The following is a 71698-nucleotide window of genomic DNA, read 5'->3' on the forward strand; positions in this document are numbered from 1 at the left end:
GCTCTGGGGACACTTCCAGGTGCTCCAGGTTCCTGCTCCCTCCCAGCAGATGTGCTCAGAGCGTGCCTCACTTGGGTTTGGCACAGTGCAGAAAAGGGCCCGGGTTGAAATGAAGGCACTAGGAAGAATCCCAGCAACGCAACACTGCAAAGCATCTGAGTACTCTGCCTGAGTAAGACCAAAGACAAGCTGTGTTCAACCACACCAGGTCTTTCTTATCTGCGGAGATAAGGCATATCCAGGAATCCCCTCTTGCCTTCTCGGAGGCCCATGCACCCTGGGGCGCCTATCCCTGACATCACCCAACATGACCGAAATTCTGATTCAGAGTGCCAAATTAAGCTCAAAGACTGTCAAAAGGGGTGCAACTCAATTCGATGAGCATTGTGATAGTTAAATATATCACTGGGCCAAATCTAAGCGTGTTGCTGCGTCCATTTTTCTACCTTGCGTAGCAGCTGCGAAAGCTCTGAACTAGGAAATCTTGAATGCTGGATGACTTGCCAGGTGAACTTAACATCTAGGGCCTTAAGCGGCCTCTTAGAAGACAAGGAGATAACCAGATGGGCGACCCTGCAAAACAGGGCAGCTATTGATTTTCTGCTGCTGGCACACAGGCATGGATGCCAGTAGTTTGAGGGGCTGTGTTGTTTCAATCTGTCATCCAAGAGCCAATCAATCTGTGGGAGGAGGGGACAAGGGGGAGTTTGCAGAGGAAGTTCGAGATAAGGTTGGTGTCAAAGGGGAAAAGACCATTTTTTTGCAATGAATGTATATTTTCCACGAGAACAGAGGTTGCAAGGAAAAACAGGGTAAGCTTGAGACAGGTTGAGGTCATCTAGGCCCTTGTTTTTGAGGTCGCAGGGTAAATCAAGAAAGTCTGAGATAGGTTGAGGTTGTCTGGGCCCCTGTTCTTGAGGTTGCAAGGAGAAATCTGGGAGGTTTAAGATTGGTTGAGGTTGCACAGGTAACTTGCAAGGTCGCACACCTCTTGTTACTGTTTTTGTAGATCACGTGTTTTCTCATGTATGAAGTACATTCTAAGGTCACGTGGCTTTCATATAAAAGGTATTTTTGAGGTCGCATGTGTTTTCATGTAGTAAGTACCTTTTGCGGTCCATGCTCCTACTCGGTCCATGCTTTACACTGGTCTGGCGAACTTGAGATGCCACTGACTGGAGTTTTATATATGCCTATCAGGGCATGAAAGAGCTCCATTACGAGCTCAGCATAGTCAGGGAGAGCTGGAATTATTAGGAAGCACAGAGATGTGACGCAGTGCCTGTGTGTCTTCAAGGAGGTTGCAAGAAAAAAGGGGCATGTTCTAATGGGTCTTTGTTTCCCCAAAAAGATCAGGTACACCCGTGTGGACAAGAGAAGGTGAACATGCTTGACGTCGCAACAATCCCAGGTATCCCCAGCTATGCAGCCAGTCTGGCCACCTTCGCCTGCATCCTTGCATCTGACCAGGTGACCCCAGGCTGGCTCATCCCCCAGCCCAAACAAAATGTCTGGGTCACCTTGGCAAAGTCCCTCCAGCAGGACAACTTTTGTATGGCAATGGGAAGCGTGGACGATCCGTTATCTATGTGCCTGGTGGGGATCCTCCTGTTGGAAAATGATTATCTGTTCATAGGTAAGAAACCCAACTCTGTGGACTCCTGGGATGAATGGACAAAGATTCTTCCTCATGCCTCACATGAGCCCCAAGAGCTAGACCTGCTGGGCTCCGCTAGGTCAAAGTACTGCATATTAACTTCAAACATCAAGCGAGACCCAACTGGCACACCACAAAACCACAAAGCAAAGATGCCTCGCCAAACGATAAGCGGTACATAGCTGAGTAGTGCAACTACACCAGCACCACACCATCTGAGTCCAAGTCATACCCCAGGGAGCTCCCACAGGGAGTGCTTCTTATCTGTGGCGATAGGGTGTGGGCAGGAATCCCCTCCAACATCAGAGGGGGTCCCTGCAGCCTTGGCCTGCTGACTATCCTCACCCCAAATACCACCCTATTGCACAACTGGAAGCAGAATAACAAACTAGCCTGCCAAAAGAGATCCTTCAAAGAATTCGGTCCAGATTGTGATAGCCAAATTTACAATTGGGGAATGACAAAGAGGGTCGCGGTATCTATCTTTCTGCCTTGGGTCGCCGCTGCGAAGGCCCTCGGTGAGCTTTCTCACTTGGGGTGTTGGCTTAGTAAGCAGGCCAATGCAACGTCCGCTGCACTGTCCAATCACCTTGCGGATGAAGAGACCACCAGGCAATGCCACGTTACAGAATAGAGTGGCTATCGACTTTCTGCTGCTCTCCCATGGCCATGGATACGAGGACTTCGAAGGACTTTGCTGTTTCAATTTATCTTCACATAACAATTCCATACAGGTGAACATAAAAGGACCGTCAGACCAGGTGAAGAACATAAAGACTGAGAAAAAGGCAGCCAACTGGCTGGACAAGCTATTCCACCAATGGGAAATTCCTGAGTGGGCCTCCTCTGTTTTACGAGGCCTGCTATGGTTCTCATCATCATAGGGATTGTTGTAACTGCTGTATCGTGCCTCAAGAAAGCTGTTTTGAAGACAGACGGAGAGGCCTTTTTTAATTAACAGAAAAGGGGGAAATGTGGAAGGAGGGAACAGAGAGGATGGGGTTGGGACACCATGGGACGATTCAATCAATCATCTGTAACCCACTCTCTCTCTCTTCCAGAAAATTCCCCACTCCCCACACTTCCATTGGATCTCTCCCTAAGAACACCCTCTCCCTGTTTTCCTATTGGTGTACCCCCAATCACCACACCTTGAGCCCTCCCTCCCCTGTACCCCCCTTTCCTAATGGTTCAATCATACCCCGACCCCGCCTATCCTTTCCTCCTTAATAAACCCCGGTCCCGCCTGGGATCGGGGCTCAGGCAACTTGGCTCTGGTCCCCTTCAACCAAGGCTGTACCCCGCTTTCCTTCCCTGCCTGCGCCCTCAGACTTCCCAACATTAAAGCCTGTTGAAACAGCACCGGAGCCTCCGAGTCCTCCTCCTATTTGGCCGTGCCGTTCATTTTAGTCATCCGGGACTGTGTGTGTGTGTGTGTTAGCGGCAGAGACGCTCTGCGGCAGGACACATCAAGGAGAAGGTCTGCCCACACCCACCCAGCATCGGGGTTCCCGGGAGCTAGCCGGGTCCTGAAAACCTGCATCAATCCATGCATCCATCCAGGAAATCAAAGGCATGGTGGGCAACGTGCAACAGGAAGGCAAGGACTGGTTTAAGAGCCTGTTCAAAAACTGAGGCCTTTCCGGGTGGATGCTGTCCCTCATGAAGGACATTAGTTATTTCATGATCTTTCTTTTTCTGCAGTCCTTGTGCTTCGTGTCTCCTGAAGCGGATCATCACTGCATCACTGCAAAGCCTTCCTCAGCGTCCAAGATCATGCTTGCTGTCGCAGTCATGAGAAATGATGGATGGTGGGAAAGCCAGAAAGCAGAGAGCACCGAGGTGTAAAAAGGACCGGACTTCGTTCTTTTCCACAGCACCCTTCTCCTTCTTTTTAAACAAAGGGGGAAATGTGGCGTCGTGTGTTTTAAAATGTTTATATGAGTTCAGTTGTAAAGTTGGTTATACTTTAAAATATGGTTTGGTCCTCGGTTCCCCCCATGTACTTCCCTCATAATGGTTTCTCTCTAAGTTGTTTACCCCGTTTTCCTTCCAATGGCTTGTCCCTCAAGGTGACTGATCCCTTGATCCTTCCTTTATGCCCTTGTAGTTTATTTCTTCCCTCCTGGTGCTGCCCACTTCCCCTGTCTATCACTGTAACCACCCCCCTTTATTTCCAGAACTCTCTGTGTCAATCATCCCTTACTCAATGTATGATTTGCCTCTTCCCTCCCCTGTGTAATCCTTATTCGTCCAGCTGTGTCCCACGCTCCTCCCCTGAGCTTCGTTTATTGGTCACCTCGTGTCTCCTCCTGTCACGCATATTCCCTTTATCGTTGCCTCCCCAAGCCATCCTCCTCTGACACCCGTCACTTGGGAAATAAAGCACCTTGGTATCCACACGAGTGTCCACTCTCGCCTTCATCTCGGGACTTCGTAGCTATGCTCTCGCCTGCGCCACCCATGCCACAGACAGCACCACTACATGATGGTTTTCAAGAAGAACCTGAGAGTGGTAGATCTTGTGGCCCACTCAAGCCACACACCAGGAGCAGCTAGCCAGCATTTGTCCAGTTCCCGTGGCCGCAGAGCAGGCTACAGCAGCGTAGTGCAGAAAAAGGCTCAGGTTAAAATGAAGGGACTAGGAAGAATCCCAGCAACGCAACACTGCAAAGCATCCGAGTACTCTCTCTGAGCAGGACCCAAGGCAAGCTGTGTTCAACCACATCACAGTGTGGCTGCAACTCTGCTGCCTTGCCCTGCCCGTGTGACCTGCACAGAGCATGGTTCCCAGGGCTGGGGGAGAAAGAACAGGGGCTCAGTCCTCCCAGTGTGGACAGAAGCCCAGAGCGGCTCTGGGGACATTTCCAGGTGCTCCAGGTTCCTGCTCCCTCCCAGCCAGATGCCCTCAGAGCGTGCCTCACATGGGTTTGGCACAGCGCAGAAAAGGGCTTGGGTTGAAATGAAGGCACTAGGAAGAATCCCAGCAACGCAACACTGCAAAGCATCCGAGTACTCTCTCTGAGCAGGACCCAAGACAAGCTGTGTTCAACCACATCACAGTGTGGCTGCAACTCTGCTGGCTTGCCCTGCCCGTGTGAAATGCACAGAGCATGCTTCCCAGGGCTGGGGGAGAAAGAACAGGGGCTCGGTCCTCCCAGTGGGGCAGCAGAAGCCCAGAGCGGCTCTTTGGACACTTCCAGGTGCTCCAAGTTCCTGCTCCCTCCCAGCCAGATGTGCTCGGAGTGTGCTCACTTGGGTTTGGCACAGCGCAGAAAAGGGCTTGGGTTGAAATGAAGGCACTAGGAAGAATCCCAGCAACGCAACACTGCAAAGCGTCTGAGTACTCTGAGCAGGACCCAAGACAAGCTGTGTTCAAACCACATCACATTGTGGCTGCAACTCTGCTGCCTTGCCCTGCCTGTGTGAACTGCACAGAGCATGGTTCCCAGGGCTGGGGGAGAAAGAACAGGGGCTTGGTCCTCCCAGTGTGGCAGCAGAAGCAAAAAGTGGCTCTGGGGACATTTCCAGGTGCTCCAGGTTCCTGCTCCCTCCCAGCCAGATGTGCTCGGAGTGTGCCTCACTTGGGTTTGGCACAGTGCAGAAAAGTGCTCGGGTTGAAATCAAGGCACTAGGAAGAACCCCAGCATCGCAACACTGCAAAGCATCTGAGTACTCTGGCTGAGCAGGACCAAAGACAAGCTGTGTTCCACCACACCAGGAGCATGGCTGCAACTCTGCTGGCTTGCCCTGCCTGTGTGAAATGCACAGAGCATGGTTCCCAGGGCTGGCGGAGAAAGAACAGGGGCTGCTCGGTCCTCCCACTGTGGCAGAAGCCCAGAGCAGCTCTTGGGTCATTTCCAGGTGCCCCAGGTTCCTGCTCCCTTCCAGCCAAATGTGCTCAGCTCTCTTTCTCCCACCAGGCCATCATGTCTCCAACACTGGCCTTCATTCTGGCCCTGTTAGCCACTCACACTGGGCTGAAGGTGCATCATAGTTTAACTTCAACTTGACAAGAATGAACTTGAGCAGATGCAGGAGTGCCAGGAGTATCCCTTGTAGTAGTTTTGGTTAGAATTTCCCAGCCAATGCACCCATGGGCAGCATGGGCATCACCTGGTGTGTGAGCAGCGCAGTGTCCACTTGGTGAGAAGAGCTCAGAGCGTGCCTCACTTGGGCTGGCGCAGCGCAGAAAAGGGCAAGGGTTGAAATCAAGGCACCAGGAAGAGTCCCAGCAACACAACACTGCAAAGCATCTGAGTACTCTGGCTGAGCAAGACCAAAGGCAAGCTGTGTTCCACCACACCAGGAGCATGGATGCAACTCTGCTGGCTTGCCCTGCCCGTGTGAAATGCACAGAGCATGGTTCCCAGGGCTGGGGGAGAAAGAACAGGGGCTTGGTCCTCCCAGTGTGGCAGCAGAAGCAAAAAGTGGCTCTGGGGACATTTCCAGGTGCTCCAGGTTCCTGCTCCCTCCCAGCCAGATGCCCTCAGAGCGTGCCTCACATGGGTTTGGCACAGTGCAGAAAAGGGCAAGGGTTGAAATGAAGGCACTAGGAAGAGTCCCAGCAACGCAACACTGCAAAGCATCTGAGTACTCTGAGCAGGACCAAAGACAAGCTGTGTTCAACCACACCAGGAGCATGACTGCAACTCTGCTGGCTTGCCCTGCCTGTGTGAACTGCACAGAGCATGCTTCCCAGGGCTGGCGGAGAAAGAACAGGGGCTCAGTCCTCCCAGTGTGGCAGCAGAAGCCCAGAGCGGCTCTTTGGACACTTCAGGTGCTCCAGGTTCCTGCTCCCTCCCAGCCAGATGTGCTCGGAGTGTGCTCACTTGGGTTTGGCACAGTGCAGAAAAGCGCTCAGGTTGAAATGAAAGGACTATGAAGAGTCCCAGCAACCCAACACTGCAAAGCATCTGAGTACTCTGATCAGGACCCCAAGGCAAGCTGTGTTCAACCACATCACAGTGTGGCCGCAACTCTGCTGCCTTGCCCTGCCCGTGTGACCTGCACAAAGCACGGTTCCCAGACTGGGGGAGAAAGAACAGGGGCTCGGTCCTCCCAATGTGGCAGCAGAAGCCCAGAGCAGCTCTGGGGACATTTCCAGGTGCTCCAGGTTCCAGCTCCCTTCCAGCCAGATGTGCTCAGAGCATGCCTCACTTGGGTTTGGCACAGTGCAGAAAAGGGCAAGGGTTGAAACGAAGGCACTAGGAAGAACCCCAGCAACACAACACTGCAAAGCATCTGAGTACTCTGTCTCAGCAGGACCCAAGGCAAGCTGTGTTCAACCACACCAGGAGCATGGCTGCAACTCTGCTGGCTTGCCCTGCCCATGTGAACTGCACAGAGCATGGTTCCCAGGGCTGGCAGGAAAGAACAGGGGCTGCTCGGTCCTCCCAGCATGGCAGAAGCCCAGAGCAGCTCTTGGGTCATTTGCAGGTGCCCCAGGTTCCTGCTCCCTCCCAGCCAGATGTACTTGAGCCCCCCTTCGGTTCTCACATACTCTGCTGTTTTCTAAGCAACGCAGAAAGTGCCATCAAGGCTGCGAACGTTTTTTGTTACTGGAGTAACGTGGGGCTACTTCTGCCAGCCCTTCTACCGCTGGCACTGTGGAGGACGCTGCTTTTGAAGGACATTGCTGCATGGCAGGAAACCCTCTGGAGCTGAACTGTTCCTGTGGACATTGGCCCTTTGGATTTGGTTCTTGACAGCACCAGCGCTCTTGTGTGAGCACGCCAGCTGCTGTCCAGTGGTGCTCCCAGGGACGGAGGCGCAACCCTTTCTTGCAGCAGGAAAGGATGCCTTCAGGACCGAGGAGACCCTGACCCTCTCACTGCTGTTTTTTTTCCTGAGGTCAACGGCTGGGTGAGTTTCCCTGGTGGCGTTGGGACGGATCCAGCTAGGGGGGCTCCCTGCAGGCAACCACGCTCCCAGGGATGAGGAAATGCACCGCACGCAGTGCGAGGGGCTTGCTGCCGTCGGCTTTTGGGACACTTTTCCAGCTTTTTTTTCTTTTGCTTCCAGCAGTGAGTTGTGGAAGGGGCTAACAGCGGGCCTGTTAGCTAAAGGAGCGAGAAGAAGCTGAGAAGTAAGAAGAAACGGATAAGGAGCTCTCTTCCAAGGCTGTAACCAAGGAGACCGAGAGAAGAAAGATAGAAGAACTTTGCAGCTGGATGAAGCGTTTTTAGAAAGTTAGTTAAGTCACTATAACTTCTCACCAATAGTATTATGTTGATTTATTGTGGCCAATAGTAAAGATAGAAGAAGCATAAACAATTGGAAAGTGTATAAAAATCAGCCATGTTCAATAATAAAGTGTTGCCAACTGAGACTGCTTGTGGTCTCTGCTTTATGTCGTGACCGCCTCGACAGCGACAGTGAGTGGGTCGGAGTAAGCTAGGTCATCATCCTGGGTACACGGCTGTCCACCCAGCAGAGAGAGGTTTATCTCCAAGTTGTAGGTATCCTGAAAGAGGGAGATGAAAAGGTTTCTAGAAGTTTGGTTAAGGGGTTTTGTTCGTTGGATGTTTTTTAAGTTCCCGCAAAAAATGGCCAAAGAGGTTACAGATGAGCATTTTTGGAGGACTGTAGGGTGTCTTTGTTAACGGAAAGCACAAAAAGGAGGAACCCTAACCTAAAGATATATGAGGTTGTTTCTTTTGATTATTGAGATTGTGAAAAATAGTGGCGTGAATCATGCATGAGAGGGAAAGTGAAGAATGCCCGACACCGCAGTCCCCAGTTCTCACTCAACCCCCATCCCTGCCTTCTTTTCCTACCCCCGTTTCCCCTCCATCGAGTGGACAAAGGGGAGCAAACTGTCCACAGCAGACGCAAGGTTGCTACCATCTCCCTGGCTCCCCCGGTCCCCTTGCCCTGACAGTGTGGCCACACCGTCAGGAATCTGTCCCTAAACCTTTTCCCAATCCCTTTGTCCCTGTAGCTAATCCCAAGAATGTTCAAGGTTGCTTTGTTCCCCAAAACCCATTCCTCACACATTCCAGAGAGGTGCCCCAAAATGGCCGCCACCTCGTGGCTAAGGTTTCTGCTCTCCAGAATCCCTTCCTTCCAGCACCATCCCCTGACCCTGCCTTTCCTTCCTTCTTTTCCCCTGCAGCAAGGCTGAGGATGTTTTTTGTCACTGGACTAACAGAGTTTTGGGAAAGTCAGAGGGCACAGAAAAGCTTCAGCTTTTGTTCATCTCTTACATTTCCTCTGAATTCTCGTTTCTCTAACATTTTCTAATTATTGCTGCATGTGTTCTTTTTATGTATTCCTTAACAAAGCATGTAATTAAATCATTGGTCACAATTAAATAGGCTCATCATTCTCATTGACGCAAAGCAATGTGCATCAACATGTCTGGCAAGGATTTACAAAAAATCTGAAGGCACGTATTATCCCCTGCTTCTCTTCTCTTGGTTAACACCTTTGGTCTTGTTCGTTTCAATGGGTGCTTCCATCTAGCTTGTTTTACCACAATCTAGGAGAACAAAATAATGCTATTTGTTCCATCAGACGTTTCCAGGCACACACAGCATAAGAGTACACTGACTCTAGAGGCACTTCACTCACAGCACCTCTCCAACAAGAAATTCTAAATTAACTACATCTGGGAACATATTGAAGAGCTGCACACTTCAACTCGTAAACCAATTGGATTTGAACATAAGAATTTTGGCAGTATTTTGATGTGTGTTTCTTTCAGAGTTTAATGAGTGTAGAAATTTATTTTCCACCAGGATGCAGCTGCTAGGTGTGTTACAGGCTCTGGATTCTCACATACTCTGCTGTTTTCCAAGCAAAATGTAAAATGCCATCATGGCTGAGAACATTTTTTGTCACTGGAATTACACAGTTTTGGGAAAGTCAGAGGGCACAGAAAATCTTCAGCTTTTCCCTCACTTAGATTCCCTCTTAACTCATTTCTCTAACCTTAAATTCTACTGCGAAATGCAGATGCCACAAGGAGAGAAAACTACCTCCTGAAAAAAAGTATTGAAATCTGTCAAATTTAAAACTACTTGGCTTTGCTAAATTTTTCTTAATATCACATGCAGATTCAAAGAAGTCTACCTGTTTAGTCTTATTTTTCAGACTTTAACTGAAATACACTCCAAATTCCTGCATTAGCTGCAATGAGAGCCTAATGGAGTGTCAATCCTGCATGGCTTAATTAACCATGTAGTTTTTCCTTCTCTCGTAAGCAGGGAAGGAGTTCATGCCCACGGTGCCGCTGGTGCCCAGGGGGCCGAGAGGCCGATGGCCCCTGGGCTGTGCCGGCCCTCCGGTGGCGGCAGGAGCGGGGCAGGGCCCGTCCCTGTGCCGGCCCTGCTGAGGCCACATCTCGAGGGCTGGGTCCCCTCTGGGCCCTCACGCAGGCAATGGAGGGGCTGCAGCGTGGCCAGGAAACGGAACGGACCTGGGAAGGGAATGGAGTCCCAGGAGAGGCTGAGGGAGCTAGCTCGTCACAGTCTCGACTCCGTAACCTCAGAGGCCTTTCCCACCCTAATTCACTCTGTGAACAAATCACTTCAACCGAGACGTACTTCAAATCTCTACAATTAGAGATCTACACAGGATGCCCGATTGCGTCGTAAGGTTATCCTTTTAAGGCTGAACTCTAAAGGCACTACGTAATTCAAACCCACATTTCCCCCCCAACCTCTCTCTCACGCCGCCAACGTGGCGCTGCCGAGAGCCCGCCCGCGCCGCCGTTTTTATATGCGTGCGGAGCGAACCAAGATGAGTGGGCAAGACGGGGGTGCGACCCCCCCGCGAGGGGCCGTTGGACCCGGCCGTGAGAGACGTGGCATGGCGCGGCGGCGGCGACGCGCAGAATGCTGGGAGTTGAAGTCCGAGGCGGTGCCGGCTGCGGCCTCCTTCCGTGTATCCCTGGGACGGGAAAGGCCGGGAAGAGACGACACGGGACGGGGGGATCGATCTAGGTGAGGGCACTTTTGGCGGCGGGAGGAGGCGCCGCGTTGTTGACGCGTGGTTCCCGGCGGCGGGGAGGAGCGGCCGGAGGGCTGGGCCGGGCGGTGCCGGGGCCCGGAGCGGCTGCGGGAGGTGCGGGGTTCCCTCCTCGTGTTCTGACCCGGCGCGTCCTTGCGGGGCTGCGGCGGCTCCTGCGCTCCGAGGGCTGCCAGCGCTGAGGCTCGCTGTGAGGTGAGGATCGGGGAGCAGCACTGCGCAGAATTCCCGGTGCGATTTATGCCGGTGATTCCTTGGGTTGCTGGTGCCGTCGTGCTCCTGCTTCAGGCCGGGTTTCCTCCTGCGTGGAGAGTGTGGGTGCCGGCTTGTTCGGAGCCTCGGGGCACCGAATTCCAGCCCCGCAGCGAGGAATGGGAGTGCTGGTCCTGGTAAAATGCCTGCGGGTTCATCCTCACTTTCTGTTAGTGCCGGAGGGAAATGGTGCTTCAGGAGCCTTACTGCTTTCTTGTGGTGTCTCTGGAGGCATGATTTGCTCTTTGTATGATTTATTTGGTTTTATTATCGCATTAAAAAAAACCCGCATTATTTCTTTTGGGAGAATAGCTCTGAAAGTGCTGGAGCTGTTGCATCACGCCCTGTGATATCCATACCCTGGAAAAACGATGGGAGCGGGTTGTTGGAATGGGCTGGGTCTGGCTGTTTCTTTGGTGCTGTTGTTTCACGGTGTTACTCAGCTCAAGATGTAGTTCTCCTGCTGCAGCCATCACTGGTGTGTGAGGCTTTGAGAGGATTTTGTGATACTGAAATATTTGATAGCAAAGGGAGGCGGGGGGGGGGGGGGGGGTGGTGTAGTTTGCTGCAAATCCTGAGGGTTGGCAGTGGCGTGAAAATGTGAAATAATTGACATTCTAATGATTCTGATGAGGTCAGGCAGCCTTTGGGAAAATGGAGCTTGCTGGGTTTATGTGTCTGTGGACTCTGCCAGCACTAATGGCAAGGGAAGGCCAACAGCCCTTGCTGTCATGCCTGGTGTTTCCAGCTGTCCTGGTGTATGTTAGTTCTCTTGCACACTGGTGAAAAGGCTTCTTTGGTGTTGCTTTTTGGGGTTTCTTTTAAGGTGGAAAGGTTATGTAGGTGCTGTGGTTAACATAATTTATGTGATGAATGTGGAATCATAGAATGGTTTGAGTTGGAAGGGGCCTTAAAGATAATTTTGTTCCATCCCCTGCCATGGGCAGGGACACTTTCCACTATCCCAGAGTGCTCCAACCCCTGTCCAACCTGGCCTTGGACATTTCCAGGGATCCAGAGGCAGCCACAGCTTCTCTGGGCACCCTGTGCCAGCGCCTCACCACCCTCACAGTCAAGGATTTCTTCCTATTATCTGACCTAAACCTACTCTCTTTTAGTGTGAATATTTTTCACTATTTACTGACAGTTCAATACATCAGATTCTTCATTAAGCTATACCACGAAGCATGCAAATTAGGCCGTTGCACAGTTATTTCATTTGTGGATTTTCTAGCTTATGTCACATCTTTGAAGTGCCCATGTTAACTTGGAGGAAGCACAACTTAAACAGAGCCCCAAAATAATAAGTGCACAGTACTGTTTAGCTGGTGCAATCAGCTTCACTGTGAATTGGGAGGAAAGTTGACTTAGCTTCAGTTTCCTCCTCTAAGGCCTTCAATCATGAAAAGTTATCTGCCACCTCAGTTTCAAGTCAAGGGATCACCTCACACCCAGGTGCATTGTTCGAGGTATGACCTTAGTAAAGAGCCCAAAGCCTCAGAAATCAGGTATATAGGAGAGTTCTGGGGGTGTTGGTCTGCTGGGTGGTTTTTTTTGTGTTGTTTATCCCCTCTCCTGATTACCTCTCATTAAGACTTTGGACTTAGGAACGAGTAGTTCACACGAGGTGATTAAACTGATGGCCTCTCTGTGCGCTTTCTTTGCACGGAGAAAAGTGATTTCCTTAGTGCTCTCCCTTTCTAAAGTGAGAGGGAAAAAAAACCACGAGGAACTTTTCAGAAGAAAGTTTTAAACGTGCTCAGGGGCCAGTTCTGGTTTGGTTTCATTTTTGGAAGAGTGTTGCCATTTGCTTGGTGTTAGCTGCGCCTCATTCTGGAGGTGCAGCTTAGCCACGAGCAGTGCCTGCAGCATGTGAAAACTTGATTAAAAGTTATGCCTAGTGTGATTAAAGTCAAAACGTTTAGTGACATTTCAATTTAGTGTTCTAGCTTAGTGGTTATGTTTCATTTTAGGCTCTATTTAGAGAGCAGTTTCCTGTCTTAGTGTGCTTAAATATATTGTGGTTTCTTTTTGTGGGTTTTATGGGAGGGTTGTTTTTTGTTTTGTTTTGGCTTTTTGCTTGGGATTTTTGTGGGTTTTTTATTAGCAGGAGCACCTACTGAAACAGAAGAAGGGATCAATTAAAGATGACTGGAAATACACCTCATTTTAAACTCTGAAGTGTAGCTGATTCTAGATGATGTGTTTTTATCCACATGAAATCTGCTAATCTCCCATTTGTAGGTAATCTTACCATTAGCTGTGAATGTCTGTATTTTAGAGTAATAACCTGAAGAATGCTTTTGAAGTGTGGTTAAGTCGTTAAGATGATTGCAAAATATTAGCACAAATGTAATTACTTTCTATTAAAATAAAGTGAAAAGATTAATAACTTGCCATTCTAGTCTCTAAATCAAATTATTTACTTCCTGCTTTTAGCACAAGCCCTGTTAAAAATTTCAGTCAGAGTTTGAGTCTGGTTTTCTGTTCAGTATACATAGCCTAAATACCTGGTTTGAGATTTAGGTTAATGGCTGAGATTTTGTTTTAGACTAATGGATGAGGTTCAGCTGGTGAGAATCAGTTCTAGAGACAGACTTTGTGGGTGTACTGTATTTCCTTTGTGTAATATGAGGATTTAGCATCATCCTTACAGTGTCTTCGTTGTACTGAAAAGGGTTTTTTTAAAAGAAAATAATTGGTCAAACAAAATTCATGCTTCTACTTCCTAAAGGGTTTGTTGTAAGGATGACTGATCACTGGAAATACATTTGTTCTGTATTTCTCATCACCATATCCCTACTTTTTAATTTCCATATAAAAACAAACCAGGATTTCCTTCTAGGAAGACGTGGCATTATCTCATTTGCAGTTTCTGGTCGCGAATCACTAGATGGCAGTACTGAAATTGTTTTCACCTCAATTCCATGTGCTTCACTTTCCCCTGTCTCTGGGTTTCTCCTTTGCCCCGTCAGTTCAGTAAACCAAAATGTTCTAGTTTGCAAAAAGGCACGAAAGTCACTTCCTTCGGAAGTCAGGCTGAGTTTCCAGGTGCTCCCTGTTGCAAATAGTGTGTTTGTGGCTTGGATTGTGAAGAGTTATTATTATAGCATTTGGGTTTTTTCCCAAGTCACTGAAAAGACAGTCCTTAAGAAATTGTAGGCTCATCCTACTGGGAAACCTTTTCCCTGCATCTCCCCTGAGGGAAGTTGGGAACCCCCCTCTGGAATTTTTGTTGAGGACTGAACACTGCTGATGGATTTCTTGGGTCCTTTTTCCCATGGTTTTCTCCTTCCACCCATTCCTCTCACACTGCTGGGTTTGGGTATCCCAGATACGTTCATAAACACTCTGTAGGATCATTTTAACAATCTGTGGTGCTGGGTTATTTCAACACTGTGAGCTATTAGCTTTAAGTTACCCATTGTGCTTTCTGCTTTCCTTCCTGTGCCTGGTCTTTGCCCTTATTTTTTTCTTTAAATTATTTACTTTTTTCATAATGCAGTACCTGCAAACCGCAAGTGGATCATGTCGAAAAATCAGTGTACAGAAAGCTGTTGTTTGTGCAGTTCCATATGGGATTTTTAGCATATTTCAGCAGCTGCCATGATTCTTTTGCACATTTGGAATTATTGTTTCTGTCCTTAACCTTTCCTATTGCGAAGTTAAAAGCAAAGAACAGCTACAGAGTTATTTGTATTTCTACTAATTCCTGATTTTCCAGATGTCAGGTGGCTTTTTGGGGGGTTGCCCCTTCTCCCACCCCCCAGCACCACCACTGTAACAAGTTTCTGAAAATTTGAAAAATCCTTGCACAGAGTTTTTGGAAAGTTGCTCCGTGGAACTTTACCAGTAATTCTGCATGGCCACAGAATTTATTTTAAGTAGTAAGCACCTCTCAGCAGCTTTTAATCATGGCATTGGGTGAAATCAAGCAGCACATTGGAAGAGCCTCAAAAAAATGTTTCTAGGTTTTGGTCAGTGATTACTTTAATTGCACAGTGGAAAATTCTTTCATCCTTTGCAGTGTATAACTGGAAGAATAACTTAAGAAATACCTCTGTGCAGAGGAATGTAAACTCCTGTAGACTGATTAAAAGACAAAAATCATAAATTTCAAGTTTCTGCCCTTAGTAAAGTTTAACGGAAGAGTTCGTATTTCTTTTTTATGGGTTGATGAGATGTACTTTGTGAGGACAGTCTGTTCCCCACCGGGCAGCTACTGACCCTTTCATCCCATCTGAAGAGAAGCCTTTAAGTGAATTAGAGATGCTCAGAACCCAAAATCCATCTGTCACAAGAATTTGTTGAAGAGTGCTGCACATAAAGCCACGTTGACTTGCTCCCCGTGGCTGGGCTGAAGCATTTAATCCTGAATCACTTAATGCAGATCATACTAATTTGTCAGAGGGTCTGTGGCTTCTGCTGTGTGATTTTGATGCTCTCATTTATTTTGGAAACTCTTGAGTGCACTTGTCAAGACTGACATTGATGTCCTGCTCTCTGGATTTTTCAGTTTGGTAATAATAGTAATTTTTCCTTCACATAAAGCTGAGGGTTTTATACACCTTTGATACAACGATGAGAGAATGAGGAATTTTTACTTCTGTTTTTAAACAGAGGAAAGCCCCTGTGTTTTTATAAGTGGAGCTCCTTTATATATATATATGTGAGTATTTTTATTCAACAAATTATTTAAGCCTTTGAATTCTGAAAGGCAATAAGCTGGCAGTCTTCAGTAGCCATTGATGTAATCAATATGGCAGAAAATGTTTTAAGCCTATATATTTTTAATACATATAATTACTTTCTACAAAAGTAATTTTATGCAAGTCTTTTATACAAGACTTTCATTTCAGTATAAGTTCTTCAAGGAGACTGCTGCCTCAGGTAGTGGTACAGGTAATTTACCAGACTTGTGAAGAAGCAGGACTTCTTGTAAGCTGCTGCTGCACTAAAGCATTGAAAATCTCCTGGTGTTCATGAAAATATTTTTCTACTTTTCTGAGACCTTTTACATTAATACTGTGAATTTTTTAAAAAGTAGTACATCTTAAAGGTTTATTCAAATATATCAAAAGATTCTTCTGGCCTTCAAAATAAAAACCAAAGCCTTCAATTACTTCCACTTCTGTTAACATCACCAGAGAAGGGTGGTGTATGGATTTTCCAGGAGTTGGCTGTACTGGAAAACTTGGTGTCAGTATAATTTTTATCATGCTGGAAGCAACAGGTCGTGCATTAATGCAGCAGGATTGTACCCTGTAGTTAAGTTTTTCTTGCAACGGGGTATGGGGTTTATGATGTGTAATCACTTCTGAATTATCATTCTTCCAAGTGCCACCAGTATATTTTGGAAGCAGTAGCTGGGCAGGCACAGTAAGGCTTTTAGAAAGAGGCTGGAAGTTTGAGGTATTATCACAGTGCTAAAAATAAAGGGAAGATACAGGAGAAGGGGGGACAAACTGGATAATTTTGCACTTGAGATAAGTCAGCGGTTTTCTATTTTTTTCCCTAGGGTTGGTATTTGAATTACCTGCTCTGTTCAGGAATGTAAATAATTGTGTTGCGGCCTTTGTATTCGAATTTAAAATCTTTTCCCTTATTTCACTTTATATATATATATATATTTTTTTTTTTTTTTTTTTTTTTCCCCTCACAGCTTTTTGTAGCTGAAGGAAGATGATGGAAGAGAGTGGGATAGAGACGACTCCGCCTGGCACTCCCCCTCCGAGCACAGCAGGGGAGGCTGCTGCTGCTGCCACGCCTGTCACTTTAGGTGCAGAAACCTTCACTCAGTCTTCTGAAGCACTACAAAACCAGTTGCAATCAGCATAATTGCAGTTCTCTTCTCCAGGCTAATTGGAAGGATTTAAAATTGTTTCTTAATCATGGAAGTGGGCTCCTTATCTGTGATGCATCTGATTTCGCACAGAATATTTTTAGCAGGTTTTTTTTTTTTTAATTCTTGGAACTCTTGCAGGAAGTGATGTGGATGCACTTGTAGTTTTTAAGGATGGCAAGGCTAGGGAAATAATACTTTCTGCTATAGATCACAGTTAGATGAGTGGCATAGAAGGGAGTTAAAACAGATTTACAGGGTATAGTGGTAAACCTGAATAATGACTTGTGTTTTAATACTGATAGAATCCCAGAATCAATCCAGTTTGGGTGGAAAAGGGCTTGAAGACCATTTTGTTCCACCTGTGCCATGGCAGGACACCTTCCATTATCCCAAGCTTCTCCAAGCTCTGTCCAACCTTGGGCAGTGCCAGGGATGCAGGGGCAGCCCCAGCTGCTCTGGGCACCCTGTGCCAGGGCCTGCCCACCCTGCCAGGGAACAATTCTTCTTAATAAGTGCCCTAAATCTGCCCTCATCCAGTTTAAAGCCATTTTTTTACAAGATTCTGAACACCACATTTTTGAATTTTTTGGCAGATGTGGCATTGTTAAATCAGACTTGTGCAGTCTGTTTTGTCAGATGTTAAAGGAGCAAATACACTGACAAGATCTCAGCCCACAACATTAAATTAGTTGTATAATAAAAGCTATTTTTTTTTAAATTAAAACTGTGGAAATGTAACCTATGAGGGAGCAGTTGGTTTAGCTAGGATGAAAATGGATTCTGGAGTAGGCTGGCCAGAGATGTTAGCACGCATGAAATGTACTCACTGCCTCATTCATACACAAGCAAAGAAACCAGAGCCAGAAGTGCATGAGGTGCTACAGGATGTCATCAATAAACTTAATTGTATAAAAATGGTCTTTAAATAGTACGTTTTTGGCAGTATTTTCTACTTACATAGGTAGTAACCACAAAAGATTTAATATTTTTTTTTATGTGGCAGAGGTTTGCTTGCTACCAGTGGCAAGGTCTGTTAAAAGAGTTGTTGAAATTAATGTGGACATGAACTTTTTTTAACAAAAAGTCTCAGATTTGCTGAGACTAGTTGATATTTTCAACTGCTGCCTAGTTGATATTTTCAAAAAAATATGCACTCATAATTTGCCCCATCCAGGTAAAGGTGACATTTCAACAAGGAGTGACACAGGAAGTACTTTCATAAGAAAGTCATGTTTTTGAGAAACCATTTTCAAAACTGATATTTGGAAATCACTTCCATCATTATTCATTTCTGCAGCCAAAACCAATGCCAGTGTTGCATAAAAACTGTCAGATCTGTAGACATCAACCTGCAAAGAGAATTTCCCGACCTGTGTGAACATCTTCCAAACTGTTTTTGTGGGATTTGAACACACTCATTAAAAATAAAACTAAAATTAAAAAATGCAGCACGTTCATCTTGCAAGGGCAGTTTGTGGACATCAGGGAAGATGAAAATTTGCCAGCTAAATTCCAAGGAAATGTGTGGTTTATGGGTGGAAGTGGGAAATGAATAGCACGGTACAGCAAGCACAGCCAACAAGGCAATTCCTCCATGTGGATCTCTGTGAGGTGTATTTTTTCAGCCCAGCATCAGAATAGTCTGAATGTAGAACCAGACCTTTAAATTCCTGCACCATGAGGTGTTAAACCAAGGTGTAAAAATTGCTGAGGTTTCTTCAGTTGCACTGCTCACCCTGAAAAGTTACTATCAATGATTGTGTTATGTAGTATTGTAACCATTATTAATTAACTATATTATTATATTGATAGGATCTTATCAAAACAATTTCCAGTGTAAACAGAAAATGTTTTTTACTCTTTAAGAATTTATTTTTCATTTCTCTTTATCTCATAATTTTTAAATTTCTGTTGTGTATGTTTTGTAATACACATGACATACTGAACAGTGGTACATGTAAACAATAGATAAAGGGATTTCACATGGGGGAATGGATGATCAATTATTTTTTTACTGATGTGTGTATATGACCAAGTTTGAAGTCCATGGCATTAGTGTGATTTGCATATCATTTGACTGTGGTGTTTAGGCTGAGGCCAGTGAAATGCTGAAGCTGGTTTAGCACGTTACTGCCAGCAAAAAAGGCAATTTCTGTTTTTCTGACTTAACTTCCTGGCTTAATTTGGTTATAGACAGGAAAATTGGCTTATCCAAGGATCAGCTGAAACGGGGAAGGTAGAGGGATCAGGGAGATGAGTGCCAGAGAAGAGAGAGCTGCCTGAGGTTCAGTCCATTTTCCAGTGCCACACCTCTAAAACAGCTCCCACCCTCCCAGGTATTAGGAGTGTGTGAAGATGAGCACTTCCTGCATCCTCAGTTGATGCAGCAGTCATTCAGGAATAACAGAGCTAGCTAGAAATTTCTGAGGCAGGTTTCAGATGCTGTAAATTCAGTAGTCAAACGTTGACTTGTCTTTTTAAGCTAATGACAAGTAGGGTCACGCAGAAAGAGCCGTGTCCTACAAGACACTGTCACCAAGGATTAAGTGCCATTGGTGCTGTGTGAAAGCTCAGGCAGAAGTTTCAAATTCACTTTGAATGGAAAAAAAAAAAACCCTGACTGGTTAAAAAATTATTTGTGAAGTGTCTGAACAATACATATATAACCGAACAAAATATATAACTGAAATGTCTGAACAAAATATATAACTGAATCTCTGAGATCAAGGCTTCTAAAATTCTTTTTTCTCTTTTTTTTTTTCCCCCCCTTATTTTTGTAGCTTTTTCCAGCCCCCTTGCCACACCAAGCATGCCATCTTCTCCTGCCTACTCACCCCCCTTGCCGGCTGGAGCGTCCCCAGTTCCTCTTCCCATGATGACCTCGGCCTCTCTTCCACTTGTGCCTTCTGCCACCGCTGCTACAATTGCACCACCCCAGAGCCCCATCCCACCTCCTGCTGCCCCTGCGGCTTTCAGCACCCCCGTGTCCCAGTTCTCTGCTCCTCCTCCTCCTCTGAGCTCTGCTGCTGGCCCTGGCCTTCCTGCGCCTCCCACCAGTCCCCCCATTTCAGGGTTTTCCATGTCTTCCACCTACGATATCACCAGAGGTCACGCTGGCCGAGCACCTCAGAGCCCACTGATGCCTTCATTCTCTGCTCCTCCAGTCACAGGTAACTCTTTATTTCTTTGCTGTCCTCTTCGTGGGACAGGCCGAGGATCTCCTTGGTAGCTTATTGTTCTTTTGGGTGTACTCACCTAATTAGTTGTACTTAGAAGGGATAATACTCTTAATTAATGTAGTTCTACTCAGATCAAGGTATAATAGCCTTTAAAGTACACTCATGGTCCAGGACAGAGTCCACTGTAAGTTCTGGTGGCGTTCAGGTTCACAGGAAAATCTTTTGTTGGGGAACTTTTATTTTTGTTACCTTGCACACCAAAGGCCAGCTTTTCTTCAGCTCAGAGAGCCACCTTCAACCATTATGTTTCCCCAGAATGACAATAAACTCATAATTTTCAGGGCTTTGTTCTGAAAATCTGTCTCTTGACAAGCTGTCTGACACATGACACCAGCTTCTTTTTTTTTTTTTTCTTTTTTCTTTTTTCTTTTTTTTTTTTTTTTTTTTTTTTTTTTGTTTCCAGCCACGAAATTGCATTGGGATAGCTAAAAATACATAATAATAAATGCCTTCCATGCAGGCAGTTGCTGTGGTTGCTGAACTGATGTCATTTTCAGCTTGTGGAGTGGAAACTTCTCAGCTGCAGTTGGGCCAAGCTTTTATTATCACTGGTGATATCTCTTTTAAGTAGTCTGTATTAGGAGGATGTTTAAAAAGAGCTATCAATTGTGCAGCATAAAATAAAAATAACTCTTAGTTAAGGCTAGTGTTGGAAAATCTGTTAAAATAAGCTTGAGTAATAGGGCAGAGGGTCTGACTTTATTTTTCTACTGTTTAGTTTCTTTTGTTTTCCTTCAAAATATGTAAAGCTTCCGTCCTTTTTCTACTACTATTGATTTCCAGCACTTGGTGTTAGAAAATTTACTTTTCCTGTTGTATGAAAACATTCCTGTGCCTTTGTTCAGAAACTAACACTTGCCCCTCTCTACTGAGAGTTTATTATGAAAATTTGAATACAATAAAAAGAACAGCTTTTAAATTAGTGTCATAAGAGAAAGAATAATTGTTTAACTTTGGACATAATGTGCAAGCGGTCTCAATTTTCTTAGCAGGTATGATTGCATTCATTAGATCTGCTAGCCTTTAAAAAGCAGAACTGTTCTTGTGCCTCCAAGAATTGAGGTGAATTTGCCTGGAATTGTTTTATTCTTCCTGCTGTTTTCCTGTTAAACAATTGCATGTTGCTTCAATATAACAAATTAAACCCTTGTGTTTTGTATTTCTCTCTTACAGGTGTTTTGGCAGATCCCATTACTCAACAGGCAACTTTCTCTTCATCTTTGTCTCCTGGGGCTGGTTCTGCAATCACTTTTCCTGAGGAGCATGAAGATCCCAGAGTATCTACTGCCCAGAGTGGAACACCTGCTGGAGGAATTTGGGGATTTATAAAGGTAGGGGTTTTTTTCTGTTGCCTTCATGAGGAATTACCAGTTTGTACTGACTACAGGAAGACGTGTTGCACTCTTTAAGTGCACGTTACTATAATTTTTTTTTCCAGCCTCATGTGCAAGGTGGCTGTTTTTAATAGTGCAGTTTGCTGAAACTATGCTTTTACTTCTTCTCTGTATAGAAGAGAGGGGACTGTACAAGTGCAGGTGTTCTAGGTTAGTTTTGATTGCTGTGATATGAACTTGGGATAAAGCCTGTTCCGTATGGATATGTTCTTAAACCAGATGAAATTCTAGAGCCCTTTAAGTCCTGAAAGGTGATTTTTACTTCACAAAGACTGCATGCAGAATGTATGTAGAAAAAGATAAGTCTGTTTTACCTTACCTAAATGCTTTGCATATCCCATTTATAACTTCCTAATTAACTGAGTTTGATTCCTGTGAGATGCAAGTCATCTATAACAATCAAGTTATATTTTGTCTTTTTTCAAGGACAGACAGGCTACATATTTTTTCAATCACAAGGAAGCATCTAAGGTGTTTGTAAGGTTAGTCTGCTAGAAGGCATGGAATGCACAGTGCAGAACAGATTCTCCTTGTGATGCCATCTAATCAGACAGAGGAAATAAGCACCAACATCAGCTAGTAGAATTTCATTAGCCTGTAACCTTTCTGGAGCTGAAAGAGAGATGCTACATGTAAGTGGCATCATGAATATTGTGGCAAGAAGGTCTGAGGGCTGTACATCAACACGGAGCTGTCTTCAAGAGCAGCGCCACATTCTGTCCCATCTCACACTGAATGTGAAGGAAGAATAAAGAAGATTATTGTCCCAGTGCACTTGAAGAATTTTGCTTTTCAGTCCCTTTCAAGCACGAAAACCTGGCAGAAGTAGTTGTCTGTGACATGGCAGACTGAACCTTCTGTCTCTCCACTGATACAGTCTTAAAGAGGAACATTAATTCTCCGTCAGTACACTGAGAGCAGAGTGGTCATGCTGCCCTTTCCAGGGAGAAATGTCTTCTCATGATCATAAAAACACATTTTCCTTCTTCCTTTAAGAAACGATGTTTTCCATTCAGTCCTTATGTTCCTCCTAATATTTGCAGTAGGTGGCAGTGTTCTAGAAGAGAACATTTTACTTGTAACATGATTCTTCAGCCCTTCTTAGAGTACCAGAGCTTTGCAAATTAATTGGAAAGCCAATCTTATCCACATTTTAGTGCTGCCATCCAGAACGTGTCCTGTTTCTGTTTATGGAGCAAGTCTGTGTTACTGACTCCAGTAAAAAGATTTTGGTTGAAGTATCAAGCATTCCACGTGCTCTGTGTGTTCAGTAACCACTGCTTGAGAATTTCTTAAGTAAAAGACCGAGGAATCATTAGTTATACTGAAACCATCAAGTTCATGATGTATGTAAGCTCACATCAGAGTATGTGCTTTTTATAGGTGAGCCAGAATCTGGGACATGTTGTGGTAATTTTTACAGAAATGCATCCTGAATTTCCTGTAGAGGAGCTCATGCTGTAGTTGCCCCACTTATGTTTATTTCTGTTGTTGAAGTAATTTGATATACCCTTTTTCCTCTGGTGTTAAGAAATCATACACCTTTCTTTCAGATTTCCTTCAAGCTCAGTAACACTGAAAACTGTGACAATCTAAAATTGACAAATTAATGGTCTGGAATCAAATGGGACTGTTTCAGTTTCTTCAGAGATACCTGAGCAGTCCCATTGAAGTTCCAAGACTGATTTCCACATAATTGTTGCAATAACCTAATGTTTGGGATTGGTATAAAAATACGGATTGTTTCACCCTGTTTGTGCTAAGCAGATGAACACATAAAAGGCATCTTCCACAGGTAGAAGCAGTCTCAGTGTTCAGGAACCATCTGTATAATGCCTTCATGTTAGTTAGGCAGCCAGGATGCTACCTGGAGAAGCACTGCCTGGCTTTGCAAGGGCTGTTTCTGCATTAATGAGGAAGGTAATATTTAAACCTGAGGTAGTAACAGAAAAGCCATGCACTGATAGTCATATTCAGTGTTTTTGCTGACTAATGCACAGCAGATACTACAGAGCAGCTTAATATTTTGGTTTTTTAACTGTAACATTCTGAATTTCCTGAGGAGAAAAAAAAAAAAAACAACCCAGGAAAATAATATGGAAATGTATTTGCTTAAATTTAGGGTGTAGCTGAGAATCCCATGGTGAAATCTGTTCTTGATAAAACCAAGCATTCAGTGGAGACCATGATCACAACGCTGGATCCTGGCATGGTTCCATATATCAGTAAGTGTTTATGATAAACCATCAGGTATTGCCTGCAAATCCTGGAGAAGCTACTGCAATAGCCATTATTTGTACACTTGAAGTGTAAAAGCATTTCAGTTACAGATTGAAAATTAACAGGAAAGAAAAGCTTTGTGTTACTCACATTTTTTTGTGTTACAGGAGGACACTGCATGTCACACGTAGCTGACCTGAGAGTAAAATAAGCAAGCAAAAGGCACCAGTTGTCCAGGGTGGTGGTTTGGTTGCTTTTGTTTTTTTTGGCATGGCTTTTTTTCTCTTAGGAGCCTGATAAGCAGCTCCCCCTCCTAGGTGTGGCAGTACTGACCTTGTTCTGCCTATGAAAAAAGCTGGTCAGGAAACAGCTAAGACTGAGAAAAAACCATTAAAAATGATTTTTTTATTATTTTGTTTTCCTGAGATTTTTATTTTTTTTTCAGCTGAACCTTTTAGGTGACCCAGCAAACTACTGCTGCACTAGTGCAGAGGACAGGGGAAGATGACCTAATTATTGAATAGTAGTTAATTGTCTTACATTTAAGGGAAAATCTCCCAGCAGCTGTCCAGTGAGGAGGGAGTGGGAATAAAACCAGTGAGGCCAGCCAGCAATGCCTTCTAAAGATATTTGAGAAGAGTAGCAGGATGCAGGGCAAAGCTACAGTAAATGTTGATTTATGCACACAATTTGACAAAGTGTATTTAAGGTTTCTATTGCAGTCATCACTGTCCCTTTTTTTAGAAACAGGATCTGTTGGTATCCTGGATAGTTTGACCCAGTGTTTATTGACAGAACAACTTTATCTGGAGGAGGAAGTAATACTAATAAAACGCTTGGTTTGTAGGATTTAGGTTGAGTAAATTAAGTCAGTAGTTACCTCTAAAGTTCTGGAAGGGGGAGTGTCTGTATATATCTTGGCCACATATGTACTCCATTATTTTTGTAGTTTCAGGTTGTGAAAATGGGGCAGAGGTTTGTAAACTTAGCCTGTACTTCCTTGTAGAAATGTATTCTACAAAAACCATGTCCTTAACAACAGCCCCACTTCTCTCTGCTCTCCCTACTGCAATGCCAAAGGAATTTCGTGTTCCTCATTGCCAAAACCTGAAATTACCAAAGCTTCTGGATGAGGTGGTTGAAATCTTTTTCTTCCCCCCGTCATCTGAACAAACAGTATTTCTGTAATCTCTTTCTTGAAAAGAGCTGAACTGTTTTCATTGGCACAGGGTGAAAATGTTACCTGAGCTGCACTCCTGGAACAGACAATTTCTATCTAGACAGGAAATGGTCTCCTTATAAGCATAAACAGCAGTACATTTACAACAAAAGACAGCAGGGAATCTTAAATTAAATATGGAACTGTAATTTCACTTTATAATGCACAAGGTACAATGAAATTTCACATTCAGGGTGTCTGAGCTTAACCTGATGTAAGAGTTCTGCCCCTGAATTTACCAGGGTGCATCTAGTTCTTATATTTTAGGTTTCCATTTTACTAGATTTTGTCCAAAATGGTTTCTTTTAGCCCATGTAAATCTTTGTTTCAGTTCTGTAGTATCTCTGATGAAAAAAAAAATAGATGCTTTTGATATTTGCTGATCCATAATACAAAAGAACATATTCTGTATTCTGCAGCCAGACATGAGGCACAGTTGCCATTCTTAAAACTGTTAGGCAGTAATTTGCTAGCATGCTATGGATCAGTTTTTAACTTCATTAAAAGCTGTTGGACAGTATTTTTGTTCCTGAGCAGTCAGGCGAGGCTAACTTCAGTAAAAGCCTGCAGTCAATTTTAAGCACTTGTTTAATTACGTTAAATTGATTTATATCAAGAAGGAATCAATGAAAAAAAGATACTCTCAATTATTTTTAGTCCAATAGTTGCACAGCATTTAAAACAATTGCTCCAAGTTCAGTGATCTGTACACCTAATTCCATTCAGCAAAGCAATTGATAAATAAAATTATAAAAAAATTACCCTAAACCCCCCAAATAGTAGGTTTTACTATGAGGTTCTAGCCTATCTGGTGATTATTCATAAAAATAAGATGATTCCTGTAACTGAGGTCTGCTGAGAAATATGAGCCAAAAAGTTAATTGTTTTTTTCATTAAATTTTAAGGTTTGGGTTTACCCTTATCAGCGGAGGAACTTTTCTTGAATCAGGATAAATACTGCAAACTCTGTAAGCTTGTGTGGTTGATGCATTTTACTTAGGCACTTTGCCTGATGTCATGTTCCACTTTTGAGGAAAGAATTAGCTGTTCTTGAGAAAGCTTCTCACAGCAGGGATGAGTTTTATGATGTGTTTCTGCACAATAAAAGTGATCCAGCTGTGACAGACAGATGTGAGGTGTGCTTGAGTCTTCTGTGATGATTTTAGATTTAATTCATGAATTGTTTTGTTTCATTCTGAAAAAGTTTAGTGAGAGCTCAGGCTTCTTTATGGAGATATAACCCTACAGGAAATGTTTAGAACTCTGTACAAGCTTTTTGGTTCCACAGATATTTAAAATCTAAAAAGAGCAATAAAATGACACTGAAGTTCACATTCCAAGGACAACTAAAAAGTAATGGGAGCCTTTCTTTTAAATCTTGTGTAATTTGGCAGCTGTTCACTGGATTTTATGACCTGCATCAGTGTTCTTGAACCCATTCATAAGAGTTTGCAATATTCCTTGATGCTTCACAGGACACCAAAACATCCTTGGAAAAGGATGTCCTTGAGTTATTTTCCTAAAGCTCTGTGAATTGTCATCTTGAATGAGTGGTAGGATTTTTTTTTTTTGGGTGCTGAACCAGGTTAGTTCCTGCTGCCTGTCTTTCACCCTTGTATCCTTAATTATTATCTGAATTTCAGTTCCTAACTTAAATGGCTTTTGCTTCATGGAAGAATTATTGTCCAGTGCATGAGAAAGAGAAAAAGCAGCTGGAGAAGACGTAGAACTGTGTTTGAACTATGCTGCCGTGGGAAGGAGGAATATTCCATGCGTGGATGTATTTTTTACAGATCACTTTGCAAAATTGTTTTGCAGGAACTGGGGGAGAGCTGGACATAGTGGTCACTTCCAATAAAGAGGTGAAAGTTGCAGCAATTCGGGATGCTTTTCAAGAGGTCTTTGGGATGGCTGTTGTGACTGGAGAGGCTGCACAGTCCAACATTGCACCACAGCCTGTGGGCTATGCTGCAGGCTTAAAGGTAAGTTAGTAGTAGCAAAGAGAAATTCATGCAAAATTATCTCATTTTCTGTAAAGTAAAGTTCAGTTTCTGGGATAGGTAAACATTTTCTTTGGGGATTTTTTTGGTGTTTTGGTTTTTTGTTGTTGTTTGTTTGTTGGGGTGTTTCTGTTTGTTTGGTTTGGTTTTTTGTTTCGTTTTGTTCAGGGTAGAGGGGGTTTTTTTGTTGGTTCATTGGTTTTGTTATCTTGTGGGTTTGGTGTTTTTTTGTCTTTTTTTCCTTAATTTGGACCATTCGATCCAAAGCTCTCTCTTTGAAATATTTTCAAGATTTCTTGCAAACACATTTGCAGCAAGTGAAGGGTCCCTATGTCAGTGTATTCGTGTGTTACCAGCAGATCATGTTGGAAATGTTAGAAATGAAAAGTCTCCAAGATTGATTTTTCTCCCCGCTGATTCTGTAGATCAAAGACAATTTGGTTAACATTTGATCTTTCTGAACAGATCGGTGTTCTCTTTGAAATATAAGAATTCCCTGAGCAGCCTTGCAAACTGCTGTGCCATCCTAGAGGAGGGGTTAGCAAAGGTTGTTTCACCAGTTCTGGCCAATAAGTGAAAATCCTGAGAACAGCTGTTTTCATACTCTATTTACTAAATGTAAGCAAAAATTCATGAAAAAGGAAGCCTTTCCCCCTGCCTGTTGTGTCAGTGCTTGCAGAGTAAAGCCTGTTCTCATAGCAGTGTATTATCTGATGCAATTTTATATTGAGATAAAGCAGAATAATGTGCATGTTCCTTTATTTATCTCCTGCAGTGTCTTGTATATATTTCTGTTACAACTTCAGAGTGATAACAGTTTTCAGGGGAGTAATTCCTGTGTGTTAGTTGGATATGTAAGACAACAAATGGATTCTTTCCCTTGCTCTTACAAAGCTGGTCCAAAGCTCTTAAAGACTCTAAACCCAAAAAGTTTTTAAGTTGTAGAAATGTCAAAGTAACACAAATATACATTGATGCTTTAAGTGAGAGTTAAAACCATCACAGGTTAAGAATTCTTGTCGCAGATTAGGAATTCTTTGCATGCTACCCTGGGTATTTTTCTTGGAATGTAAAAAAAAAACTAAAAAAAAATTAATTAGCTTTATCATAGGTTTTGTTACTGTTTGGGATTCCTGGCCTTCACTAGTTGGGGTTGTTGGGTTTTTTCCCTATTGAGTCATTTTGAAAAGCGTGTTCTGGGGTTCTTTTGGGGTTGATCTGCAAGCACAGCACTAAGCTGTGGTTCAGAGTTTTGTCTAACAGCTTGTGTTGCCACTCAGGGAGCCCAGGAGAGGATAGACAGCCTGCGCCGGACAGGAGTGATCCACGAGAAGCAGCCTGCTGTGTCAGTGGAAAACTTCATCGAGGAGCTGCTTCCTGACAAGTGAGAGCCTTGCATTTACCCCAGGAGGGTGGGGACACGTTGGGAATGTTCCTTGTAAGGAGCTGGTGGCAGTTTGAGGGAGAAGGAGAAGGCGAAAGATGGAGAAGGAGAATGAGGAGAAAGAAAGAGAATGAGAAGGAGAAAGAGAAGGAGAAAGAAGGAGATTAAGAAGGAGAAAGAGGAGGAGAAAGAGAAAGAGGAGGAGAATGAGAAGGAGAAAGAAGGAGGAGAATGAGGAGAATGAGAAGGAGAAAGAAGGAGAAGGAGAAAGAAGGAGAACAAGGAGGAGAATCAGAAGGAGAACGAGGAGGAGAAGGAGAAAGGAGGAGAAGGAGAAAGGAGAAGGAGAATGAGGAGGAGAAGGAGAAGGAGAAAGAAGGAGAAGGAGGAGGAGAATGAGGAGAAAGAAGGAGAAGGAGAATGAGGAGGAGAAGGAGAAAGGAGAAGGAGAATGAGGAGGAGAAGAGAAGGAGAAAGAAGGAGAAGGAGGAGGAGAATGAGGAGAAAGAAGGAGAAGGAGAATGAGGAGGAGAATGAGAAGGAGAAAGAAGGAGAAGGAGAATGAGGAGGAGAATGAGAAGGAGAAAGAAGGAGAAGGAGAATGAGGAGGAGAATGAGAAGGAGAAAGAAGGAGAAGGAGAATGAGGAGGAGAATGAGAAGGAGAAAGAAGGAGAAGGAGAATGAGGAGGAGAATGAGAAGGAGAAAGAAGGAGAAGGAGAATGAGGAGGAGAATGAGAAGAAAGAATGAGGAGGAGAATGAGGAGGAGAATGAGAAGGAGAAAGAAGGAGAAGGAGAATGAGGAGGAGAATGAGAAGAAAGAATGAGGAGGAGAATGAGGAGGAGAATGAGAAGGAGAAAGAAGGAGAAGGAGAATGAGGAGGAGAATGAGAAGAAAGAATGAGGAGGAGAATGAGGAGGAGAATGAGAAGGAGAAAGAAGGAGAAGGAGAATGAGGAGGAGAATGAGAAGGAGAAAGAAGGAGAAGGAGAATGAGGAGGAGAATGAGAAGAAAGAAGGAGAAGGAGAATGAGGAGGAGAATGAGGAGAAAGAAGGAGAAGGAGAATGAGGAGGAGAATGAGAAGGAGAAAGAAGGAGAAGGAGAATGAGGAGGAGAATGAGGAGGAGAATGAGGAGAATGAGAAGGAGAATGAGGAGGAGAATGAGAAGGAGAAAGAAGGAGAAGGAGAATGAGGAGAATGAGAAGGAGAATGAGGAGGAGAATGAGAAGGAGAAAGAAGGAGAAGGAGAATGAGGAGGAGAAAGAAGGAGAAGGAGAAAGGAGGAGAATGAGAAGGAGAAAGGAGGAGAATGAGAAGGAGAAAGGAGGAGAATGAGAAGGAGACTGAGGAGGAGAATGAGAAGGAGAAGGAGGAGAAAGAAGGAGAAGATTTGTCTGAAGTATTTTGGCAGGCTTGGTTTTGGTGATGACGTTCAGCTTTTTGTCCAGGCTTCTTGAGACCTTAATATAAAGAAATCCTTGTCAGGCTTTGTAGATTCACAATGTAAAAACACAGTGGAGTGAGCTGAAAAAAAATTAAGGAGCTGTAAAATTTGGAATTTGGCTAACAGTTTGTGCATTGGGGTGTGCATCCCCCCTTCTCTCTCTGAAATTGTGTCAGAAGAGATGTTGGGAGATATTCCAGCATGTAGAACAATATGATTTTATCAAATAATGTATTTTATGTTTTCCTTTCACTGAGAATGTATTATTGCATCTAACTTGCACTCCACAGACACAAAAATGCTGTTTCAAAATGCATTGCAACTTGATTTTGTAACATGTTGTTTGACAGGCAATTCTTGAATCAGCTTTATAATTAAATGCCAAAACATTAGGGAAAATGCTGTTTTTCTTAATGCAAACCTAAATAGTTTTCTTCCACTGTTTACCATGCTTGTACATGCCCAAAGGAGAGGAGCTTCAAGTAATTACCCACACTACTAATAATGAGTGTCATAGTTAATCCTCTTTGAAAAGACAATAAAATGTCTAAATCAGACTAGATGGAAATAAATGCAAAACAAAAATTAAAACTTCTTCCTACTCCTATTTACTTTAGAAAATTCCTCATTTATGTTGCACTAAAAATGCTAAATGAAAAAATAGAGCAAAAGGAGAGTATCTGTCCAAAAAAAAGAAATAAAAGCCCATCCCATGGATAAAAATGCGAACATTAGAAGACAAGAAAATACCAGCAACTTCATTATTAATAGAATACCTGTGGCCAAGGGATTATGTCTGCCCACACACCCACCCTTCCAGCTCTCCTTTTATTCTTTGATTGTAAGTTTCATGTAATTTGTATTTCTGTGTATTTTATGCATTTTACATGCATATACGTGCACTATTATGAGGGATGGATGGATGGATGGATGGATGGATGGATGGATGGATGGATGGATGGATGAAAAGTGACATACACAAATTTCACTTGCAAAATACCACAACAGTTTGATGAATTTCATTATTAAATTATTACTGCAGTTGTAATAGGGCTTGTAAAATGTTCATCATTCAACTTCTAGCACGTTGGTTTTCACCAGAGTGATCCTCAGTACTCAGAAATAAAACAATTTGCACATCACTGCAGGTGGTTTGACATTGGATGTCTGATTATTGAGGATCCAATTCATGGAATTCACCTGGAAGCATTCACCCAAGCAACACCAGTGCCTTTGCAATATGTTCAGCAGGTGAGAACGTATTTTCAGTTTTTTCCTTTTTCAGTTTTCTTACCAATTAACAGCTGAGACATAAGACTGAAGTTTTCATTTTAGTTACGATGTTAGTTCTTACTGGAAGTTATTAGACTTAAATATTTTCATTTATGATAAGAGGATATTTTTGCATCATGCTTATGAATTATTTATGAATATTTTTGCAAAATATTTTTGCATCATGTTAATGAATTAATCTTTAGACATTTATAGTAAAGCTTTTCTTAGTCAAGAGTCTCATTCTGCAATATCTGTCACTTTGGATATTTGCAATATCTATCACAAGTTTTACTCTCCTATTTAAGCAGAAATACTAACCAAGCAGGCAGCATGCTGTACTCTCTGATAACTCATTCCTAAAAACAAGATTCCCATTTTCCAGATCAATACTTGGACTTAAGTCCCCTGTGAACACACAGAGTTTCCAGCTGAAAGACAAGGCTGATTTCAAATGTGCTATTTTGGCAAAGATGTACAAATCTGAAATCAGAATATTTAAATATTGGAAATACCATGGTTCATTTGAGTGAAAATAACGGAATGAGCTGCAGTAGTGTGCGGTTCTCAAATACCACCAAAAGAAGTTTTTCTGGAGGTGGTTTATTTTTCTTTGGACACAGACTGGTAATTACTCCAGTCATTGCATGTTGCCTGACAGCAGATATGAGTCATTCTTCAGTAAACTCTGGCCTGAAAATTCTTTTGAAATAAATGTTTCCATGAAGAATTTATAACCAGAAAACTGTTCGGGGTTGAATCCTCAGATGTGGTTTTGGGATAGCAAATAGTAACTTTGGGGCTTTTTTCAGCAGCACCAGTTTCTGAATACCTGAAATTTGTGTCGTGGCGTTGCCAGGGGTCCCAGGACGAGGGAAGAGATGAGAATCTTGTCTCCATGTTTCAGAATGCTGATTTATTATTTTATAATATATACTGTACTAAAAGAAAATGATATATTTATACTAAAAGAATAGAAGAAGAGACGAGAATCTTGTCTCCATGTTTCAGAATGCTGATTTATTATTTTATAATATATACTGTACTAAAAGAAAATGGTATTAAAACTATACTAAAAGAATAGAAGAAGAGACGAGAATCTTGACTCCATGTTTCAAAATGCTGATTTATTATTTTATAATATATATTGTATTAAAAGAAAATGCTATATTAAAGCTGTACTAAAATAATAGAAGAAAGGATTTCATCAGAAGGCTAGCAAGGAGTAGAAAGGAATGGAATGATAATAAAATCTTGTGACTGAACAGAGACAGCTGGACTGTGATTGGCCATTAATTAAAAACAACCACATGAGACCAATCACAGATGCACCTGTTGCATTCCACAGCAGCAGATAATTATTGTTTACATATCGTTTCTGAGGCCTCTCAGCTTCTCAGGAGAAAAATCCTAGCAGAAGTATTTTTCATAAAATATGTCCGTGACAAATTTGCTTCTCACTCCCTTTAATTTTCCACATAGGTCTGTTGACACAAGAACGATTCTTGCGGAATTCGCTTGAATCTGACCACAGACGCAAATCTACCAATCCCAGGCTGTTTCAGTAACCGCCTCTCCAACTTTTTTACACGCAGGCCAAGAGCCTGACCCCTCAGGACTACAGCCTGCGGTGGTCGGGGCTGCTGGTGACGGTGGGCGAGGTGCTGGAGAAGAGCGTGCTGAACGCGAGCAGGACGGACTGGCACGCCGTGTTCACGGGCATGTCCCGCCGGCAGATGATCTACAGCGCGGCCAAGGCCCTGGCAGGGATGTACAAACAGCAGCTGCCACCCAGGACCGTGTGACAGCAGGGACGCCCTCACGCCAGGAACGCTGGGTTTGGTTCTAGGGCCAGCGGGAGGAAGGCCCTGTGTTCCCCGTGCTCAGCAACGCGAGATTTGTGATTTTAACTCTCAAACCGTCCTCTGCTTCTTCAGAAGTGGAGGCGATGATTTCCAGGAGTGGAAGTGAGCAAGTGCAGTTTTTAGCTAATGTGTGATTTCCAGTATGATTCATCAAACAAACATGTATTTATGACTGCTACGGGCAGCATTGCAGTTTTTTAACTGGAATGTGCTGTGGTGTGACACCTTAACCAGCCATTTGCTGAGACAGTTAGTTAGTATTCTTTCTAAAGGGGATATTTGTTTAGCTATTTCTATTATATTAGTAATATAAACATGTTGACAGCATAACATGTACGTTATATATGGATTTCAATCCAGAGAGACTACCTTCTGTATTACATGTGGTTTTCGGGGCATGTGTTTAGGGGATACTTACCACCTCCTTGGGTTGGTGTCTGTATGTAGTTCTCAGGAGTGATGCCAAGTAGTCTCTACAGCACCTAAGAGTGAGCTGCTGAAGAAGAGCACAAATCCATGCCCTTGTTAGTTGAAGTCGTTGCTAAATAATTCTGAATTTTCATTTTCTATGCTGCATCTTTCTGCTTTTTATGTAACAGTAATCGAATTCGTGGCCAGCTGAAGAACCACAGACAAAATTTCAAGTTGCTTCAGTGGGTTTTAGATCAGGTCCTGCACTCCCCACATGAAATCATCTCAGCAGTTTCAGTTACACGATTTACTCCAGTGCTTCCAGACATCATCTGTTATATGTAATTATGTAATCTTTTCTATGTATTTACAGTTGTCAGTAATTTGATTATGGAAAATGGTCATGTGTGTATCACTTGTTTTGCTCTTCTGGGTTTTCTAAACACTTTTAAGTCTAAAAGCTTTCATGATGTCATGAGTTCACTGTTTCTCATATAAGTTTTGAGTGGTGTCTGATTTTTTTTTTTGTGGCTATAAATATCTTCCATCCATGCTCACACAATATTAAATCTTTACTTAGAAATATGGAAGTAATTGTGAAGAAATATTTTGGTACTACTTTTTTAAGAAACAAAGAATAAACAAATACTTTTTGTTTGCCTTAAGCAGTTTTTCAGCTTGTATTGCTCAGCCTTTACCTTTCTTAGATGCTTTCAAAGAACATTTTGTATACAGTATACTGTTAAGCCAGCTCATATTTGTACCCAGTGAAAGCCTGTCTATTTCCAAGTAATATATTTGGCCTTAATTGGCTTACTCTGTAAAGCAGTTGAATAAATGTTTTCCCTAGAGAACTGCATCTATTCTAAAGGCTTGGTTTTTATTCCAGATGATGAAACATCATTATTGAAGTTGTATTTGCATGGTCAGTTTGCAGATTTGTCACATGCTAAACAAGCAAACAAGATCCAGCTCTCAATCTTTAGGTCCTCATTGAGACTTCTTCTTTCCCTGTTAAACCAAAGAGGTGATACAAAGAGTTTTCTTTGTCGTTATGCAGCAAAGGCATCTTTGCACTTACTGTAATTTCAGCTTGCAGTATATAATAAATGGAATGCTGCTGTTTTCCCCCCTGCTTGCAGCATCCATGATGCAAAGGAGGAGGACATAAAGTCATCAGTAGATTTAGGTGCCCTGGCATGGCTTAAAATTAAAACTGAAGAGGAACAGCCCTTTTCTTTCTCCCTTTCCTGTCCCTTGCCTTCACTTTTTAAGAGGTGAGAGGAGTAGGGGAAGACAGTGTGGTCAAGTAAAATGTTCTTTTCTCTGGCTCATGAAAGTCTCGTGATTTATTTTTGACAGCTCCCAGGAGCAGTAAAATGGTGTAGCTTCGTAACTACCTAGTAGTTTGTTCTCTTTGGGGAGCATGATTTACTTGTTTATTGAAAAGTCAACATCCTCACAAGAACACCACAAGCTCAGCTTCTTCCCTGAGAGGCCAAGGGAAGGAAAAATGTCTGGACTGTGATCTGGGAGGCTAAAAAGTTGGAAATTGCTTCCTGCATTTTTCTGGAGGCCTTGCTCTGAGTTACATGGATAAATTCTGAACCATGCCATGGAGACAGTTCAGCTTTCTACCACCCCCGGGGTTGTGTTGTGGCCAATAATAAGAGAGAAAGCTCAAAAGGGGCGTTAAATTTATACACAGATCAACTTGGAAGAGCAGAGACACTTCAGACATGTAACTTTTGTTACAACTCTCAACTGCCACATCATGGCAGGGGGTAACTTGTAGGTGCAGCTGCAGAAGCCATTTCTGCTGAGTTTTCTCCAATGTGAGCGTCAGAAGAAATCATATAAACTACTAAATGTATTACTATTATACTACCATTTTTACACTGTGTTTCACATAAAAAAAAAAAAAAAACAGCCAAGCTCTTTGGGTTTGCATTACATTAAGGTCTATGAGGCCCTTAAACTGAGATTCTTTAAAATGCTGGAAAAAGCTCTGCACTTGTTGCTGCTTTTGTGGAGAAGTCACTGCTCTGTTCCTGGCCTCAGTTTTTCATCACAGCATTCCTCAGATCAGCATGGGTCTGAGATGAGAAAAATGATGGGGAAATGATGAGAAAAACCATGGATATAAAATTCCACACCCATTTCTGTTGAAATTAGTCTGACAGCTTTCACCCAGCTGCCTCTCTCAAGATTGGCCCTAAATTCTGTGAAGGGATGGGGGCGTGTGGGGTCTGATGGAGCAGCAATTACAGCTTGGTGGAGCATCTTGATCCAAAATCAGGAACAAAACAGCCTTAACAACTGCTCATACACTTTCCAGAGTGTTCTCCTTTAACAAAAGGCTTTTGGAAATAATAGTACCAGTCATCTTTTTTAGACCCCCCGCTCAATTTTGGCAAGATACTGAGGAGTGGCAGAAGAGGGCAAAGGAAAGAACAGAGTGTGGAAGGATGTGAAAGCAATCAGGAGAGTGACAGAGAAATAGGAGTATCTGGTGAGTCCTGAGAGGATTGTAGAGGGTAGCTGAGAAATCAGGAATATGGAATAACTTGTGTCTGAGTGTCAGTTTTGGCCAGCTTTAGGACAGCACAAACATGCACATCTTGCAGCAGAGACACTTAGCACAGATGTGATTCTGTATCTCTGTCGAATGAAGTTTACACGTTGCTTTTGATGTTTACCCCTCCATGCAGCGCTGGGGAGGTTTTTCAGGGGGTGTCTTTCAAGTGGGAGATTTCTGAAGGATTTAAGTATAAACCCATGAAAATGAGAATTTTTGTAACATTTCTTAAGGATATTTGTAAAAGTATCCTCTTTTTTTTCATAATAGTAAACTTTGCAGATTAAGGAATTTCATGGAATAGTGTTCACTCTGCAGCATAGAACTCGGTGTGTTTAGTTTGCAATTACATTTAATAATTTTGAGCAGATTTTTAAAAAGAAAAAAATGCTTTTGTTTATTTCCTACTGTTAGCAGACACAGGAACAAGTAGTAAATTAGAACATTCTATATCCCATGAAAAGTTGTTAGCAGACTTAAAAGCAAGAGTAAAATAGCTTCAAACTTGATTAATTTTCTGATGCAGACTTTAACTTCAACACTTCTGTTTGTAACCTTAAAAAATCATATTTTGAAATCCTGAATCTTGGAGTCATTTCTCTTTGACTTTGTTCCATCCATGGTTACATAATTCAGGAAAAAAAAGTTATAAAACTAATGGTGAATGAATTTCAAGTTCCTAAAGGAAAAAGGGGCCAATTGGTTTGATTTATCATCTCATTGTGCAGAATTCTGTCAAAGCTTTGGACACTCCAGCCAGCTGATTCTGCTGGCCAGACTATGGCCTGTCAGCTAAATTCGGAATACACAGAGGAGTAACAGGTCCAAAAACACTCAACAGCTGCTTCTGAGCTAACACAGGGGGTTTTCATGTACTGGATTAAAAGGAGATGGAGCTTTAAGGTTACAGGAAAAAATAAAACATTTTGTGTTGAGAAAGTGATTTCCAGCTGTCTTGGTATTTTATACATGTGTGAGCAAATGTAGCTGTGTAAAAACAGGGAAGTACCTCACAGAAGTAAAGGAGAAAGCAGGTTTTTCCAAGATTATGTTTTAATACAAAGTCACATGGAATTCTGTCTTATGCCTGGGTTTTTTTGGTGTTGACCACAAAAACATGCTTCCTGTGAAAGGATGCTCCATGACACGAGTGAATGTGATTTTTTTTTTTTAATAAAAAATCTGGTATTGGGAATCACACACCAAAACTTTCAAACTTGTTTTAATCTTTGTTGTCAGGTCAGTGCAACCAGCCTGTGTTTGATAAAGATCAAACTAAAAATTATCTACTGCTATAGTTTTGTTGTGAATAATGCATTGAATCACTCAGTCGAGTGCCTTTCTCAGCTTGGTTTTGCATTCCATCAAGAGTTCTCTGAGTTTTGAAAGTTTTCACTTGCCTTAGCTTGAATATTTGCATATTCATGCCTTGCAGTTCAGTTCACCGCTGAGAGAAGGGCCCTAGTTTATTTTTTCCTCAAGTATCACCTGCTTTCCCTGCTTTTACAATAACACATTGAATGCACAGCACCCAGGGGTCATTTTCATTATGTAATCCTTGCATTTGCAGGAGCAGCCATTGCAAAGTAAGTGTTGAATGTTCTGCAGCTTCTTGGAAAAGTGCAGTTTTGTGTGACTGTTTTGACCAGCAGTCGGATTCTGAATAGTTGTGTGTATATATATATATATACACAATAATATACTATATATATATATATATATATATATATATATATATATAAAATATACATATATATATTTTATATCTATATAAAATATATATAATATGTAGTAATATACTTGGTATATATTATATATATTATATATATAATATTACTACATATATATACGTATAATATTATATATATACATATATATATGTATAATATTACTACATATTATATATATGTATATAATATAATATATAATATGTAGTAATATAGTTGGTACTAACATCATTACTATTATTAATTATACTATTAATAGTGGTGGACCTGAGATGCTGCTCCTGGATAATAATGCTTTTTTAATAATCTGGTGTTGTATAGTAGGAGGGAAATGTGTCTTGGTAAACAGAATTACACGTGCAAGCCAGATACTGAAATTAGTTATTTTGATAAAATGCATTAGAACTAAAAATCAACAAACCTATGTCTGAAAAGGAAAGGGCAGGAGAATATTTTGAATGTTATAGGAGTTGCTGTAATAAGTAATTGCACTGTTACCTGCTTCTTTCTTTCCGTGGGTCTCAGGGGATTTATATCAGACTATATATCAGTATACATATCAGAAGTGAACATCCTAATATGTAGAAAGTTGTAATTGTGATAAAATAAGCATTCTAAGATTTGTCCCATTATCTGATGCACATGAAGCAGTATTGGCAAAGTCCACACATTAATTGCACAAAGATATGGGTTTGAATGAACACTTTTAGAAAAAGGAAGCAGAAGGAGTGCTGCCTCTTCTTAGACTGGTTTCTAGTAGTGAAGTTTCTCCTGCTACCAAAGAGAAAGTTTTATCATTTTGCCAACAGAAGACCTCTGTTGCATTGTTTAATTACCTGTTTAATTTACTCTGCTAATCTTAGTTTCCTCTCACTGCAGGCTGTTTAGATTCCCTATACACAATTTTCTGTTTTCTTCATAAGGAAGCCCACATCTCGCTTTTTTGTTGAATGAAACATGACTGGTTTCAGTCAAAGTCCCAGTCCTAGTTTAAATCAGTGTTTAAACAGCAATTCATGTGGGGTGAGATAAGGTAGCTCCAAATTTTCATTATTTTGTTTCATTTAAAGACAGCAGAGGTCATGAGAGAATTTTTTCCAAGATCTGCAGAACTGTCTAACATCAAATCATTGGTCCCATACACTTAATTGAATAAGGAAGAAAGATTGTTTTCTTCACAGTTTATTTTGACTTCTGAGTCATGGCAAAACAAACAAATTGGTTTTGAATCCACATCTTAAAAAACAAGTTTAATAAAGCCCACAGAATCCTAAGATTGCAGATTTCTCTTAGTTTTGAGAACTGAGAGTTCAGATTTCCCCAGAAATTAATCTGTCTGCTCATTGGCTGTGACCAAACCCACCCTGCTTCTTGGTGGTGGATGAACTCATCTGGAAGTGAAAGAATAGTGAATAAACACTCTTCTGTGAGAGCAGATCCTTCCAGTCAGTGTTGACACACGTTTTCAGGATGAACTTTCAGGATGAACAGAGCAGAATGTCCTGCCTCTGCTGCATCCTTCCAACTGTGGAGTTGCCTAATAACCTTTAAATTTAATTTTTTAATGAAAGGCGTATTGTTGCTGAGAGTTTTTTGAAACCATTCAAAGTACCTACTCAGAGAATTCTAGCAAATTTTAATAATCTGGTGTGAATAAAACAGATAAAATAATGACATTTCAGAGCATATCTTTTTCTGAAGTTTGTACAGTAGGAGGGAAATGTTTCTTGGCAAAGGATGGAACTGTGTCTTCTACACATCTTCCTTCTGTGCTTGCAGTTAGCACTATTCATAATCAGCTTCAGTGCTGTAATTCTGTATTAATTTTATGGGTTGCATATGCCGGGTACTGGGCCAAAAACATTTTGGCATTTTACATTCGGGATGTGTAATCCTTGAGTGTGTGTTTTCTTCTGTGTGCTTCTGTGAAAGGGAGATGAGCTACCCTGAAAACCATCCTGTAATTACCCACTTGAGGGATACCAGGGCCAAAAAACAAGAAAGGGAAATCACAAGAAGTGCCAGACTCCGGTGTGAGGGGTTGCAGATAGAACAGCTGCCTGTGTCTGGTGTCTCTCTCTCTCTGCTGAGCACAAACACCTGCATAAATCTGCTGTGTCCTCCTTCAGCCGAAGCCAAGGGCATTTATTTCACCATTGCACAAGCAGAACTGTGGAAAATTTAAAAATAAAAAACAAACCCACAAGGCATGTGATATGTATAGATAATAGTTGAACATGGTCACTTAAAACTTCCTTGCACTGGGGGTGATGGATCCAAGACTTCCTCAGGAAGCCTGTTCCAAGGCCTGACAACCCTTTGGGCAAAGAAATTTCCCCTAAATTCCAGTCTAAACCTCTCCTGCCACAGCCTGAGGCCGTTCCCTCTGCTCCTGTCCCTGTTCCCTGGGGCACAGCCCGACCCCCCCCTCATTGTGGTGTTGTGAGGGTCCCCAGGACAAGGTGAGAGATGAGAATTGACTCCAAGTTCTCAGAAGGCTGATTTATTATATAATGATATTATATTATGTTAAAAGAAAATTGTATACTAAAACTACACTAAAGAAAGAGAGACATCAGAAAGCTAGAAAAGAATGAATAATAAAAACCTGTGACAGAGTCTGACACAGTTGGCTGTGATTCGCCATGAATTAAAAACAATTCACATGCTGGGTAAACAATTCTTCAAATCACATTCCAGAGAAGCAAAACATGGAGAAGCTGAAGCTTCCCAGCTTCTCAGGAGAAAAAACCCTGGTGAGGGGATTTTTCAGAAAATGTCACGGTGGCACCCCCCGGCTGTGCCCTCCTGGCAGGAGCCGTGCAGAGCCACAAGGGCCCCCTGAGCCTCCTTTGCTCCAGGCTGAGCCCCTGCCCAGCTCCCTCAGCCTCTCCTGGGGCTCCATTCCCTTCCCAGCTCCGTTCCCTTCCCTGGCCACGCTGCAGCCCCTCCATTGCCTGCGTGAGGGCCCAGAGGTGCCCCAGCCCTCGAGGTGTGGCCTCAGCAGGGCCGGCACAGGGACGGGCCCTGCCCCGCTCCTGCTGCCACCCCAGGGCTGGCACAGCCCAGGGGCCATCGGCCTCTCGGCCCCCTGGGCACCCCTGGGCTGTGTCCGGCTGCTGGCACAGCACCCCCAGGGCCTTTTCCTGTGGGAATCCATAAAATCAGAGGGGTTTGGGAAAGCTGCAAAAGGCAGGCCCCAGAGGCAGCGGAACTGTGATCAGAGCTAAGCAGTAGCCATGAGATAGGTTAGCAAAAAAATTATGTAAGAAGAAAAATAAGACAAAGGAATGAAAGGACAAATAGAACAATGGTGTGTGTATTAACACTTGTCTAGAATAAATCCCTAAGCTGCAGAAAAGTCTATCTAGCATGATATTAGGAAGTTTTAAGCTTAATAATGGAGCTCTGTGCATTGTATCTTAAGGCTTACAGGCAGCTATTTTATTTGAAATAAGCAAGCATTGTTTAACCAAAGGTACCTGTGCTTATAGTGGTTGGATAGAACTACTGTCAATGTGCTTTTGCTTTGTAGGATTGGTCAAAAAACTTCTAAAGTGAGTTGTAACATTAAGTTCTGTGTCTGCTGCCTGGGATGTGAGCTGGTGGCATCTTCCCATTGTCATAACCATGTAATGAGACTGATGCTGGAAAATCAAACAGCTCAAGGCACGTTCCACAGCAGCCCTGTCCCGTTTGTGATTTGTGCACAGACCCTGGTTGGTGATATTTTCCAGCCCCTCTCCCCATCCTGGAGCTGCAGGGGGCTGTTGTGATCCAAGGGCAGGATCCAACACCTCACGCTGTTGTCCCTCACCCCACTGGTGTGTATGTGATTCCCCAGATCCTTCTTCTGGGCCTCTTGGAGGTGGGTAACACATTTGCTGTGAAAAACACCAATCACTTTTTTAAAAAATTTTAAAAGTTTAATAGTAATAAAATGCTTATAAAAATAGTAATATAATTAGGGTAATAATGATTTGGACAATTTGAGTTAGGACAATATGAGACAATAGAAACAAAGATTTATGGATTTCTCTGGACAGCATAAGCCTGAAAAAGGAACCCCATTAACAGAAGATTAACCCTTAAAAACATATTCATACATCTCATACACGATGCATAAATTCCATTCAAACACAGGATTCTGTCTGGTCTGTGTCAACTTCTTCCTCTTAATCCTGATGGTGTCTTTATGGCTGAGCGAGGCGGGAATAAATTCATTTCTTCTGATAATGGGGCAATAAATTCCCTTTCTCTGAAAGATTTAGGTGTCCTGTGGCTGCTATCTTGGTGAGAGTCCTTTCCTTAAAAAATTATCTTACATAGCATAGTTTCTATTATAACATTTTGTTATAACCTGAAACTATATTTAACACACTACTTAAGAAAATTAATACAGCATAACTTTCTAACACAACACATATAATAGTCATTGTAATATTTGCAAAAAAGCCAGTCATAAAATACGAATTTTTCACATTTCCCAACTTCCAGTCACCTGGCACCCTCCTGGGTTGCCAGCACTGCTTGTAAAGGAATTAAAATGTCTCAGTGAGGCCTTCCTCCAGCTCCTTCAGGATCCTCGGGAGGATCCCACCCAGCCCCACAGATCTGTGGTTGTCACAAGTGAAACACAAATCACACAGCACATTACTGACCCCTTCTCCTTGGATTATTTCATCCTTTATTCTATTTCATGAAGGTGGGTACCCTACGTCAGCCTTTTCCTGCTCCTGTGTCACTGCTTTCCCCTGCATCTAATCAAGATTCTCCTTGGCTCTCCTTTGGATGCAGAGGTATTTGTAAAAATATTTTTGTTGTCTGTTACAGCAGTAGCCAGATTAATTTCTTGTTTCTACCTTGGCCCCTCTGAATCAGGAGACAGACCACAGGATGGCATAAACCAGTGACACCTGTGAATATGCTGTGTTTGAGCCTCTTCCTCAGTTCTGCTTGTTTACTGATTTGAGTGCAGCCCAGAAACCAGTTTACTGATGCTTCTTTAACAAAGAATCCTTCTGGTTTATTCACCACGGACACAATCCTGAGGACCTGGTAGTAATTACTGACCTGGTTTAAAGTGGCCCTGTTTAAACTGGCCTACCAAATGAAGAGGCTATAGTTGCCCTACCTATAAAAGCTTAGCCAAAACAGGGCAGAAATTGTACCCTCATTGAGAAGTCTGGCTGGTTTTTTACTTTGGTCATACACATATATGAACTTGTATATGCATGATTATTAAAATTTTTAATGTATTTTTTATAGTATATTAAAAAGTGTATGCATAAAGAAGGCAAATCAGCATCCTCATTTGAATGTTTTGCCTTTTTTTCCCTTCTAAAATACAAGAGCTGTGTGGAAGGGACTGTATTGCAGGAACAGTTCTAAACTGTAACACACAACCACTCATGGTGCCATGGGCTTCAAGAACAAAAGTTTCTGCAGAAGGGAAAGAAAGCTGGCTTCGTTGTGATCTTCTTTTGCTAATCCGGATTTGTAAAAGGTTTTTTTGGCACAGCAAGTCCTTAAAAGTGTCACAGTGGTTTGATCAGGACTTTGCTGTGTGGGGTGATAACCTGTTTGCTTCAGACCTGAGAGATGCTGTCAGTGCTTCCATGCCTGAGGCAGAGTAAGACAAATATAGAATTCCTGCTTCTCTGCTTGTTTCTGTGCACGACATTTTTCATCGTGGTTTGTAGGCATTTGGGGGAAAACTTCAGAATTTCATTTCAGATTTCATTTCCCCCAACATACAGACCTGATCCAAATTCATTGCCTGTTTAATTAAAAGTGCTCCTGCCAAAGTCACACAGCAAATTGTGGTTACTTCCTGGGCTCTTAAGGCTTGGTGAAACATGACCACTTGTTTCCTTTGGTTTCTACCTCCACACTGGATGTTTGGGCTGTGGCATTTTGGGACAGACCACAGGGTATCATTTTGGATAAAGTTAATGTGCTCAGTAATGGATTCTGATAAGCATCGTGGACCTGCTTTAAAGAACCAGTGATACCCTGCTTGTTTGAAGGTCATTTTGACCTCCCTGGAAAACTTGCTGTGCCAAAGCTAAATGTGTTTGTTCTGTAGCAGGAAACACATGGGGCAAAAGGAGTCAGTGCATTGCAGCACCTGACATTTGCTAATAGGACACTCACCTGTCACATGTATTTTCTGTCCAGATGTACAGCTTCTGACAGTTTGGAAGTGAGCACAAACTGTTTTATTCTTTTATTTCTGCTTCTTCAGATGGATTTGCCTTCAGGCCACCATTGAGTCTGAAACCTACCAGGATGGAGCTCCTGTCTCAGGGAGGTCAAAACATCTGGTGACCACAAGAAGACCATAATCTCCCCCATAATCTATCTCCAGGTTATATAATTTTTATGGATTTTTTTTAATGTATGTGTGCATATGAAAGTGTGTGTGGGCATATATTTGTATAAGAATGGAAGATAAAACTGATTTCTTTTTTCTTCTCAAGAAAGGAATCTGTCGCTTTTTCCTTGAGGAGAGACAGTGAAAATTTTAGTACCAAATAATAAACTCCAGTGAATGATACTTTCACACCATTTTAGAAAATTAAAGCTGTGTTTTAGAAAAGGTTTTGTTTTTTTTTTAATACGGGGAGAAGTCATGGCAGCTAGCAGTACAGATCTGAGGCATTAAGGAGGTTCTTAACAGCCCAAGGAAATTTTAACTGCCAAACACCTTATTAATGTGCATCTTTTTTCCAAAAATACCCTGTTTCATTATTGCAAATACAAGATTTTAAGTGAATGTAATTGTTTGTCCCTAGAAAAAGCTCCTCTCAGGCATCCAGAGAGCAACAGGTTGTCTCCACATGGTGGCACTGGATGTCAGGGAGAGTGGACTGGACTGGAGTCCAGCCCTGTGAGGAAAAAAAATTTTACTTTAATTATCCAGCAGCAGGGAGATGATGTGCCTGCGATGTGACACAGAAATATTAGGCATGGTTTGAAAACCTGAGCTCTCCTGGTCAGTCATGAATCTGAATGGGAGAGCTCAGCAATTGTAATTTTAAAAAAAGCACATTTAGCTGCTTTCAGCTTTTGCAGTGCAGTAACTTCTGCCTAAAAGATTTTGGTGTGTTCCAAAAATTGTTTCCCACTGGAAGTGTTGCCCTTAAGACAATACCTCAGAGGTAACTCAGGTGTCTGCTTCCTATAGCTTGGTCAACTCCTTGTAAAAAAATACTCTGGCAGTTGGATGGGATTGCTGTTAAAATCCTATTCAATGTTTTAAATTGATAGGAAATGTTCAAAAAGTAAGTTTTGGACCAAAGAGACCTAAAAATACTGAAAGTATTTGGACAGATAATTTTAATCTGACTGTGGAGGTATCATAAGTAAAATTGGTTTAGTCCATTTTGCTTTATAAATAAACAAACCAAAAAACTCTAATAAAAAAAAAAAAATAATCATTACTCTGAGATGATGCACCTTCCCATCTGCAGGAAACCTCTCAACCTCTTATCCTTCCTGTTGTTTCTGAAGATACTGCTTTAATTGAAACATTCATTTCTTGTCAAGGCCTCAGAAATATTTTCCTCTCTTTTTTTCTTCTTGGATTTTTTAGCGTGTAGTGCCAAAGAAAGGAAAACTCACTGGATCAACAGTGGTAGACAGGTGTTTTTAAACTGAAGAAATTAATTAAAATTTAAAAATTTTAAACAATTTTTAACAGTCCTCTGTGTTTCACATGTAACCCGCTCCTTGGAGATCCCTGGATAGTTTAAATGCATATGAAAACTGGGGAAGCATAATTAATTCCAGCAGTATCTAGCCAGTTTTTTTAGGCTTCTGGAGGAAATGCTGGAAACAATGCTTGCTTAGGTCTTCAGTAGATGCTGTGGCAGATAAAATTCATGACCATAACTTCCATTAGCCATATTTATAAGTATCATCCCCTCTCTGTTCCAACTGCGACTCCAAACTACATCAATGTCAGCCTTGCTGCATTGGTAGTGCTTCTTCTCCTGTAAGTTAAACAATTTGCAGAAATCTTCTTCCTCTTATACAGCAGAGACCTCCTATTCTTGGATTTTCAGCTAAATGGAAAAGAAGATACCATTTTCCAGCATTTTGAAAAAATAAATATACATGAGAAAACACAAGCCTGTTAAGTATCTCAGTGCTGTGGATCTTTGCAAAGACATTCATACAATAGTGTGCATTTGACCTGAATACTTCACTTGATTAGATGTAGGTGGTGATGTTTTTCAGAGCTCAGCCATCAGCCCTGGCTATTTCCTCTGCTAATGAAAAAGCAAATGTCAGGTTTCTTTCCATCCTTATTAACCCCATGCATATTCCTGCTCAGGAATGCAGGCCTGGATACAAAACCTCCACTTCCTCCAGAGTGGGAAGGAACTCTTGGGAAACAAGACAAAAAAAAAAAAAAAAAACAAACAAACCTCAAAAAACAGCAACAACACAAACAAACAAACAAAACCAAACAAGAAAACAAACCAAAAAAAACAAAAACAAAAAGAACAAAAAAAAAAAAACCCAAAACAAAACAAAATAAAGGAAAAAAAAAAACAAACAAAAAAACAAACAAAAAACCCCAACCCAAAAAAAAAAAAAAACAACAACAGGAAAAAAGGGAGAATTTCAGACTCTCTCTGTGCCATTTACTCCCATCCTGTTACTGCTGTGGAAATACAAGTCATGGCTCACAAACCACAGTGCAGCCACCGAAACAAGAGGAAGCACCTGGGTCCCAGCACAGCCAGCAAGGAAACGTGTGCCTCATGTCCACTCCAGTGAGTGCTGAGAGGCTACCTGACCTCAGGGTGAGGAAACCCTCTTCCTACCGCCATCCTTACAGGAAAAATGTCACTGATCACCCACCTGGGAACAAATTTCACCCGTGCCCACCAATCCAGCGCTTTCACAGTGCCAAATTTTCATCTCTCCTTCACTGGCTGCTGTAAGGAGTTATAAAGTTAGAATAACGCACTATCCTGCGCCTTAAATTTTAGGTTGTCTTACTTTTTACATATTACTATAAAACAATATGAATTTCAACGAATTTTGTAGGTAAAAGCTGGGAAAATCAGACTAAGATGTTTATTAAGCAGAGGCACATAGGATAGACAGTGGGAACCAGAGAGGATGGTTCTCTTCTAATGTTCAAGTTATGCTTGCACTTCTTTATTAAATTAAAGCCATGTAGAGCCATGTTTACACTCAGTCATCTTGTGTTTTCCCAGGGCTGCCTGGACATTCTGCCAAAGTGGCAAATAATGAAAAAATCAGTGTGGCATCTGACAAGACTTAGTAGTGCACAGCTTTTTCTGGTCACTTGTTTAAAGTCTTTTTCCCCACAGAAATTAGTAAGGATTTAATTGGTTAATGTTATTGTTCACATAAAAATGTGAACTATCTTTTGTTGCTGGGCCCACCCATGACCAACAAGGGCTTATGAACTCAGAGTTTCCTCTGTGGTCTCTAGAGATGGAGAGCCATATGAAGGCACATCAGATTAATCTAATTTAAGTGCTCCAAGTCATTATCTGGAGTACTTGTACTCATCTCATGGTCAGATGCATACTTTCAGGTCTTTCCCTTCATCTTTTAGTCAATTCCCAGCTCAAAACAGAATTTTTCCATTTGACCCTGTGTGCATAGCCGGGGTCCCTATTTTAAAATTAAATCAGGTTTCAGTTACCTGTGTCCTCAAGTTTACTCACTTCTTACTTGACAAGGTGTTATCTTTTCACAAATATCTTTGTGCTTTACCTCTCCTATTTTATTTTATAAGTGTATTCAAACTTTTGTGCCTTCACTGTTTCTCTTCTCTGTACAGACTGGAGAAAAAAAGTGTCAGCATGCTCAAGTTATTCCCAGGGCTAATGTCCAGATTTATTCTTTACCAAACACTGTGACAGCAAAAGGCCACTGTACTCGCTCTTGTCTTTACTAAGGGCATAAACTGAAAACAGAAAATCACTTTAGATTTTTTTCTGGGTTCTTCTTCCAGATCTTTCAGGTAAGTTTAAGAGTCTTAAGGAGTCACGTAGTCCACCCATTGAGAAAGTAAAACTTACCACCAGCCACATATTCTGTTGTGCTTCTTTCAGCTATTTTTCCTCCAGGGAGAAAATTCCATGCCTTAGAGATAATCTTCTTTGTCAGTCCTCCACAACACACTTAGGCTTGGCACATTCTGCTGTAGCAGTAGGGCTTTAAAGTCCTCTTTGTGAAAAGGCCATTTTGTGTTGTGCTCCCTCTTAAACCTTTTCCTGCTCAGTTCCTCTTTTCTTGAGTCCCAGTCTCCGTTTTGTCAAAATCATAGGATCATGGAATGGAAGGATCATGGAGTGGTTTGGGTTGGGAGGGACCCTAAACCCCACCAGTGCCACCCCAGCCATGGCAGGGACACCTCGCAGTGTGCCAGTGTGCAGCCTGGCCTTGGGCAGTGCCAGGGATGCAGGGGCAGCCCCAGCTGCTCTGGGCACCCTGTGCCAGGGCCTGCCCACCCTGCCAGGGAACAATTCCCAATATCCCATCCATCCCTCCGCTCTGGCAGTGGGAAACACTTCCCCCTTGTGCTGCTACTACATGTTCTCATTAAAGAGTTCCTCTCCATCTCTCCTGGAGCCCCTTTAGGCCCTGCAAGGGGCTCTGAGCTCTGCCTGGAGCCTCCTCCTCTCCAGGTGAGCACCCCCAGCTCTCCCAGCCTGGCTCCAGCCCTCAGAGCATCTTTGTGGGCTCCTCTGGACCCACTCCACACCTTTCTTGCACTTGCATCTTTCTTGCAGTTGAGTTTCACAATTTTCTCCATCACACCTTCAAGCCCATATCTTGTTTGCTGCTGACTCCAGTTATATTTGTGGTCACACTTGAGCCTCTGAAAATATTTTAGCTTATTCAATATGCTTATGTGGACCTAATAAAATCAGTTTTATCAGGTACCTCTTTGTCTTGTGCTGCCCCATCCTTTTTAGGTCTTTTTTGCCCTAATTCCCAAGAACCTGTGGCGTTTTCTTTAAGGATGATATGCTTTCAAAATCATAGTTACCTTCTTTTATAATTTTTACTTTCGTTCATAAGGACATTGGGAGAACAGAGGAACCTATCCACAAATGTCTGGCGGATATTTTAACAGGGAAAACACAGCCTCTTTCATCAGAGCATTACAACTGCACCCTAAAGTCAGTCAGCCAGTCACAGATTCAGTGATTTGTGGGCAGTTGTGCACAGTTCTTGTTTAAACATTTCTGTGAAGTTTTTATTTGTACTGTGAGGGGCATTTGATGTGGAGTTCAAAGCATTTCCAAACAAACCTGTGCCAGGAGAAGGGATGTAAGAAAGTCCCACAACATGGTGCCTGTTTTTCTTGGTAGCTAAGGACAGAAATGACAGTGATTTATGGCACTTCTGAAAACCAGTTCAGCCCCAGGACTGCCAAATTAGAATAATGTGCACAGAGAAGCTCTCAAAACAATGTCGTGTGTTTTCCCTCTGTGTGAGTCAGAGCTCCACTTGAGAGCCTTCAGCTACTCAAAAACTTGCCTGCTTTTCTCTCTCAGCAAGTTCAGGGGGTGCTGCCAGCTCCAGAAATTCAATTATGCCCATTTGATGCTTTACTTAAAACCCAGTTCCCACTGGCTTGTGACCACGTGAGAACCTCAGCTTCCATTTAGAGAAAAATGAAGATTCTGGCCATCAAAAGGCAGGATTTAAGGGTGAGTGGGACCTAAACACACACAACCATCTCACAAAATGAAGGAGGAGGAGGAGGAGAAGGAGAAACATTATTTGTTGGATGTCAGACAAACATCTACCAGAGTAATTCTGCTGTAATTGGTTTTGCCCTGGGAAAAACTGATGTTGTCTCCAAATAGTGCACTGAAAAAACATTGATTTTGAGTTTTTGTTTGTGACCAGAATAGGCTGTGAACGGGACAATGAGATTTTCATCACTATTTTTATGTTTTAAAGAGGACGTCACTTTGGTATTTTTAGTCACTTAATATGAAACATTTTGGAGAATTTTCAGAGGAATGCCTTTCATTGGAAAATGCAGTATCTGCAGGATCAAAATCCTCTGCAGGGGACCACATTTTTCTGAAACAAAAGCAAACTCAGAGAATTTTTTACACAATTAAGAGTTTATTGTAAGTATCCATCAAAAGAGAGTGTGTTTTCTTTCTCAGTGAAGAAGCCCTCTATGCTTAACGTTCTGTTAAGATGTTGTGCAGAAAAATGAAATCATTCAAGTCTACCAGCACAGCAGGTTCTTCTGAACTGGAAAAAATCAAAGAGTGTGATAGTTTGTCCCCTCAATTGTGGTGAAGAACCAGGTGGATGCTGATGACGGTAAATTTAGGCCAAAATATTCATGTGACCATTTAGAATTCTCTGAAATGGAATATACTTAGACAAGCAGCATATGAAGGGGAGAAATAGCTGATTTTGCAGCTGTTCCTAATGTTATTGCAGCAGTGACAAAGCAAGGCTGTGCCTTGTGGTGTGAGGGCACTGCCTTGCTGAAAATCCAACACTCCAGGCACCCGCAGTGCCCTGCAGGTGTGGATGCAGTGCTGGCCAGCAGGGCCTGATCAGTTGGTTAAGGATGGGTTGGCTGCTCTCTGTGAGGCCAGGGTGACTTGGAGAAGTGACTCAAGTGCAGCTCTTTGGTCCTTGGTAGATGCCCAGATGAGAGGATGCTGAGGTTTTGACGTGGGCCGGGGTCTCTGTACAAATCACAAACAGGATGGGGCTGCTGTGGAACGTGCCTTGAGCTGTTTGATTTTCCAGCACCAGTCTCATTCCATGGCTATGACAATGGGAAGATGCCACCAGCTCACATCCCAGGCAGCAGACACAGAACTCAATGTCACAACTTTCTTTATAAGTTTTTTGACCAATCACACAAAGCAAAAGCACATTGACAGTGTTTATATCTGTACAGTAAATATTCTATATTGACAGTAGTTCTGTCCAACCACTATAAGCACACGTACCTTTAGTTAAACAATGCTTGCTTATTTCAAATACAATACCTGCTGGTGAGCCTTAAAGCACAATGCACAGAGCTCCATTATTAAGATTCAAACTTCCTAATATCTTGCTAGATAGACTTTTCTGTAGCTTAAGGAGTTTTTCTAGACAAGAGTTAATACACAGACCATTGTTCTATTTGTCCTTGCTTTTCTACTTTTTAAATAATTTTTCTGCTGACCAATCTCATGGCTGCTGCTTATCTCCAATCACAGTTCTGCTGCCTCTGGGGCCTGCCTTTTGCAGCTTTCCCAAACCCCTCTGATTTTGTGGATTCCCACAAGGTGTCTCTGCTGCCTGCAGAGGGTGACAGCTCCTGATGGGACCTGAGGTGGCAGGAGAGGTGGGACAGCAGGGTGAGACAGGGAGAGCTCTGCATCCAGGTTGTCAGAATGGCTGGGCATGGAGAGAAGGTAGAGAGCAAGGTAAATATGTGTGTTGTTTTGAATGAGCAATTTCCAAATCCTTGGAGGGCTGATCACAGGGCAGGTCGACTGAGGAGGGGGAAGCTCTGGCCCACAGGAGAAGAGGCTGTGGCACTGCTGGGCTGTGAGTTTTTATTGCTCACCCCTTCAAAGGGAAGTATTTCAAATAATGTCTGTCAGAAGGTAAAAAGTAAACTGGATTTGTTAAATAAACTCTCTGTTCAGTGCTAACAGCAGTAATTGGCTTGCTGTGTATTTCTTTGCGGTATATACCCCAATTAATTTATTTTTTTTAATTAAAAAGCCTGAGGCCTCTATTTGAAGTCAAGTGAGGGTTTTCAATAATACCTCTTTTGTCTTACAGTTGACTGGCAATAAAGGAGTGAATTAATGAATCAATATTTGCTCCCACCAAACCAGAGCAAAGTTACCTAGGCAGGCAACAGGGAGAAGATCTGTCATACCACTGAAAAGCCTGAGAAACAAAAATAAGGAGTCTCCAGTTCTGATAAGCCATCTTCTCTCTTGAATTTCAAAAGTATTTCAGTATTATTTTATATCTTAGTTTTACACGCATTTCATGTGAAATGTGGTTTCATGCTTTGGAAAGCCTTAACGGCCACTAAGATGTAACACCATCAGAATGGTTTACTGATAAATAACCTTGTGCTGGCAAAAGCAATGACACCCCCATTTGGTAACATTTTCAGTGTTCATTGCTGCAGCCTTTAGTTAGAAATCACCCCAGTACCTTTCCTGAACCTGCCTTTAACAAGGCTGAATATAAACATACTGGAAGGAGGTTTGAAAACCAGTGTTTGAGATTAATCAGAACCATTTTGGAGTAATGAAAACATTTTTTTCATCTTTATGATGTTTAACAAGATCTCCCAGAGCAATGCTTATTGCTCCTCTCTTTTTAAATTTTGAAAGATCAGATATTTTAAATGAGTCACAGAATCACAGGATAGACCAGGTTGGGAGGTCCCTTTTGTGGGAAAGCAGCATCAAGGAGATTATCCAGCACTTTGTCCAATCCCACTTGAAAACCTCCAGAGATGGAGACCCCACCATGTCTGCAGGGAGCTTGTTCCAGTGTTTGATTTTTCTCTCCATGAAAAAAAAAAAAAAAGTCTTATTTCAAGATGAAACGGTTGCCATTTCTCATTAAAATAATTTAAGAAGGATAGATAACACAAGGAAGATGTTTAAATAGTCCTTTTATTTTCTTAAAGTGCTTAAACCATTAAAGTGGTTCACCATTTAAAGCTTTAGCTTTATCACATAAATTAAAAAACACTACAATTACGCTTTTCAACCTGCAAGTAAGTGATAGATAAATAACCCCCCAGAATTTGGGCCCTGGAGTTTTCCCCTTGTTTTGTCTCAGGGTCTCACAACAAGAACATGAGAAAGATGATGGTGTCACCTTTCTGGTGGTGCCAGGGGGTGTACAATGAGTGTAAAGAAACGTGGCTATGGATGGCTGAGACTCTTGCAGTTTGCCATTAATAATCTGCTCCTTCACCAGATACGCCTTTGGTTTATGGCATGATTACAACCTTAGCACCTTAATCTGTGTCTCCAAGTATGCACACCCCCTCTGAGCTGGTGTTTTCTTGCGCTTTCTCCCCAGGTGTTTTGGTGTGCAGGAAACTTCTGCCCCTTCCTTTCAGTCATTACACTTTTCTCCTCCTCTCACATGCACTTAAACGAAACCATGATTTTTGCAGTTCTCTGTCCCCCAAGTCTTCTCTGCCTTCTACAGCTTCTCCCTGTCCCCTCTCACAGCTGCTTTCCCCCTCTCTGCACACTCACAGACTGCTGAAATCAGTGTTTGTCTGCTCCCTTTTACCCTTGCTCTGCTCCTGTCCTGCTGCAGGTTCCCACAGCTCTGCCACACCCTTGGGCCCTCCCCTCTCTTCTAACCTTTTGTTTCTAAGAAGAGGTGACTGCACAGTCATTTTCTGAAGGAGCCTAAATGAGAGATGCAGGACTACATGGGGCTCTCCACAATGCAGTTTGTTCCATCCAAGAGGTTACAGCAGCCCAGGGTGGTGGGTGACAGAGCTGTGCCCACAGCTGTCAGCTCCAGCTGCAGGCAGGCCTGGACACCCTTTGGTTTTGGTTACAGTGCATTATAGACTTTTCTTTGCTGAGCATCTTAATACAGTAAAACCAATCTATACCTTAACTATTATCTATAGCCTATCATAACTACTATAATTACCATATTCATGTTACTGTTCTCCAATCACTAAAAGTTAGTATGTAACAGTTTAAGCCAGAAGTCGGTTTTCAGTTTTCTTGCAGTGGAAAATTCTGAGACCTTTTTTCTACTTGCAACATTGGCAGGCTTGTTTGCCCATGCTATCTTTCTGCTTGGTAAAAACATGTTCTTGTTTGGGGTGGGTTTGTCCTTTGCTCTAAGCCATAAAAACCCCTTCTAACTAACACACCCTTTGCCTCCTTGGTTATCCAGTAAGACTGGCTCAGCAATTCTTTTCCTCTATATCAAAACTTGCTTCCATCTCTAGTCCTTCATCAGACTCTACATTAAAAAAATCTTTCTGCTAAGCACACACCTATCTGTGAGACTTTCTTGTCAAACTTTCACCCTTCCCAACACTTTTCCTCCCCATCTCTGCACCAAGGCTTAGGATGCACTTCCAATCTGCAGCCTAAAGCCAATGTAATAATCAGCTGCTCTGCTGGAAGAGGCAGCCCTGGTGCTCTGTCTTCAGCTTCCCCTCCCTCTCTGCCCATCTCTTGAGATGCTAAGTGGTCTGATAACAATGTCTTTGTTTTTCTTCGTTTTTAATTCCTCAGGAGAATTTTCCACACCTGATTTATGCTGCAGTTGCACAACAGCTGTGTCTGATGCCGAGGGAGTGGTGGCAGCCTGTGGGGCTGGAAGGTGGGGTGGGGGTGAGTTTGCCTGTTTCTGTCACACACACAGTGACTTTGTTGGACTGTGAAAAGCCTCTCTCAAAGCGAGAAGCAGGGAGGTGGATGGCTGGCTGCAAATTTTTCCAGCAGAAAAGGTCCTCAGTTCCTTGGTGGAAGCACCAAGATATGGGCAGCCTGGAGGAGGTTGGAGGAAGGAGTAGAAATGGAGTGGAACTTCTCCACTGCTGCCTGTCCTAAAGCGTTCCACAGTAGCTTAGGTTCTCTTTGTTGGTTTGGTGGTTTTTCATTAATGCTTCAAAGCCAAGGAAAAAGGCAGAAAAAATAGTGTTATTTGAGACCATTACTGATTTTTGAAATATCAAGCTAAAGAAAGTGAGGGCTGTATTAACCAATTGCTTTTTAAAACAGGAATGCAGATGAACTTTATTGACCTATAATATGATTCAAGTTAATAGTTATACATTTTTTTGCGTATTTCTATTAGTAAATAAAAGATTTTTTGACACAGAAAAATGTAGTAATACACAGTGAAACTTTGCTGCTTTTGAAATACCTTTTTCAAAGTATGTAAAAGTATGTACCATACTTTTCCCTTGTTTGTGAGAGTTCAAGAGTATGCTCCATTTAGTACAGAATCCTTCAGATTAATTTTAATTAATATGTTGTGGGCCTTTCAAATAAAACCCATTATGTTATAAATGATCAAATCGGAAATTTATAAGAAAATTTAGCAATGATTTATTGGATCGTTAACAAAAATAGAATTTTGAAAAGCCAGCACAGCCAAGGCAGCGTGAGCCGCGGGTGCTGGCGCTGGGCGCGCCTGGGTCAGGCTGACAAAGCGCCAGCGTCTCCCCGGTGTTTCACCCCAGTGCTTCACGCTGCCGGCTGACAGAGAGTTTATCCTGCCCGGGGCAGGGGTGAGCGACCCTTCCTCTGCGTCCCTTCACACGCAGAACCGGGGCCATGCGTGTGCGGGGATGGGCAAAAGCGAGTCCCGGTGTCCGGATGGATGTGCGAGCCCTTCCGAAGGGTCCGCGTTCACAGGGAGCAGGGTGGCACCGCTGCTGGAGGGTGGTACATGCAATATCCCGGGTGCAGGTGCCTCCTGAGTGCCCTGACATTCCAGGGAAGTCAGCAGTCATGGCTGGGAAGGTTTCATTCCTAAATTAACAGACTTGATACTATCTCAACATTGTCCGTGAACTAATTGAGTAAAAATAAGACTCTGCTCCCAGCCGGGGTGGTCAAAGACATAGCTTGGATTTTATAATATTTTATACATAAATAGCATGAATTATCTCTACCATATACTACACATTACATTTGTTATTACCTTTTAAAACAGAATTAAGTCATTTGCCCCAGTCATGGAAAATGTGAGCTGATCTTGAATGTAAATTAACTGCAGTAGTAAATAGCTCTGTCTGTGTGTGTTTCCTTATGTGGACTCACATGCTTTTATCTTTAATTAAGGACACTAATTTTACTTTTGGAGAATTATAAATTCCATGAGTCAGAACATTAAGTGGTTAGTTAACATTAAGATATGCTAGTTACTATTCTGTTTGGAAAAGAGAATTGCATAACTGATCTTTTGTCACATGAAATCTTCATGCTCCGAGTTGAAATGCTTGCAGCCTTTGTTCAGGTAGTATTCTTTACACTGAATAACTGCTTTTATGACCATTTTCCTAAATTACTGTACATTATACTGAGTTATTTCCTGCTCCAAATGCGGTGTATGACATTATATCAGTGACAACAACAAACTGTGGGGGGAGAAGTCCCAGTTTGGCTGCGTCAGTGTGAGCTGTCGCATTGCTGGGTGTGTAAAACAATTCAACATGGAATTTCCGTGGGTTTCACTGAGAAATCGCTGCCACCTTTGCCATCCCTGGGTTAGCCAGAGGGATGACTTTAATTTCTTTAAAGCCCCAATTTAACCAAAACAGTGAGTAACAATCACTTGGGCGTTACCAGCTTCCTCGTCTGGGGTTCTGCAGCACATTGTGTAGGAATTTTAGCTGTATGGGCTTACTTAAGGGAGCTACCTCTTCCTTTCATAACACACTCTCAAAGGATGACATCATTGTGAGAAGGGGCACTTTTTTTTGTAAAGGAAGCAGGATCCTTGAAAGGGAAAAACATATTCATCATTCCAAATTGCTCTGAAGGTCAGCAATTGTGTCTCTGCAACAGCCAGCCTTTCTGCTGAGACAATCCTGCCTCACTTCTCAGCAGCAGCTCTCAGCTCTGCAAAGTTACTGAAAATCAGGGCAAAAATCAAACTGCAGGAAAGCCAGCAGCCTGCTCATTAAGCTTTCACATGTCTCTTCATCCTCATTATTCCAAAGGCCTTTATGTTATTTCGAGATGACTTTTAAGGCAAGCTAACTAATGTGGATTAGGTAGTGGTTATAATTCCTTACTAAAATCTGTTCAGTGATGTTATTCTGGGGTTATTTTAATGAGAGTTGGACATAAAATGTGTCTTGGCTGGCATTACTGAACTGCATCACACCAAATCACAATTCCTACATAATGCCTTTTGGAAGGCATCCTCTTTAATCTTCAGAATTATAGCAATAAAATTGCACATTACTTGTTTAATTACCAGTAAGCCTATGGATTAAACATAGATCTATCTGCCCACTCTTATTCTGCTCTAGCCATGCAAAGTATAAGTTTAAATCAGTGTTTTTCTGGAGCTGCCAGCCACTAGCTATGTAGCAATCTCTTACTTGTACACACCACCCAAATTTTACCCAACCGCCTGCATAAACCAACTGAAGGAAGAGAAGCAGAATCTTTTACAAACATTTATATTTTTGGCAGCAGAATTGCTGTCACGTTATGCTAGGTTTCACATCTAGGCTGTATTGAGGCAAAATTGGGAAGTAGAGAAAAATATGGAGAAAGTAAATTAACTCTGAAATCTTGGCTTTCTTGATGAGTTATGTAAATGATGTTAGGGATGTTTTTGGTATTGCCACCAGTGCACACTAAAGAATACAAATGAAGGAAAAATAAATCAGTATGAGTGCAGGATAATTTGCAAACTCTACTTCTGCATCCAATGCCACCTGTGGGTTAAGATGATTTAAAGCTGCCTGTATCATTCTGATGGTTTGAAAAGATGTAGTCACCCCAAAACTTATCCTTATTTCTTTTTCTCCCTTCCTTCTGCAGACAGACAAAACAGCCTTCTCTGCCTCAAAATTTACTGTTTTCACCTTGTTCTTTGGCAGATTTTAGGAGTCTCCTTAGGCTGAGACTGTATAAACACACATCAGTGTTGACCATCAGATTATGAATTTTATTTACACTGAGTGCAAAACAAAATCCCTCTCGTCTTCCTCTGGCCAAGCCAGGATTCCAGGCTCTCTGCTTTGTGCTCAGGCTGAGGCAAAGTTACAGCAGTGGATGCAAAAGTGAGATAATCACTTATGTTAGGACGCTACAATCTCCAAAGTAAACCATATTTATGGTGTGACTGTTCCTTCAGATTTGTGAACATTTTTAACCTCCCCAATACCTTACCCTTCTCACTTTGCTCTGGCAGAGGTACATATTTCCTGTCCAGGCTGAGCCATTCTTTAAAAATGCTCAATTTTTAAAAAATGTTTTAGTTTTACACAGTAAATAATAATAATAAAAAAATAATAATTAATCTGGCAAACGGAACATAAGTGGGAGAGCACAAGCAATTGTTGTGGAAAATGCTGGCTGATATGTGGATCACAGGATGAAATTCCAATGTGGAAGTGTGTTGACTAGACAAGGCAGAGAAAGAGGTTGTAAATTTCAAGGAGGTTGTGCCATTTCAAGGTTTACTTCTGAGGTTACCACAGGGGACCCAGGTGTATTTCAGATAATGCTACAAATGAGAAGTCTGGAGTCCTACTCCTCGCTTACTACCCTCAGGTAATGTGTAAATTACATTTTGAATGGTTTCTATTAAGGGAGATACTTCACACACCTTCACACACCTGCCAAAGGAAACATTCCCAAAACAGGAAATGCATCGGTGAGAGGAACCTCTGCAGGAAAAATCAGGTTTTCGTGGTCCTTTCCCCTCTGAGTGGGGTGGCAGAGGACCTGCAAGAGGGACACCTGGGTACAGAGTGTGTGGCACACTGCTGCCTGTTCTTCTCGTGGGGGCAGCAATTCAGGGCCCCCACCTCCAGCACCCAAATGCAAGTAGCAGAATCTGTGGGCAGACAAAAATAGAAGCACACTAACAAGCTGGAAGGAGCATCTCTTGAGTGGCAGTGAATGTCTCAGTATTGCAGTTATGGCTTTTAATCAAAATTAGTTGTTGGTTTTGGGGTTTGGGGTTTTTTTTTCTTATTTTTTGGGGTTTTTTTCTGAAAGGCTGCCTTTATTTACAGTGTTTGAAATGGATGTAGAGTTTGGAACTGAAGCACGTGTATTAATGTTAAACATAATTACCCTCAAGCCTCCATTTTCAAAAAGGGTAAGATAAAGCTTCATAGCAAAGCAAGTCAAGGCTGTGGAAAATATTTTAATGACATTGGCTCAGTTAAAGTTTTCTTTGAAGGGCAGTAAAGGAACTTTTCCGTTAAATACCTGGAGATGCAAATTCACCCCGTTACCAGTGTTGTAGGAAATTACTTGAAATACCAACGTTTTATGGTATTTATTGAAGAATTTTACATTATTTTCATTCAGAGGCATCCGTGAAGCATAATATTTTCAAATCAAATAAGAGTCTTGGAGTTTGCCATGTCTGGGGGTGGAAGCCAGGATATGATGCACTCATTGCAAGCCCTACTAGAACTGACCCTATAGCATCTGTGAAGCCCAAAAGTCACACCCAAAAACTTCAGGTGCCCAAAGCAACGTTAAGGGTACTATATGAATGTGACTCTGAAATCCCAAACTCTCCCTGGCTAATGACTGCTGGGACTCACAGGACTGTTTTCCTGACTCCCAGCTTCGTCAGAGGCACCTCAGGGTTTCTCCTTCTTATTTCTTGGCTCCTGCTCTGACCTTACTGGGACCAGCTCCTAGCAGAAACACTGCCTCCTCTGAGCTCACTGTGTGGCAGCAGCATCCAGCTTTTACACGCTCATAAAATGTCTCCTGGGATTATTTCTGGGGTTTTTTTGGTTTTTTTTGGGGTTTTTTTTGAAAAATCCAATAGTTACTTGATATAAAATGCATATAAAGTGACAGAAGCAAACCTCCCCTTCCTTAGGAGTTCCTTCATTTACACAATTTATGGATTTATAGATTCTCACTGTTACATGATAGTTTTTCCTCTAAGAGATTAATCATTCATTTTGTTTTTGCAGACGTGCTGGGTTTCTTAGAGCTGAGTGGGTAACAATTTTTTTTCACAATGAGAATTGTTTAAAGGGAAGTGTGTGATGACAAGTTTTTTCCTGACAAAAAGGTACTCCCAGGAAGAACACCAGCTTGCCTGGATCACAGAGCAGCAGTGCTGCAGAAATTTGTTACTGAGTCTGTAACACCTTGTGTGATCTGAGAGTACTTACAGGCAAAATATAAAGCTTCTGTCCAATATTATGAAACCTCTGTGTCAGAGATCTTCTGGGAATGCAGTTCAGCATCTTTTGTCAAGTCTCATCATGAATCTTCCAGACAAGGAGAGGTTTCTAATCCTTGTGAATTACCCTTGCAGAAGTTGCTTCCTGTAGCAACAGGGCCCTGGGACACCCTTTGTGAAGCTCACCTAGAGAAACAGATCCTGAGGAAGGAGAGCAAGGAGCTGAAAAATCCTTCCTGAAACATTTTCCTGTGAAGGCAGAGGCACACCATGATGTGAGATTAATGGCTTGATAGGGCAGAGCGCGTGGTGATTTTACTGAGGTGTGTTCTCGTGTAAATGCTCTGCAAAGAGATGTGCAGGCAGCTGAAATAATGGTCACATTCCCTCAGAGAGTGCCAGGCCTATGTCCCTGGATTGCTCTGGATACCTGCAAAGGACAAGGTTCTGAGGGAGGCATGGATGGAGGTTTTTCTGTGACAGCAGGAGGAGATGCTTTCCTCCTTATTTGTATTTGTGTATGACGCCTTGGAGTGGCTGCCTAGAACAGAGGCTAGACAGAGCTAAGAGAATAAAGTGAGTATTTATTAAAGGCCTTCAATAGCTACGCCTTAGGCAGTGCAAAAGCCTTGCAGAAGCTACACCCAAGAAGGTCATGGTTTTTCACACAATTACAAGTTTGGTCTATTTGCATATCTGGGTTAATTCTCCAATTACACCTTCAGGTAATGAAATCACATTCCCCCAGTTTGCTCCTCTCCTTGATTCACTTTTGTTCATACTTTTTGGGGCCTGAAGCAGAGGCTGGCCTTGGTTCTCAGGCCTGGAAGGATTGTTGTGTCTGGCCAAAATGTGAAGAGAGCCTACTAACACTCCACATGGAGTTCAGAGCTATGCACTAATGCAGCACAGGGCCTGAAAAATATAAAACCCAAAATCTCAGGGCGCCACGTAAAGCATGAGAGGCCAGGTGGCGAACGATCCCAAGCCTGACCAGCCCCAGGGTGCACAGGGGTGTCTGCAGAATGACAATCTGTGCTCCGTGGTGAGCGGGGTGGCAGCCCTGCCTCATCTCTGCAGGCACAGTCTGTCCTGCTGCGCGCACAAACCCGCGGTCCCACGCTCCCCCCGGCTGACCCTGACAGCCACAGCGCAGCTGACACAGCTGATGTTTAAAAATAAAAGAGATGCCTCCACGGGAAAAAAAAAATCCTCATGGGTCGGACAAAGGAAGATGGTTCTGGTGAGCTTCAAATCTATTGTCCGTAGGAGAAGTCGGAAAGGAATATGAGAGAAGAATGATGTCCCGTATTCTTTCTCTGGTCCGTGAAAATATGGAATATCTGAAAACTGAACTTCCCTGTGAGAGGACAAAGCAAATGACCAACCTAAAATGGTTTGGGGTCTCTGTGTGAGAATATACCTATTTGTTTGCTTTCAAGTAGAAACTCTCAGTTTAAAAAAAAAAAAACAAACAAAACCTCACATTTTTTAATCACTCTAGCTGACTGACATTCTAAAACTGACTTCATTTTTCTCATGGGAAAGGGAAACAGGGACATTTTCACTTTAGTCATGTATTTTCCCCTCAAAATAAAAAGCAGTTAGATCAAGGGCAGCTTTAGGGCACAGAAACGAGCAAAGCTCCCAGGGCAAAAACACCTAGAGAGAAGTTCAGGAGTTAAGCAGCGATTGTTACTGACTATACCTCTCCCATTGCATGGTCAGATAATTTTCTAATTAAAGTACACACTGGCATCCTATCATCCACTATATTTTAAGGTAAGGGATTGGGGAATTTCTCTGAAGACCATAAATTGTCATCAGTATTCAGAGTGACCGACACAAGTTGTGTTAATTGCAGTTAAACAGACAGACTACTGGCAACAATCAAGAGAACAGAAGAGAAAAGCAGATTTTTTGCTCTGATTTTACAGAAATATGAGAATACCATTTGGGTTTTTTCAACTTTTTTTTTTGGTGGTGGGTTTTGGGTTTGGTGGTTTTTTTTTTTTGGTACATCTTTTGAATGTTAATATTCTGCTGAAGAATGTTTCAGACAGGGTGGCTGCTGTACTCAGCCAAACAGGATCCTCTGCAAAGCTTCAGGGGTGAAATTATAGCCTTGCTTTAAGGAAACAACAGCACTGTGAGCTAATTGCTTCTTAGACAGAAAAAGGATTTTCATTTGAGTTTGTGGGGCTTTCTTCCTGCAAAATTCTGAGCCTTAAAAATGCAGATTTTTAACTTGTGTATTCACCATTCCTTTGAGAGTCCCTGATCATTTATGTTTAGAAATACAAGTGCAGAAGAATGGAAATTAAAGATTATTGTAACTACCTCTAACTGCTGTGGGAAATGTTTCAAGTTCCTTCACAACTAGATGAAGGTATCTCCTTTCAGGGAAGTTGTCTAATTTTCTTCATTTATTTAATATAGCTGTAACTGTCTATTATGTCCTATGTAGCAGGGCAAAATACTGACATCAGGCTTAAAAATAGCCATAATTAAATTAATGTGTACTGGCTATCTTGTTGTGTATTTCCCTGTTTCTCTTGTGGAAAGTATATTACAGTTCATCTTTCACTGACAGCAAAAAGCTTAGTGTAAAACCCATTTATTGAAAATTTCAGCTGCAAATACTGTTTTGTTGTGGATCTATGGCTGGTAAGATAACAAGTTTTCAGCTTGCTGACTCATCTGGATGTCAGCCATCTTGGTGCCTCTAAAAGATTTAGCAATTTTGGTTATGTTATTACAAGTACACATTTAAGGTATTTGCTGTGGAGAAGGGTTGCAGGGCTGGTGTCTGTTGTACCCACAAATGCAGTGAGTAATTCAAGCTTTTAGGATATCTTTGACTCTTTTTACGTGTAAATCATCCCAACACACCTTATGTAGATAAATTCAAAATATTTTCTGTGCACATTTACACATTCCAGGGGAGTTTGCATTTTAAACATTCCGCAGTGCATTAAGTAAAACTGTATTGGGGAGGGCCTACAGAAAAAAAGAACAGATCCATTTCTAGCGCTGTTTTATTGTTGAAATTAAACCCATCAACTTCCTTTAGCAATGCCAGCAGCTGAATAGTGCACCAAGAGGCTCTTTTTGCACAGAGATCTGTCTTTAAAAAGTGTTCAGAGAAGGGGAATATGTGCCTCTACAGGAGGAGGGCAATTTAAGCCTGATATCAAATTTTCAAGAAGAAAAGGACAAAGCACAGGTGAAAAGGGCAGTGCTGGTGTATCCATTTAGACTACACAGCAGACCAGAGTACAGGATACCTTATGGAGGGATGTAATTTAATTTGTCAGCCTGGTGTTTTCTGTAATCAAGTTTTGTTTGGTTAAGGCAGGTTTAAAATGTCAGTCACAGCAACGGAGGTGTGAGTGAATGGAAACATCTTTGCCCAAATAGTTTGTGTACAGATGTTTGAGCCTGAAGAAACTTGCCATGTGTTTTTGTAGCTAAGGAAGTGAGTAATCAGTGAAACTAGTATGGGTGGTATAGGAAAATCATGCACATGGTCTTGGCACAGCTGTGTGCTAGCTGCATTCCATGAGATATTTCATAATGGAAAACCAATTGCTCCACTAATATAGGATACCTGCATATCAGGATTGTGTTGTGGAGCACCCAGGGATGTCATGGGACTGGACAGATCCCTCCAGTCCGACTCAGGTGGAAGAGAAGGGCAAAAGAAGTCCCCAGGCTTTGACTTAAAAGAGAGAGAAGATCTTCTTGGGTGTGTTTATTGCTTAACTGCAATTTTTGTCCACCAAATTTTGAAAGGCCAAAAAGTGTAAGTGGTTGCTAAGTCAGCAGAGCTATACAAATACCTGCAGTGGAAGAATATTTGAGTTTGCTTAGCAAGACTGCAGGCCCCGGTTCCTCAAATGGTTTTCTGCTGACCACATTCCTCCTTTGAACTTCTTGTTTCAGAGGCTTATCTATTTTTTTGCATGTAATTTACACAGAACATTGTGAAATGAATGCCCTACCAAGAAATAGCAGTAAGTAGGTGCTGCCAGTCCACTGTTAACATTTCTAGTTAAAATATTTGCTTTGAATTCATGCACCCATACATTGTGTGTGTCACATTTCAACCTGGATGCCTCCCACAGTTTCTGGAGTGACCAGTATCTCACTATTGCTTATCTGTGTGTACCTCTGATTAAATTGGGGCAATTTATGGCAGCTGAAGGTCAGCCCCAGAGCTTCTGTGTCTCAGAGAAATGTGTGGTGTGTTGCAGCAATGTGGCTGTACGTGATACACAAGTATTAACAGCATTATCCCCCTCAGGTGTTTAGCCTGATCCCAAAAGGAAAATAATGGATTGCATGTGCTTATCACTGGGTCATTAACTACTTTTATCTTTTTAAAATCAGGTTTCTTCAAAACTGGAAAGATATTGTGTACAGAATTTTGTCTATTCTAGGTTTTGCCATTTAAAACCAGTGTATCAAAAGCTGATCTTTCCTGGCACTCACAGATTTTCCATGTGCTGCACTTTTCTCCCATGGTTGTTAACTGCATTCAGATAATGCCTAGAAAAAAATGCCAGGAAAACCTTTCCTGAAACAGCTTGGTCTGTAAAAGCAAGCACAGTTACTGTGTTGTGTGACTGCAGCTTCAAGAAAGACTTCTAACTGTGTTTGATGTGTGTATAATGCTTAAATAACATTAAAGGCTGGGACATAATGTGTGTGCTGAAAATCTTACTGTAGCCAGATACCAGAGGTCTTTTAGAATTGGGCACCACCACCTTTGGCCACAGTGGTACACTGTCTCAGTTTATATATATATATATATATATTTTTTTTTTTTTTTTTTTTTTAATAACAATGTTATTTATCATCAGAATTCCGTGTTTCCTTCACCAGGTGACCGACTCCTCAGGGGAAAAAAACCCCACCAAATACAAAACTGAACCAACAAAAACAAAACAAAACTCAACAAAACAGCCTCTTCATTGAGCTGGTTATTCCTAAAGTTTTATCACCTTCTATTAGTCAGTCCTCTGCAATTTTATCAGTTGGTGGCTGAGACATTATTGTTACTGAGGTTTATAAATCTTTTCTGCCCCCAGTCCAGTGAAAGAGTGGTTCTAATCCTGTGAACATTTCACCTGTCCATGCTTCACGCTGCTTTGTGTTCCATTTCTTTTCCTTCCTCCCACCCCTAAGACAATGCTCAGCTGACTTAGCCCTGCTCTTCGACCACTTTTGAGGCATTTCCTTTCCTGGGAACACTTTGCAGGTAATTTCAGAGGTGCCAATGACCAGGCCTGGACTGCCTCTGGCATCCAGCAATGCTTCTTTCCTGCTGGAAGGAAGATCCAACGTGCAAGGTAGGAGAAAGTAAAGGTGGGCAGACACCCAGACAGACATTTTAGGGAGCAGACATGCCAGGCAGGCAGTAGCACAGCATATGCTCTGCTCTCTAGAAACAGCCAAGTTGAATCCCAAATCCTGGCAATTCTCTTGATGTGGCAGATCTGGTGATATAAAGAATATTTTCTTGCTAACTGCGTCTGTGAGCCTGACTCTGATTTTAAGTAAGAAGAGGAAACATTTGACCTTGAACTAAACTACTACTTGACTTACTTCAGGCTTCCTTCCAAAATCTTTTCTCATTTCAAACACAAGTTATTTCTGCCTCTGGATAAATGCTGCAGAGCTGCAGGCACTGAGTGGCTGCTGCCTTCCATCGAGGGGGGCACATGAATTTTGTCAGCCTGCAGCAGATCCTGGTCCATCCCACATCCAAACATTTTTGGTCATTGTGTATGAAACCACGGCTACATTTGCTTTTTTAGCCTCTCCCCCCGCCCCCCAGCTTAGAGGAGGTTCATCCATCCTGCAGCAATGCTCTTGCTTAAAGACTAGAATTACGGAGGTTTATTTAGCACCCTGATAAAGAAATATCCCAGGATGTCTCGTTATGTTGCTTCTGTTTCACGTTTTTCCAAATACTGCACGAGTTGCAATGTACAAATACGCACAAAATTATTTTAATTAAATATAAAAGTCAATTGAGTTCTTGAATGTAGATTAATGACTATTCTCGCTGTGAAAAACATAAAAGCTTGTGTTTGCAGAACACTTCAGAACCCATTGGAATAATATGTTCTGTATGTGATCTCTTACAAAAAGCTAAGAGACACTAGAGTACATAATCACTTGCACAGCCTTTTTGCACTAACAACAGTCTGTAAAGAAAGGTGTAATTTAGCTTTTCAAGCTCCACAAGGCTCTTCTTACTCTATATCCAAATACAAATGAGGAAGTGTCCTATTCCATAAGATTGAAAGGTCAAGAAGACTTCCAGAAAAAATTCTCTGTTTTCCCATGTATTCAATAAGAGGCTCTTTCTTAGCATTAAGCAGTGATTAATATTAGCAAATGACTGTAATCTTTGGTGCAAGTAACAGGTGTAATTATTTTGGCCTATCTTTGTCTTTTTCTGCCCAAACTGTTTTCTACTAAGATTTTTTTTTCTTTGTTCTTGCAACAAAGAAAATGCATATGCAAATGAATTTCAGTCTTGCATGTGTTTCAAGCTCTGTGTTTCCACCGGTCTGTCTATTTGGTGAACTCAGTCTGTTTATATGACGGAAACATTGGTGCTAAGAATCCACAAATAGCCACCACCCGCCTTTATTTATAAACATCTTTGAAAGCATTTCTGCAAGGAAGATCCATTCCTGGAAGTCAACGTAAACAAAAACCTGTCTGCAGGACAGGTCTGGGAGAGAAAGGTTTTAAAGATTCCTTAAAATTTAGTAGATGTACTTGCAGTCCAGGTGGGTATTTGCAAGCATTGTTGAGCAGCATTGGAACACTATAGCAGTAACAGCATCTCTTGTCCTGCCAGGAGGGAACAAAACCACACTCTGCACACCGATGAGTCTTGAAGAAGTTCTCAGTAATGCCAGGCTTCTCAAACATCGTGAAGAGGGGAGGGAAGGCACATGCTGCCTGTTTTCAGGCAAAGTTCTGGATGCAGCTGTTTTGCTCATCCCCTAATAACACCAAGCTTTGGGAGGTTTTCCTTTGTGCTTTGGCTGTCAGTCTGCAAGGGGAGAATCAAAGCCAGCCCTGTAGCTGGTACAGCTGGGGCTGTGCTGACTCATCCCAGCCGAGGCTCTGGCTCTAGCTGTGACACTTGGAGTTATTTATTTCCCTTCGCTGCGTGTCCCGTCCATCGGGTAAAGGTTGCTGCTATTTGTAGCAGAGGCAGGGAAAGGAGGGGTGGCTCTCAAGGATGGCTATCACAGCAGGGCACCCAGACCCCAAACACAGCTCCCTGATGAGCTCACATAAAGGAGCTGGGCTGTGACTTGTCCCTGCTGAAATTCGAGCACGGCTCGCTGCAGGGGCGATAACCTTTGGCAGGAGGTAACCTGGGCGGGAGGGGACAAGAACACAGCCACCTCCTCCAGAAGCCAGGAGGTTCTGGCACCAGCTGCATCTCTGTTGGTGCCAGGGTGCCCAGACCATGGCAAAGCAAAGCTTTCAGATGATTTCCCAAAGGCAGTGACAGTGTGTGTACAAGAAATGTTCCTGTTGGCACACTAAACCCTGCCTAAAGCCATGTGTTGACAATATTTATGAAGGAGCAGTAACAGCGTTTCTCCCATTCGCCTGGGATTTCTCTCCTGTGTCATGTTCTGTTTATTTGAGGGCTCCATAAAATGTTGTTTTCTTTTAAAAGACAAGGACGTTTCCTTATAACAGCACCCCAAAGGGGGAGGTGATGATTCTGATTGAGGAGATGTGGAACAAGTGGAACAAATGCTCAAGTGAAGCAATTTGATTCTTACGCGGAGTATGGAAGTCGCTAACTGAGGACTGTTTTGGAGAACTTGGCTGGCCAGCATCTCTGGTATGTTTTGAAGCATCATGAGGAGATATTTTTGTAAACCACTGGGATAAGGCAGTCTATTAAGGGTAATTTAATACTGCTGGGCAGTCACTTCAAGCCAGCGTATCTGTGGATATTGCTAAATTGACCGTAGCAAAGATAGGAAATTCACACCAGTTCCCCCACTGCAGCAGAGAAATTTTCCATCACACTCCCAAAGTCTAGCAGAAGCTTTCTGAAAACATGATAGTGATTCAGTCTTGTGACACTTCACTTTCTTTTTTCTCTTCTTGAGAAACCAGACCAGACTTTGAATGGAAAGATTATTATTCCAGCCCTCACAGGAGTCTCTGGCACATCACTACGTCTCACAAGGATATGTATTTGCTCTGGAAAGACTGAAATATTAATAAGATTGGAAAGGGAGGGCTTTTGTGCTAATGCAGCTGTGCTCAGGCAGCTCTGCATCACTCTGCTATGGGGTTTTGTTTATTCTATCCATTTCTGTAGAAAAATCCTGTGCAACCTTTAAAAATTCTTTTTGGAATTAAAATTTCTTGAAATAATTAAAGCAAACATCCTGCAGAATTGGAGGGAATATGTGTTATTTTTTAAATGTAATGTTTTCCTTTTTTAAATACCACATTTAAGTTAGTTTCCTCTGTGTCAGTACAAGGAGTTCAAGTGAAAGGGTTACTCTCACCCTGGAGAGATAAGGCCAAATAAGGACAGGCTAAAACTCTTTATTGGAAGACACCAGGGAGCAAAGCTCTTTTAGTCCAGTGAGGAGTTCAAGAGTTTTATATCTCAGCCATGACCTTTAAATGAAAGTGCTGGACTGGCAGCAGGGAGCTGAGAGGGGATTCTGTTCTTAGTGACGTCTGGGGGGGTGTGTGTGGGAACAGCCCTGATGCTGCGTCTGTGCTGCAGTCAGTGTTGTCCCAAAAATGGGTTGTACCCAGAGTGCAAGAAGATAAGCAGACAGATAGATAAATCAGATAGATAGATAGATAGATAGATAGATAGATAGATAGATAGATAGATGAAGAACAAGTATTTGTTTACTCCCTGCACAGAGCTGGGTGCTGGGGTACATCCACAGAACAGCCCCCTCTCTGCATGCCAGCTCCCCACCTTTACACCCTTCAAACAGTGACTGATCAACGTCTCCCCTGCAGAGAACAATACTAAACTGCTTTCATTGGCTAAATATTTTCTCACCTTCATTTAAATAGCACAGATTTTAGCCCTCATGCTCTTTGTGGAAGGGGATTATGTGACTAAGGAGCATCGACAGCCAATGGGTGTGAGCTTGGCTGTGCCAATGGCTACAGGTTAGCACAAAAGCTCAACCCAAAATCTTGTTTGTTCTTATCAACTGCTTGTTCCTGCTTTATCTCCTTTCTTGGTGGATTTATGCTGCCATCCTCCTCCGCTTCTCACTTTTTGGGTAGATTTATGGCATTGTCTTGTTCTCAGGTGTCCTCACAAGGACCTTGACCCGTGTTTCCATATTTCCCTCCTGCGGGGAGAGCAATTTGATTTTCCTCTGTCTCACACACAACGAGAGGTCTGGGTGCAACGTGTGTGGGCACGAGCTGACTCCAGAGCAGCTCAGGAATGACACACAGAAATCCACATCTCCCTGCCAGAACCACACAGGGATTACTGATGGGTACATGTTGGACCTTCAGGGAAGGGCACCCACCCTTTGCCACACAGCTGGCGGGATCTGAGCTCTCTGTTAAAGGAAGGATCCATCATTAACAGCTGGCTGGTAGAGAAAAATAACTCATCAGTCGACTGATGCAGCAGTCAGCAAGGCAAACTTCTTCTCTAGAAACCAGAGATGGAGTTTTTGAGGTTGAATGGACTTAAATAATGCTTCCAAAAAGAGGGTTTTGTGTGAATTAAAGGAAATATTAATCAAAAACTTGTCTTATTTGTATTTTTTGGTGAACTTATTTGTCTTATTTTGTTTGGGTTTTTTTTGTGAATTTTTCTGCTGTGAACTTTGAGATAATATGTAATGATTAATTTTGACAAAGTGGCCCACAAAGCATAAATTAATGATTTTTTACCACATACAGCCCCCAAAGGAGGCTGAAGTGTGGCTGCTTGGCCTGTGAGCCTGATGGAATAGGCACACAAGGATTTTGCAGATTTAGAGCCCCACAAAGGGGTATTAGACCTACCCACATGCGTTGTGATCTCATGGGATAATTTCAAGGACTCTAGCTAAGGAATTCTATCTTCTCCGATCAGTTGACTGTTTGGTAGGACTTTATATTAAATTTTGCTCAAAAATCAACAAACTTGCCGGTGTCAATGACCACAGAGAAGCAACCCACATGTCGCCACAAACTGCATGGAAGGAGACAAAAACCTTTCATCTACAGCAAGACTGGGATTGTAGCAGTGACCTGAATTTTCTTCAACAGAGAAACTAATTTTTTTTCCAGCCTTCTTTATTTAAATATGCTTAGTCATATCTGTGTGCTTATGGCAAATGTTCTCTTCACACTGATGTAGTCTGTGTTAAAATAAAGCTATTGGTTTCCCACCTTGCACATCCTGTTTTTAGTGCTTCTGGAGTTCTGCTGCAGAGTTTTGGATTCTTTTAATAGACAGATTTGGTTAAATTTCTGCAGCATTGACATGTGAAGCTGCCAGGGCTCCTCTTCTTTTCTGGCGCTGCTCTAAAAGCAGCTGACACCAAAGCAATTTCTCTATTTTCCCCTCTTGGCACACCAATGAACAATCCCTATCATGCCCTTAAACATCTGCATCATCATCTTCATGGTCTAGAAGGAGCAGCAAGGAGTGAAAGGTCTTTCTCAAGGCAGCAGAGACAAAGAAGGCTATAATCAGTTCTAAAGCAGAATATGTGAAGTGTTTTCCATGCCGAAGGGCTTAATACATGTACGGTCAATTTTAAAAATTTTTTTCTTTTTTGTTTTTTTTTTCAGGAGCAACGTCACTGGTTGTTAAGCTCTAACAGTTCCTATAAATGCCAGAGAGTTGCCATGGTGACAGTATGTTTTCACAAGCTTTCAGATATAGCAGAACATATCTTTATTCATGATGTTTGGCTGCTACTTTAGTCTCGTTAAACTTACCATTGATAGCACCACTTCTGTATTCTATCACTATTTTGATTAGGCTTTGCAACCAAATGAGATGGTTGGGTTTTGTTGCTTTGCTTTTTTTTTATTTATTCTTGCTTTGGACAGGTTTTTTTACAACTTGAAAATTATCCTTTTTTCTATAGAGTTTCAATTTGGGGTTTTTGGAATATTTTTATTAATGCCTTCTAATCAATTTGAATAGATTAAAAAAAAAATTTCACTTGTGCAAAGTTTAACCACCTGTTAAAAGAAAAATCTTGCTGGTATTTTCTGTGTTTTGTCTTTTATGGTGAACAGACTTTTGTCTTTTATGGTTGCATAACCAGAAAGGAGTGACCACAAAGCATTACTGTGCATGGGGCAGTTGAGTAAAAATGAGATTCCTCCTCTGTTGACCATCTGGATTTCCTGGTGCCAGAAATCCAACGTGCCTGTGCACTGCACATTGCTGCATTTCTTTCTTAAACATGATTGGCACAAGGCAATTTTTTTTTCTCCTCCTATCTTGTCATTTCAGAGTGTTATGCCTTAGGTAGAGTTTTATGCCTTAGCACTTTTTTCCCTCCATGTTTTTTTTTTTTTTTCTTTTTTTTTCCTTTTTTTTTTTTTTTTTTTGTTTGTTTGTTTGTTTGGTTTTTTGGGTTTTTTTCTTTTGTTTAGGGTTCCAAGTTCTGTCTGCCCTTTGCCAAAGGTTTTCTTCTCCCAGGAAGGGTCATTGTCAGATGTAATCAAGTAAGAAGGCATACTGCAGTGGCCCAGGTAACAAAATATAAAATCAGAGCTTTAAATCTGTTGAGGAGCTGTGATTTTCATTTCATCTTTCCTTTCCCCTGTAGTTTACAGGCTACCTGGTCAAGATTAGTTTTTTTACTACAGTTAGTCATTGTAGTTCTTACTGTAAACATGGAAAAATCACTTCCTTTAATGTGAAATCACATCCATTAATCCACCCTGAGTGGGTTGTGCACAAAAATGCAACTTATTTCCCTGAGGTACTCTGGTGTGTTGGCCCCACATATCTCACTGGCAATTATTTTAATACAGTGTAAATTCACCATATGATGCAATGCTCTCAGCTTTTCTGAGCTTCTCCCTGGACCGTATAGAAAATGGGTGTTATTAAAGTAGCATAATGCTTGTGTACAGATTAATGAAAATGAAAGGTTTGAGTTGAGCACAATATAAAGTTCTGGGGAACTTCAGTGATCGATGTATGTGTTGCTGGTTACACAGCAGCAGGCACACAAATAATAAACAGAACGACAATTTGCTAAATATATCCTCAAGATCAACACAGACAGAGAAACTTTTTGC

General features: G+C 42.1%; 1 protein-coding gene across 3 annotated transcripts; it reads left to right on the plus strand.

Annotated features, from left to right (window-relative positions):
• Positions 1 to 10470: 10470 nt before the first annotated feature.
• On the plus strand, positions 10471 to 34037 carry PRRC1 (proline rich coiled-coil 1). 3 transcript variants are annotated; one of them, XM_071455098.1, is made up of 9 exons: positions 10471 to 10605; positions 16545 to 16661; positions 19508 to 19897; positions 21140 to 21297; positions 23483 to 23585; positions 26618 to 26781; positions 28080 to 28183; positions 30779 to 30881; positions 32498 to 34037. In XM_071455098.1, the coding sequence occupies exons 2-9, from the start codon at positions 16565 to 16567 to the stop codon at positions 32705 to 32707; spliced, it is 1329 nt and encodes a 442-aa protein (XP_071311199.1). In that variant the 5' UTR covers positions 10471 to 10605; positions 16545 to 16564; the 3' UTR covers positions 32708 to 34037. The 3 variants fall into 3 exon arrangements, with proteins under 3 accessions (XP_071311199.1, XP_071311197.1, XP_071311200.1); XM_071455096.1 differs by lacking the exon at positions 10471 to 10605 and adding an exon at positions 10687 to 10825; XM_071455099.1 differs by lacking the exon at positions 10471 to 10605 and adding an exon at positions 10893 to 11019.
• The last annotated feature ends 37661 nt before the right edge of the window (positions 34038 to 71698 follow it).

This window comes from Agelaius tricolor, unplaced genomic scaffold, assembly GCF_023055355.1.
Source record: "Agelaius tricolor isolate 1412-34295 unplaced genomic scaffold, bAgeTri1.0.p SCAF_44, whole genome shotgun sequence".
NCBI classification, from domain to species: Eukaryota; Metazoa; Chordata; class Aves; order Passeriformes; family Icteridae; genus Agelaius; species Agelaius tricolor.

Coding starts and splice junctions, on each gene's coding strand:
- PRRC1 (XM_071455098.1), top strand. CDS start 16,565: ATGATGGAAGAGAGTGGGATAGAGACGACTCCGCCTGGCACTCCCCCT. Junction 21,298..23,482: donor GAATTTGGGGATTTATAAAG/GTAGGGGTTTTT, acceptor GCTTAAATTTAG/GGTGTAGCTGAGAATCCCAT. Junction 26,782..28,079: donor GCTATGCTGCAGGCTTAAAG/GTAAGTTAGTAG, acceptor GTTGCCACTCAG/GGAGCCCAGGAGAGGATAGA.